General features: G+C 54.9%; 1 protein-coding gene across 1 annotated transcript; it reads right to left on the bottom strand.

Annotated features, from left to right (window-relative positions):
* Positions 1-24,726: 24,726 nt before the first annotated feature.
* CLIC6 (chloride intracellular channel 6) lies at positions 24,727-68,985 on the bottom strand. The gene is made up of 6 exons (XM_036243141.1): positions 67,614-68,985; positions 34,170-34,279; positions 33,590-33,715; positions 32,544-32,650; positions 31,944-32,125; positions 24,727-25,624 (listed from the first exon to the last, which is right to left on the bottom strand). Exons 1-6 carry the CDS (start codon positions 68,661-68,663, stop codon positions 25,463-25,465), a joined length of 1,737 nt encoding a protein of 578 aa, XP_036099034.1. The 5' UTR covers positions 68,664-68,985; the 3' UTR covers positions 24,727-25,462.
* Between the last annotated feature and the right edge of the window lie 2,084 nt (positions 68,986-71,069).

Here is a 71,069-nt window from a genome sequence, read left to right as displayed (position 1 = left end):
GGTCCGCGGGCCAACGCTCTACTTGCTGAGCCAAACCGGCCTGGGCCATGGTTCCAAATGTTGCACAGGAATTACCTGGGGGGCTCCTGTGTCCATTCCGAGGCGCATTCTCTCCCACCGGGGCCGGGGGTCTGAGAGCAAGGGGTGGCCAGGCTGGGTCCTTCGAGAGTCTGTGCAGAATCCCCCCGACTCCTCCAGCTCCGGGGTGGCACCGGCACGCCTTGGCTGTCCTGAGTTTTCAGCGGCGGCACCGGCACACCTGTCTGGCGCCACATCGCCCGCTCCCTGCACGTCCCTCTGTCCTTACACGGCTATCTTCCCCGTGACTGTGTCTCAGCTCCTCTCCTTAGAAGGCCGCCAGTCACAGTGGAGTGGAGGACCCACCTACTCCAGTATGACCTCATCTCAACTAATGACACCTGCATTGACCCTGCTCCCAAAGAAGGTCACACTCTGAGGTCCGGGGGACCACAATTCAACCCGTAACAACTGCTTACTACACAGATCCCTGGTTCTGACCCACAGAGAATCTGGGCTTCTAGTAAAGGCTCCACCAACCAACCCCAAGTGGTTCTGACGCAGGAGGCCCAAGGACCTCAGTCCAGCGAAGGTCGCCTGGCTGGTGGAGATGCACAGAGGCCAGAAGCATCGTCCCCCAATCGGGGCCGAGGACGCGCCTGTAACGCGCTGCGAACCGGCTCGGACAAGGACGCTCAGTGGAGGCCCGGCACGCACCCGGGGCCACTCCACGCACAGCCAATGTCACAGTGCCATCCTGCCCCTTCCAGCGCGGCACGTTAACCATGCTCGGGGTGCCCTCGTTCGACGTGTACACAGTTTCTGCAGATAACACTAGTTGAGATGAGGTCGTGCTGCAGCAGGGAGGGCCCCATCCGTCCCGACCGGTGTCCTTGTGAGAAGAACGCCCTGTGAAGAGACGCAGGTGCAGGGAGAAGGCGTGTGAAGACGGGGGCAGAGTGGAGTGACCCCCACACGCCCAGGACACCAGGGCTCCTCGCCGTGTGCCACCAAAAGCCCGACGAGCGGCCAGGGCCACCGTCTCCCTCACAGCCCTCGGGGATCAACCTGCAGACACTTTGATTTCAGAGTCTGGCCCCAGAGCTGAGAGAGAACCCATCTCTGTTGTTTTAAGACATCCCCTTTGTGGCCCTTTGATGCTGCACCCCTGAAAACAAAGACAGCTGGGACTGATTGGTCACAGGTGTCTCCAGCTAGAGGGACCCAGGGCCTTTCAGGCCATGCGCTCAGACCTGAGGCTCTGGGAGGAATCCGGAGGGCGGGGTGAGCCTGCTGCCTGTGCGTGCAGGGGCCATGTGTGGACGACCTCAGTGAGTCCCCCCCCCTTCCGTGAGCCTCAGGTATGAAGCGTGGCAGGGTTGGGGGACGAACCCAGGCCCGGGTGCTCTCTCTGGGGAACCAGCCAGCTCTCCCCCGAGCTCCTGCATCCGGTAGATTACGTGCGCAGTGGTCCAGAGCTGGGTGAACCACGCAGCCTGGGTTCAAATCCCGTCTGTCCCACCTCCTCGCTGTGTCACCGGGAGCGGACCCTTCAGTAACCTCCTCTGCAGGACAGGGCTCAGGTAGCACCCTTTCGGGGTGTGAGACGACAAGAGGAGAGGGGGCCTGTGGCTTGCTCTAAAGGGTGCTGGGCACGCAGAGTGTCCACAGCACGCCCACTGCGTGTGGGTTCCGAGGGCTCTTCCCGGCTGAGACCTGGGCCGTGAGCTGACTCTCGCGGGCGAGGTGTGGACCTGCAGCGGAGCCCCGGCCACCTGCTTTCCGAGTGGAACCCTGCAATGCTCCCTTCCCTCTGGAGTCTCCCTAACGAGAGCCCAGCGTCATGGTCACAAAGACAGTGAGTGTAACGCGGTTAATAAATCACTGTCACAAAAATGGCCTCACGTGGTCATCACTACCCTGTGCAGCCTCATGGCCACGCCTTCACTTCGCAGACTCGAAAGCCGAGCCGCGTGGAGGTGACTGGAGGTGTCTCAGCAGATGCCTCACGGAGGGAGAAGGGAAGCCGGGTGGGGACAGGTGGCTGTGTCTCCCGCGGGCAAGGCTCAGAGCTCTGCCGGCTCCCAACCCGCCTCCCAAGCAGGCGCCCATCCCAGACCCCGCGGTCTGCGGCGCAGGCTGGGCACCATGCCCACCGCAGGAAAGAGTCGCGACACTAGAACATCAGCGAGCGGCACAGCCTTGCACGCCGCACACCCGCTGCAGACACACAGGGCACAGCGTCTCCTCCCTAAGGGCTGGGTGCCGGGCGTGGGGAGGCACAGGGTGGGCGACCACCTCAGCAGCTGCGTGTCCTGGCTGCCGCGCTCCACAGCCGAGGAGGAGCCCCGCGTGCTCAGATGCCCCGGGAGTTGTCCTCAAAGCATGATGAGCATCAGCTGATGCTCCCTCGGGCCCGGAAGGGGAGACGGGGAAGCCCCAGGCCAGGGAAGGCACCAGCCTGGGGTCATGCAGCAGGACACTGGCAAAGCTGGGGTGGGCCAGCCCTCCCAACTCACCCTGGCTCCAGTCCCTGTCCCCATCACGCTGCCCCCAGCCAACGGCCAAGCAGAGGGAGTGTTGATGTCAAGGGAAGCCGACTGGCTGTGGCCCAGAGTTCCCACCTGGGACCTGCCCCTCTTTATCCTGATCTGGAGCAGATACAACCCTTCAGACTCGCGGAGGCTCAGGACAGATAGATGTCTCAGCTGGGGCCTGGGGTTGCTGTGTGCATGCGCCAGGGGAAGAGACAAGGAGATCGCTGGGCCACAGGGCCTTGCTTTCCCTGCGTGCTCCCTGCACAGTGGGCTGGGCGGCACCCGCAGAGCCAGGGCTCACCTCCACCTCCCTTCTCTGCTGCAGACAAGGAAGCAAAGACCGTGCGCCACCACCTCACGGCCCCCAGCCATTCCCCACCTTTCAGCCCTACACCGGGGCCTCTGCAGGCTTAAAATCAGAGGTGGCCCCCAAATCTTGAAAGGCACCGAAGTAGGATCAGGCACTAGGAGATGCACTGGAGCACACCCGGGAGGGGCGGGGACAACGGAGTGGGCGTGGCTGGGGCATCCATCCACCTCTCTGCAGGTCTGACCCTGTGAGGAGGGATGGAGGAGGGGTCCCCCTGCGGCCACGCCCCTGGGAGGCCCTGAGCCACAGCCCTGTGCAGAGGAACCTCCACGCCCACTGCCCAGAGCACCCTGCGGCCAGTGTGGCTCCAGCAAACCCCCGGTGGTTCATGGGCAGCAGGTGGCTCCCCGTCCGCCAGGAGGGACACATTTTTATGGCAGCCACAGTGCTTTCTATGGGGCCAGACACTTTCTCAAGATCTCCTAATCCTCCCCTTTGCTGTGCGAGGCTGGTGTTATTAGCCCATTTTACAGATGAAGAAACTGCATTTCAGAGACTTGAAGTTCTCTTGGGCTATAAATGACCAGACCAGGACTCGACCTGCTCACTGGCTCCTGCCCTGAGCCCTCGAGACGGGTCCTCCTGGGGAGGGTGGCAGGGGCCCGGGTCCTAGGGGAGAGGAGGCAGAGGATAGCACAGGAGACCGCCTCGGGGGCAGGGACGTGAGTGGCACACAGCAGATGCGGGGAGCTGAGGCGTCCACCCCACAGCAGCAGACGCTCCTGACTCGATTCTTCACCAAGGACCACACGGGCACCGTGACGAAGGCGGCAGGGAGAATCGGCCCCGTGGCTTCTGCGGTGGGAAGGGATCCACCCTGCTCTGCGTGGGAACCAGAGGTGCGTCCGCAGGAGCAGCCTTGGGCCCACCGGCCTGAGGGCTGAATGTGTTCCCCGCCTGTGAAATAACCGGAGGGCTGACCGGCTGATCAGACACTTAGTGGGGCTGCTGAGCAGTGTCCGCAGCTCCCGGCTCCTGGTGCTGGCCCGGGGCGGGGGGCGGTGCAGAGACAGCCCTTTGGGGGAGGAAGTGGGCAGGGTCCGAAGGAAGAGCGGCCCCTGTCCTGCAAGCAGAGAGATGTCGGCGAGGAGGCCATGACGCCCTCTCCCAGTGAAGCAGAAACACGGTTCTTCAGACTGAAGCAACTTGAAAGTCACTTTTTCCGGACACCTCTAGAATTTTCAAGGAACAAGCGAAAGGCATGAGGCCTGTGAATGCACCATCCCCTGTCATGTGGCCCCTAAGCATTAAACCTTGGGGCGTTCAGCCATCACCCCATGGCGACGGGGAAAGGCCAACACGGGGCCTTCAGTCCACACCCTGCTCTGCACCCCTCTGGGCTTTGGTGTTCATTAGAGTTCTCACTACCCTTTTTAATAGAGTCCCGGATCCCTGGAGAGCGCCTGAGGGTGGGTGCAGGGCCAGCAGTGAGGGGGTGGAGGGTGGGACCCGGTGCCTCTACTGGGCATGTGGGCAGCGAGTGCAGGGTGGACATGGAAGAACCTGTCCTGCAGACTACAGGTCACTTGGGAACGAAACTGATCTCAGACAGCCTGTGGCCCAGGGAAGCAGAGACCCAGCACTGGGGTGGGGGTAGGGGTCTTCCCAGAGAGGGAAGGGGTCTGCAGACCTGGGCGAGGCACCTCTTTGGTGGGTGTTACTGGGAATGACAAACAGGGAGGGAACAGATGTACTTTTCCCTTTAAGGAGACAAAAACAGATCCTTGTTCTTTCTTTCTTTCTTTCTTTCTTTCTTTCTTTCTTTCTTTCTTTCTTTCTTTCTTTCTCTCTCTCTCTCTCTCTCTCTCTCTCTCTCTTTCTTTCTTTCTTTCAATGTATCGGGGTGGCATTGGTTAATAGGTTCATACGAGTCTCAAGTATACATTTCTATGTCACATGATCTATAGATTGCATTGTGTGCCCACCACCCCAAGTCAAATCTTCTTCCATCAACATATATTTTTTTAACTCCTATTGCTAGCTACTGAAATGAAAATCACTCTGAGGCTGGGAAAAAGCAGACTTCTGGTGCCACACTGTGGTGGAAGCACTGGTCACATCTGAGCGGCCTGGACAGTGTGCATCATTACACACTCTGCAGAGGGCTCTGGGTGACAGTTAACACCGTCCCCAATCCATGTGCCCTCCATCCACGTGCCCTCCCACCCAGCCACGTCTTCTGAGGACTGGTGATGACACGTGCACAGGGTGATTCACCGCAGCTTCATGGGTGATGGTGAAGAATTGGAAGCAAACCCAGAAGTCTCTCGAGGAGGAGTCAGTCCGTGATGCACGGGGCACCCCATGGCGAAGTCTGAGGCAGTGTAAAAGGGGTGATGAGCCCTCTGCGTCCTCACAGGGACAAAGTGCCCATGCATTCTGTTAAGTGACTGAAAAACAAGGTGCAGAGTATCGTGTGGAGAATGTTACCTGTTATGGGATGAAGGGGGAGACCAGAATCCACATCACACTGGCTCGTATAGGGTCGTGCCTTCTAGAGGAACATAAGCATCTAGAAAGCTGTAGAGAGGGAGAGGGGGCACATGGGCTGAGGGGGGCTGGGATAGATAGACATGGGGGGAGGGGTGACTGCTTCGTGGGTCCTGGGTCTGCTTGGGGATGCCGAGAATGTTCTGGAAGGACAGCAGGGACGGTTGCACACACTGTAAATATACTAAACATTACGGTACGTTTCATGTTATTTTACGTGATGTCTATTTGTCACAGTGAACGGAAGAGAAACCTCTATCAGCAGAGCTGTGCCTCCGGTCCCTTGACCTTCGTTTGGGGACCGTTTTGTAATTCAAGAAGTATTTTCAAAGCCCCATTTGTCCCAGAGATTGGAGGGCAAACAGCTGTTCCTGCTCCCGGCGTAAAGCTTTGTCCTGAGCCCCCGAGAGGTGTAACCCCTATTGCACTCATCCATCGGGGTGGCGGGGGGCGGGCAGGGCCACAGTGGGCAGGAAGGGAGGCGGGTTCGCTAGCAGCTCCTGGGGCACCTGGTGCTGGAGGAAGGAAGGATGTGAGGCCTGTGGGCACCCAGGCCTGCACCCCAGCTGCAGGGCCTGCGGGTGAAGCAGAGGAACACGGGACTCGCCTGAGTGGAGGGTGCCTGGTGACCAGGCACACAGACCAGAGAAAGACAGCTTCGTTTGGGGGTGCCGGGATCCATCTGTCAGAGCACTGAGGGGTGCAAGTCGGGGTCAGCACTCCTGGCTCTCCAGAAGGTTCCCTGTGATTACTGACTACTTACAGGTCACCTGGCCAGACAGTTGGTTGTGATGCACTGAAGTGAGGGGCGGGGGCAGGGGGACAGAATCAGCCCGTTTGAGTTGGGACAAGGGAGTTGGATCAGAGGATCCTGAGATTGATTCCACATCATGACCTACCAGAGACGTAGGACTCCTGGATGTGGTGGGGACGGGAAGGGGGTGCAGGGAGTAGCCTGTGGAACGGAACTTTTCACCGTGGGGTCTCATTTCTTCCTTGCAACCAACCTGTGAGTGAGGTGTCTTCTATGTGTTATTGAACAGACAACAACACTCTGATGGCTCAGAAGCGGCTTGCAACCCATCACACCTCAGTGACCAGATCTTAGCTGGAAATCCTCACCCTTTCCAAAATGCAGTCTCATCTCCCACGGGGATGATGATGATGATGACGACGACGACGATGATGTGTGTGTGTGTGTGTGTGTGTGTGTGTGTGTTACCAGTTTTACAACTTGCTGACCACAGAACGCAGAAGGTGTCACTGGCCCTCTCTGTGACTCTGTTTGCTCATTTGCACAATGGAACCGACAAGAACGCTCACTTTGTAGAACAACTGTGAGTGTGAAACCAAATAAGGAATTTACAACAGCAACACCAGGCCTGAGCCTGTACTAAGTCACTGTTAGCTAGTGCTATTTTGAAAACAACAGTCACTGTAACTCTAATAGATTCTCTATTATCTAGCATGGCTGATAACAAAGTTTCCTAATGAATAAAAAATTCTGATAACCAGTCTTATTATATAGATCACAATGGATGACTATGTTTCAAAAAAGTAAACCACAATAAAATGCTCTGAGCTGGAGACATACCTAGTTTTTCTTGGCCAGCCCAGAGGCCTCGGGGGATCCCGCGGTACCTCTGTACGGATATGACTAATGCTTATGCAGGGGTGCAGCTGCCCAGGTAGACGGAGCGATCCAGGTGGTGGAATGGATCACAGATAACACAGTGTTACGATCTGAAAACACAGCTGGATGAGCAAGCCCGACTCCGCAGCTCACTCCAGGCTCCGAGGGAAGACCGGCCTTGCTGAGTCTGCCCTTCCTGACTCGTGACGCATGACGCGGTCTTCTGTGCGCCTGGCTGTTTGTCGGACTCTCTTCCAAGTTCAGAACCAGCCAGGGCGCTTCCTTTAAACACACACACACACACACACCACACACACCACACACACCACACACCACACACTCACCACACACACCACACACACACACCACACACCACACACACACCACACACCACACACACCACACACACACACACACACACACACACACCACACACACACACCACACACACACACACACACACCACACACCACACACCACACACACACACACCACACACACCAACCACACACAACACCACACACACCACACACACACACACACCACACCCACACACACACCCACACACACCACACACACACACACACACACCACACACACCACACACACACACCACACACACACCACACACCACACACACACCACACACACCACACACACACACACACCACACCCACACACACACCACACACACACCACACACACACACACACACCACACACACACACCACACACACACCACACATACCACACACCACACACACCACACACACACCACACACACCACACACACACACCACACACCCACACACACACCACACACACACCACACACACCACCACACACCACACACACACACCACACACACACCACACACACCACACACACATACACACTACACACACACCACACCACACACACACCACACCACACACACACAGCACACCACACACACCACACGTGCACACACCACCCACACACCACACACACACACCACACACACACCACACACACACACACCACACCCACACACACACACCACACACACCACACACACACCACACACACCACACACACACACCACACACACACCACACATACCACACACACACCACACACACCACACACACACACACACCACACCCACACACACACCACACACACCCACACACACACCACACACACCACACACACACACCACACACACACCACACATACCACACACACACACCACATACCACACACCATACACACCACATACACACACACACACGCCACACACACACACACCACACACACACACACACACACACCACACACATACCACACACACCACACACACCACACACACACACACACCACACACAACACACACACCCACACACACCACACACACCACACACACACCACACACACCACACACACACCACACACACCACACACACACACCACACACACACCACACATACCACACACCATACACACCACACACACACCACACACCACACATACCACACACACACCACACACACCACACACACACACACCACACCCACACACACACACCACACACACACCACACATACCACACACACCACACATACCACACACACACACCACATACCACACACCATACACACCACACACACACACACCACACACACACACCACACACACACCACACACACCACACACACCACACACACACACACACCAGCTTGGCCCAGGGAAGTTGCCTGGGGAGCAGTTATTTCCCAACCACCTGGCTCCTGCCACACTGCGTGAGGCGTGCACAGTGAGAAGTCTGAGAACATTTTGCCTTGTTCTCCTGACCAGATGGAAGGTCTCAGAGTCCATCACTGGGCAGTGGACCCGAGGCCAACCATCCAGTCCCCTCAGTTGTTGAGCTGGGCACCTCTCCAGGGTCCTCAGCTGAGGGGAAAAACTCAGCCTTATCACCCCCCAGCACGCGCTCTCCCTCTGACCTGGGGAGTCTCCGGTCACTGGTCCTGCTCGCAGAGGTCCTCAGGCCCGGGCGACATCTGACGGCGGATCCCCTCCCCCACTGCCATCGCCAGCCTCCTCTGCAGTCCACAGCGCCCCTGACGGGCATCGCCCTGTGTCTGCATCGTTCAGGGTCCGATTATACTCCGCCTGACATTTCAGCACGAAAGCACCCTCTCCCATGCCCTGACTTCCCATCAGCTCCCGAAGGAAGCACGGATGCCCACAGGTCCTTCTGATCCATGCGGCACCTAGTCTAGGAATATGGGCGCTTGAGAATGAAGAAATGAATGAATGAATGAATGAATGTGTGATCGAAACCACTGTTCAGCACTCAAATCTTCCACACGTGACGAGACATATTGAACTGACCCCCAGAACGTTTCACTTGGCATTCCACGGGGCAGTGTCCTCCGACTCTAGCCAGCATCAGAATTCCCCAGAGAACTGGCTAAAATGTAGACCGCTGAGCATCTGAGTCAGTAGGTCTGGGGCGGGCCCTAGCACGTGCATCTTTAACACACTCCCAGGGGTGCGGATGCTGAGGCTCACACTTTGAGAAGCACCACCTCAGGTCCACAGTCCCCAGTGCCACCTCAGGAGGTCTGGAGACTAGTCCCGGCACAGTCACAGGTGGACGAGGGACCTGGGGCAAATAGTTTAAGCTCTCCAGGTTCCTCAGCTAAAATTTACCTCGTGTGATCGTTAACGATACTTTCAGCTCTCAAGTTATTCGAGCACAAAAGGTGTACCATACTCCTCGTGTCGCCTGAGTGCTGTGACCTCTATAACATCTCAGGCAACCAGGCGCTGGTCAAAGCAATGGCTGCTTGCAAACCTTGGACTCACCAGGGTTCAGTCCCCGCTGAGCCTGGGTTCCACTGACAGGGGACCAGATGACAGCACAGACTTGGGACGCTGACAGGGCGAGAGCTGGCCCTGAGGGCAGCCGGCCCAGACTGCCCTGCGGATGGGGACCTGAGCTCGGGCACACTGCTTGGGCTCCAGGCCCCGAAGGAGGCTGGCTTCCCGTAGGGAGCCGGAGAGGCAGGCTCCAGAGCCCGGCGTTGGCCCAGTGGCCAAGGTCTCCCTAGAGGGGATGAGTGGATGTCAGTTTCTGGTCTTCCCTGCCTTCAGGATGGGTCAGAACGTTCCCAGGTGGGTGGCGTCTACTTTGTTCTTTGCGTCGCCAAGTAAGAATCTCCCTCCGTAAAGGGATCTCCACCCATCGCAGACCGTGTAAGGAAGTATCCGTTCTCGGGCCTCTTCGAGGGGAGAGAATTACCAGGATCACGTTCGTGTCCTCAAAGGACAAGGCAACTAGGAACCACTGGCCCGCGGGGATGTTGGCAAAAAGCGTGCCCTCCATGGCTGTCTTCAGGAGACAATGCTGCGACTGCCAGGACAATACAGTGACGTGAGTGACACTGGGTGCGTCTCATCGAGACCCACTGTTGAGCTTTGTGTTGAGTCCGAATACTCCGGGTGCAGACACCCCTGCCCTCCAGCCCTGCCAGCCTCCGGGGCGCATTCTCCGAGGGTCCTGGGACGTTGGTCACTGAGGCGTCTGCCACTCTTACTTCCTAAGAAAAGTCAGCGTCCCCCGGGGCGGCCGCTCCTCGCACACACTTCTTGAAACACACGCGTTTTCAGTGGCCAGCCCGGGAGGTGAGTGTGTAGCAAGTTGTTTTGCAGCCTTCGGTGCTTTCTCTTAGACACTGTCCTCCGTCCTCTGGAGCTTAAAGACCTCTGAGCACCTGCAACAGCACGGACGGACGCGGGGGTTTCATGCAAAGTGAAACAAGTCAGACCGAGAAAGACAAGTACCTATGAATTCATTTATAGTGCCATCGGAAAAACAAAACAAAAACCAAAACGAACAAAACAAAACAGAAACAGACTCCTAGATACAGAGAACAAGTTTGGTAGCTAGCGGAGTGGGGGCGGGGATGGGTGGAAAGGTGAGGGGAGAGAGGGGCAGGCTCGCAGTCATAGCAGGAATGGGCCACACAGAGGAAGTGCCCAGGGCAGGGGGCAGAGTCCGTCTGACCGTAAGCATTTCATAGTGACAGATGACAGACTCAGCGTGGTGCTCCCATCGTAAGGTACACACACGTCGAATTATTGTTGTACACCAGAAACTAATATAATTTTGCATGCCAACTATACTTGAATAGGAACGAACTTTTAAGATTTTTAAAGTCGTTTAGAAAGTTGGTAGCTAACCCGAAACCTGTCCACAGCAAACATTTGCGTTGCGCCTTGAAGTTTTCCAAGTGTTATCTTGTGTCATCACGCTGCTTTGGAGTGGATTCCTCCAACGACCTGTGGACACAATCAAGATGGACCGGCTCAGAGCAGGGAGGGAGAAAGGACTTTCAGTCTTGCAAAGCCCTTCCCATGCCTCCTGGACGAGAGAGTGCGCATCAGACTCGGGGTCCTCGGTGCCTGCTCCCCATGCCTCCTGGACGAGAGAGCGCGCATCAGACTCGGGGTGCTCGGTCCTGCTTCCCATGCCTCCTGGATGAGAGAGCGCGCATCAGACTCGGGGTACTCGGTCCTGCTTCTTATGTCTCTGGATGAGAGAGCGTGCATCAGACTTGGGGTGCTCAGTGCCTGCTTCCCATGCCTCCTGGACGAGAGAGCGCGCATCAGACTTGGGGTGCTCAGTGCCTGCTTCCCATGCCTCCTGGACGAGAGAGTGCGCATCAGACTCGGGGTCCTCGGTGCCTGCTCCCCATGCCTCCTGGACCAGAGAGCGCGCATCAGACTCGGGGTGCTCGGTGCCTGCTTTGGCTTCAGAAGCGACCTGGACCCAGAGGGTTCCTCCTCATGCGGCCCCAGGTTAAGGGACTTGAGGAGGTTTTTCGGGGAAAAAGAGCACCTGCCACAGAGCTGGGCGGTTCACATTCAAACTATTTTTGGGGTGCTGTCGCTTCCCTTAACACTGCTTTAGACAAAGTCAAATGGTTTCACTTCCATTTCCTAGAAAGACAGGTGTGACTCACGGGCACAGGGAGAGAGAGGCGTGTCCAGGGTCGCAACCAGGGAGTAGCCTGGCCCTGGTCTAATTCTTTGACCGTGACCTGCTCTGCCTTCCTAGCCTGACAACCGGGAAGAAACCATATTAATCTGTTTTTATTTTTTCTTTTTTTCTTTATTGATGTTAGAGAGAGAAGAAGGGAGAGGGAGAGAGAGAGAGAAACATCAATGAGAGAGAACATAGACTGGCTGCCTCCTGCACGCCCCCCACTGGGATCTGGCCCACAACCTGGGCCTGTGTCCTGACTGGGAATCGAACCAGTGACCTCTTGGTGCAGGGTCGACGCTCAACCACTGAGCCACACTGGCCGGGCAAAGCCATATTAACCTTTGCTTTTACCTAGCTGTTTATATTTCCGTGCGCTCTAGCATACTTTTCACAGCAGTTCCAAGAGCTATGTAGGAAAAGCCTCTCGCAGAGGAACCAACTGCGATTCAGCAAAGTCAAGTGACTTGCCCAAGGCCACACAGCTCTTGGCACAGTCGTGTAAAGCTCCAGTTAAAGAAGGTAGAGGGCCCAGGCAGGGAGGAGCTACAGACACAGGACGTGCCAATGGGGAACGAAAATCCCAGGTGTGAGTTTGGTCTTCGAGAAACATCCACAGCTGTTTGGTGAACCCAGCACCCACATGGGCCACATTCATGTTCCTCGCTCAGGTGAACTGAGTCTCTTCTGACATCATTAAAAGGGGGGTGCACTGCGTCCCTGAGTAACCTCCTCCGTTATTTTAAATGTCCATTGGAAACATTAAATACCGGGGCCTCCTGCTTGTGACAACGGACGGTCTGAATGAATGCAACATTTCCTCCATTGACTCCTGGAGCAACTCAAGCCACGCCCGAGGACACCGACACTGACTGTGGCACCGAGGCAGGGCTGGCGGCGCGTTTCGACAGCATGTTCCTGAGAGCGCCCTGTGGGTGGCGCTGGCTGCATCTCCGCTGGCTTCACTGTGCCTTCCGTTCTCTGCCTCACAAAGGTGCGCCGCTCTTTGCCGAGATCCCCGGATTAAAGATCCAAGTGCTGCCCTGGCCGGTTTGGCTCAGCGGTTAGAGTGTCAGCCCGCGGACCAGAGAGTCCCGGGTTCGGTTTCCGCCAAGGGCACGTGTCTCAACTGCAGTTTGTCCCTGGCCCTGGTTGGTCGTGTGGGTGGCAGCCACTCGATGTGTCCCTTTCATGTCAATGTTTCTCTCTCTCTCTCTCTCTCTTTTCCTTCCTCTCTCCCTTCTGCTCCATCTGAAGATAAATGCAAAAATGTCCTGGGGTGAGGATTAGAAATAAAATCTTAGTGCTGTCATCTTGCTGTTCCCACCCATTCCAGACCCTCCCCCAATCCTCGATCCTCACCCCCTGCCATCTCCTGCCCGTGGGCCTGGCCCTCAGATCCACGTATGTGTGGTCTGGCCTCACCAATGTGGTTCTGTGCAAATGGGGGGCTGTGTGCGGGGGAGCGGGGCCCACCTTTCTCCTGGGGTTACTTGGTCCCACAAGAATCAGCACTACGCACCGTTCAAGCTTGGGTTCCAGATCCAAATCGCTTCTATTCACTGTGACATGGTGCACGTGAGCCAGGACTGGCCCACCTCCGTGGGGCGACCTGGGAGGGTGTCTTCCAGCCCCGAGCTGCAGGTGAACCCCTGGGTTTCGGTGGCTGCCTTGCAGGTGCTGAAGGACCCGCACTGGGTCCGGGCGGTGGTCTCTGCAAGGGGGAAGTTCAGATGCCACCTGTGAGCGCCACTGCACTGCAGGACCCTCTGCTCTTCGGAAAAGGAAACGGGTCTTGGGCCCTCTCGGAAGAGCCGAGCCAACCCCTCCAGGGAAAGCCCGCCACTGAAATGCCGGCCCTCCCTTCAGTGGCCAGGGGGGCCACCCTGAGACGTGTGAGCAGGAGGTGGGTCCTTTGTGGCGCTCTCCTGGGAGGAGGTGTCACACCGTCCACGGCAGCCACTCCCGTCTCCAGTGACAGGTGGTCTCCGAGCAACGTCATTCCTCCTGCTCGTGGTGCCTGAGAGCCCGTCCCACCACGTGTCACTGCTGATGCCGAACTGTCTCAGTGGCTCGCGGTTCACCACTGAGGAGCTGGAAATGACGGCTGATCATGTCATCCCGCCCCGCCTTTGACAAGGGACACCAAGGCTCCGCGCCGCTGCCGTCTCCCCCGAAGCCTCCTGGCCGGAAGCAGTCCCGGTTTTCAGCTGTTTCTTCTGGTCTCCTCTGCTCCGGCGCCAAGTACCCACGTGCTGCCTGTGCTACGTGGGCAGCACAGCCCTGGCTGGTCTGGCTCAGCGGTTGGAGCGTCGGCCTGCGGTCCAGAGAGACCCGGGTTCAGATCCCTCTAAGGGCACGTACCTCGGCTGCAGTTTGTCCCCGGCCCTGGTTGGGTCGTGCGGGTGGCAGCCACTCGATGTGTCTCTTTCACGTCCATGTTTTTCTCTCTCTCTCTCCCTCTTACTCTATCTGAACAAAATATCGAAAAATGTCCTTGGGGGAGGATAAAAAATAAATAAATAATGAATAGGCAGCCCTCTCTAGACGGGGCGTCCGCTCCATCCAGATCCAGGCTCGGTCTGCACCTGCTGTCCCAGCTCCGCACGGGACACGGGACAGATAACGACACTGACTCGGACCGGCCGGCCTGCCTGTCACTCTGGCTGTGCCCTCAGCTCCAGAGCCTCTAGTTGCTACGAAGTGATGAAGGGACTCAGCCATCCCCACACCCAAACCACACCGGGGACGCAAGTTTCCCGTGGCTGCAGTGACAACGGACCACGGGTGGGTGGCTCAGGACAACAGAAATGTGTTCTCTTACTGTTCCGGAGGCCAGGAGTCTGCAGTCCAGATGCTGGCAGGACCACGCTCCATCTAGAGGCTCCTGGCTGCCCCTTCCAGCTCTGGTGGCTGCCAGCGCTCCCTGCACCCTGGGCTACGCCACCCCGATCTCGTCCCCCACCCCGCCTGGCCGCTCCCCTCCGTGTCTGTGTCTGTGTCTTCTCTTCCTATAAGGGCACTGGTCACATTGGACTTAGGGCCACCCTAATCTGGCATGACCTCATCCTAATTCTACTAATGACATCTGCAAACACCCTACTTCCAAAGAAGGCCGCACTCTGAGGTTCTGAGGGACCTGAACTGGGACGGAGGCACTGTCAGCCTGGAGGCTGACTGCCCGTGTCTGCCACGGCTGGCTCCACGTGGCTGAAGAGGGGAGATGCTTCCTGCCACTCTCCACGACCCTTTCCCGCGCCTGCCTCCCACCAGGACCCAGCAACCAGAGAGTCAATGCTGCAGACACCTTCAAGAGCATCTAGCCCAGCGGTTCTCAACCTGTGGGTCGCGACCCCTTTGGGGGTCGAATGACCCTTTCACAGGGGTCGCCTAAGACATAACAGTAGCAAAACTACAGTTATGAAGTAGCAACGAAAATAATTTTATGGCTGGGGGTCACCCCAGCATGAGGACCTGTATGAAAGGGCGGCCGCCTCAGGAAGGTTGAGAACCGCTGCTCTAGCCAATGGCAGTTCACCCTGGCCTGATGGGAGGACCTCCTGGGAGACAGAGCACCGCGCCCCAGCCCAGCCCAGAGATTCGGCGTCAGCGGCCTGGGCTGTGTCCTGGGCAGGTGTTTCGGGAAGGTACCAGGTGGTTCTAACACAGCCGGGGCTGAAGAGCCAGCCATGGAGCCCACCCCCTCCGTCTTCAGGTGAAAGACTGAGGCAGACTCACCTGTAGCCCCCCTCCAACCTATTGCCACCTCCAAGCGTGCAAGCTGCCCCCAATCCGGCTACCATGCCCCGCCCCCTCTGAATGCTGCAGGGCCCCGGAGTCGGCACAACAAAGTCCCTTAGCTCCACTCGGGACAGAGAAGCAAATCTGCCCCTCCGGGACCACGAGGCCAAAGGGCAGCCCCCGGGCTGCTGTCACAGGTCGTCCACAATGACCCCCGTGCAGCCGTGGCCCGCGCGACCACGCACGCTTGCGTGGGCTGTCAGCTGCCAAGCGCCATGGAAACGCGCTTTGCCACCTCCATGGCTCCTGGGGGGGGGGGGCTCCCCGCAGCAACGGTGCCGACGTCCGGCGTGCACTGGGCTCACTCACCCATCCTGTTTCCATTACGCGCATTCTTGGGCGTCTTCTGGGGGCCGGTCTCTCTTCTCGCTGGGACTGTACAGCTTTAAAAGCAAGAAGCATCTACTTTTTTTTCTTTTTAACCTTTGTGTATCATACTCAACACAACTCTCCTTTTCTGAGCTAGCAAAAATAGCCCTAGTACGCACCTAAGAGGCCTGCCCAGCACCTGGACCCCTACCCTGTGACCCTCAGATGTGTTCAATCGATACTCTCTTTGGGGACCAGTGAGTCATTTGTGAGCTGGGAAAAAAAAAAAGCTGCCCTGGCCAGTTTGGCTCAGCGGTTAGAGCGTCGGCCTGTGGTCCGGAGAGACCCGGGTTTGGTTCCCGCTAAGGGCACGTACTTCGGTTGCAGTTTGTCCCCGGCCCTGGTTGGTCGTGCGGGTGGCAGCCACTCGATGTGTCCCTTCACGTCGATGTTTCTCTCTCTCTCCCCCTTCTTCTCTCTCCCTCCTACTCTATCTGTACAAAAAATGGAAAAATATCCTCGGGTGAGGATAAAAAAAAAAAAAAAAAAGCTGTCCCGCTGCTCCGTCTCCTTGGACACCTGGGCGCCTCCTAACCCATGTGCTGCTTGGTTTCTGCTCCACTCAGGAGAACCTGAGTGGGGGGGAGAAGGGCCCCCGCCTGGCCGCAGACTCAGACTTAAGCGGCTGCCCAGCCGGTGTGGCTCAGTGGTTGAGCGTCGACCCTGCACCAAGAGGTCGCCAGTTCGATTCCAATCAGGGTACATGCCCGGGTTGTGGGCCGATCCCCAGTGGGGCGCATGCAGGAGGCGGCCAATCCATGTTTCTCTCATCAATGTTTCCATCTCTCTCGCTCTCCCTTCCTCTCTCTCTAAAATCAATCAAGAAAAAAAAACACTCAAGCAGCCAAGAGCCTTGTGAAAATAACTGTGCTTTTCCCTCATTTGTTTCTCTCGATCCCGCCCACACGGCCCGGCAGCACCTGTCCCTGGTTAAGGAGAGGACGTACATTGCAGATGCTAGGCCACCTGGGACAGCCGGGCGGGGCCCGGATGGGGGCGGGGCCTGGCTGGGGTGGGGCTCGGCTGGGGCGGGGCCTGGCTGGGGCGGGGCCCGGTGACTGGGGGCGAGGCCTGGCGGGGGTGGGGCCTGGCAGGGGGCGGGGCCTGGGGGCGGGGCCTGGCTGGGGATGCTGCAGGAGCTCGAAGGCAGCCTGTGGCCTCCCGCCTGCCTGTGTGCAAACCCAGCACTCGGTTGTTAGGAGCTGTGACAACGCACAGTTTTTGTGGCGTTTCTGTGGCTTTTCTGCAGGGCCTGACAGGCAGCAGAAAGTTCTCGTGTGCCTGCTGAGTGCCAGTCACCGCCACCCTCACTGGGGCCTCCCTGTCCCCCGTTCCCTCGCTCTCTGTCCCCGGAGTCCTCTGCCTGGAAAATCCCAGGGGCCTCCACTCCGGCGGTCTCCTGGCCCTCTGGGCAGGGAGCGAACCCTGCGGTTGGATAAAGGCTGACTGTCGGGCGTCCTTTCTTTATTCGAGAAGTCAGCCCTGCAGGGGACAGAAGAGAGCCAGAGGGGTGGCTTTGGGAACAGGCGAGGCTGAGCCCCCGCCATCAGAACAGTGACAAAGAGGTCCCAGGGCGGGGTGCTCGGCTTCCTCTCGGGCAGCAGGAGTGCGGAGCCCCGGACGGGACGGCGGCCAAGGCTGCGGGCGAGTCAGAGGCCAGATGTCCCGCTGCCGACTGCCTCTCACCAGTTCTATGCTGACGTCACATGGACGGATTTACGGATGGGGCGAGTGATTAGTTCAGTAGGTGGACGCTCGTCCCAGAGCTCACACAGTGGAACCTCACCCCATCTTCTGACCCCACAGTGTGCGGCCCCTCCACCCCCAGGGGCAGGCGAGGGGCCAGGCGGAGGTTTGGGGGATGCAGCCACGGGGTGAGGGTGGGAGAGTACCCCCTCCCACCAGCCCCCTGCACAGTGCCCTCAGCCCTCCAGGCCCCAGGCCATGGGGACATGTCGGCCCGGGAGATGTGTGGCCCAGGGGCCCAGGCCTCAGAGGAGAGGAGCCGGGTGTCTGCCGCTGGAGGGTTCTGGGGCCCAGGGACTTGCCCCTTCCATGGGCTCCAGGAGGGAGCTCTGGGCTCATGGGCTTGGGGAGGAGATGAGGAGTGACCCAAGGCTCTCATCAGCCCCTGAGTCCACCAGGCAGGCCCCCCTGCACCCCCACCTGTCTTCACAAACAGCAGATGGATGAGGCCCCCTCAGAGGCAGGTGTGCCAGGAGTTCTTGTCCCGAGGGCACCTCTGTGGCAGGACAGAAAGCCGCGGGGCAGAGGGGGCCCCGCACAGACGTTCCCCAGCGCCCCAGACGTTGCACCTGCTGTGGACGTGGCCTCCCGGGAAGCCGTGTGCTCCGGCCCTGGAGAGCCCCCCTGGACCCGCAGGCTGCCTTGGACTGACACCGAGAAGGCTGGGCTGGGTTTGGGCGAAGTCCTGAGGCTGTGTCTGCCCCAGGCCACGGGTCCACCCACAGCTCCTGCACAGGGAGGGCGAGGCCCCCGAGAGGTGAAGAGGGTGGCCAGGCCTGGGTGGGCCGTGGGCTCCGGCCTGAAGCCAGGGCCTCGTAGATGTCATACACGGGAAATCAGTGTCCGAGCCCAAGGGGAGGGTCCCACAGCGCTCGTGCACAGAGCCCGCAGAGACCAGCCGGCGGGGACCTGTGCGGGAACACTCCCGGTAGCTTGTAACCACTCCCTCTTGCACACAACCCGGTGAGAAGCGCAAACCCCGGACAAGCCCGCAGGAGCCGCCAGCCACGTGGCCGCTGCCGTGACAGCTCGGAGCACGCGGCGTCTCCCCAGTCAGCGTGGTTCCCACTTTCCAGGTGAGGAGAGCGAGGCTCAGAGGGTCGCAGGGATCCTTCGGACATGACATGTGGGCGGCAGATGAGGGCCCTGTGTCTGCTGTGGTTTGGCTTTTACTTCCTTGAACTTGGACACAACCTCCAAGTTGCTTCTAGGGAAGAGCGAGAGACACGTCTCACGTGTGAGCACTTGATGCCGGGAAAGGGAGAGCAAGCGAAGAAACCAGAAGCTTCTGGAGACCTCCCCCCAACCCCGTGATAAAGCCGAGGGCCGTACCCTGCCTCTGGCGTGATGGTTCTGGACCCTGGGGACCCGAGAGGTTGGGCGGCTTCCCAAGGTGTCAGGGACCCTGCAGAGGGGACCTCAGACAGGGGCCTGACTCAGGGTCACAGCCTTAGCCACCTGGGAAGACGGCTCTGCAGGGGACTGAGCCCTGAGGGTCAGTGAGTAACCCCAGGCCAGTCTCGATGGCCACGTCCTGTCCACTCACTCAGGACTGTATCGGGGAGGCCGTGGAGGACAGGTGAGGAGGAGACATGTGCAGGGGTGGCGTCAACACAAGTGGCCTCTCTTCAAGAGGGCTGTTAGGACAGCTCAAATGTCCAGGGGCCGAGGGAGGGAGACAAGGGCGGGACAGTGAGGACAGCAGCCCCTGACGTGAGCAACGAAAGGGGTTACGATCCCGCTGACAGCCTATCCCAGGCCGTGCTCCCTCGGCGGATGGCTTCCACCCGAGTCTGAAACTCACGGCTCTGAGCACAGTTTGCCCTGGACTGTGCGAGCCCCACGGGACGGCTCCGGGCTCTGCTGGACGGAAGGGCCCTCTTCAAGGCCAGGGCATCGGAGACTCTGCCCGGACCCCTGCAGGGGGACGATGACTGTCAGAGCACAGGCTGCAGTGCCCGGCAGCCGCCCCAACGGGCGCAGGGTCTCCCTGACCTCCGGACCTGCCAAGGCCCCCGTGAATCCCGCCGGCATTGTGGGAGCAGGGGCCACTGCACGCGTCTGGTCCTGTTGAGTGATCATGCCTTGAAATTCGGTGACATATTAAACCAAAGTCCAACATGTGCAGGGGACGGGCCACGCGGGAACTCTGAATTAACCCACTGTGCGCAAATAGCCCTTCACGAATCCATTTTGTGTATCCAGGGTTTGGTGAATTATGTTCTTGGGGCGACGTATCTCGGTTCTCTTAACTATAAAATAAAAGAAGGTGTTTTCTTGTACTTTTTTAAAGCTATTTTAAAAAATTCTTTCAAAGCCTAATGATGGGCTGGGCTGTGTGTGTGCGAGTATATGTGAATGTGTGAGCACGTCTGTGTGAATGTGTATGTGTGTATCTGTGTGTGTGTGTGCTTGGGGCTGGGCTGTGTGTGCGCGAGTGTATGTGAGTGTGTGAGCACGTCTGTGTGAATGTGCATGTGTGTATCTCTGTGTGTGTGTGTGCGCTTGGGGCTGGGCTGTGTGTGTGCGAGTGTATGTGAGTGTGTGAGCACGTCTGTGTGAATGTGCATGTGTGTATCTCTGTGTGTGTGTGTGCTTGGGGCTGGGCTGTGTGTGTGAGTGTATGTGAGTGTGTGAGCACGTCTGTGTGAATGTGTATGTGTGTATCTGTGTGTGTGTGTGTGTGTGCTTGGGGCTGGGCTGTGTGTGTGCGAGTGTATGTGAGTGTGTGAGCACGTCTGTGTGAATGTGCATGTGTGTATCTGTGTGTGTGTGCTTGGGGCTGGGCTGTGTGTGTGAGTGTATGTGAGTGTGTGAGCACGTCTGTGTGAATGTGCATGTGTGTATCTGTGTGTGTGTGTGTGTGCTTGGGGCTGGGCTGTGTGTGTGCGAGTGTATGTGAGTATGTGAGCATGTCTGTGTGAATGTGCATGTGTGTATCTGTGTGTGTGTGTGTGTGCTTGGGGCTGGGCTGTGTGTGTGCGAGTGTATGTGAGTGTGTGAGCACGTCTGTGTGAATGTGCATGTGTGTATCTGTGTGTGTGTGTGTGTGTGTGTGCTTGGGGCTGGGCTGTGTGTGTGAGTGTATGTGAGTGTGTGAGCACGTCTGTGTGAATGTGTATGTGTGTATCTGTGTGTGTGTGCTTGGGGCTGGGCTGTGTGTGCGAGTGTATGTGAGTGTGTGAGCACGTCTGTGTGAATGTGCATGTGTGTATCTGTGTGTGTGTGTGTGCTTGGGGCTGGGCTGTGTGTGCGAGTGTATGTGAGTGTGTGAGCACGTCTGTGTGAATGTGCATGTGTGTATCTCTGTGTGTGTGTGTGTGCTTGGGGCTGGGCTGTGTGTGTGCGAGTGTATGTGAGTGTGTGAGCATGTCTGTGTGAATGTGTATGTGTGTATCTGTGTGTGTGTGCTTGGGGCTGGGCTGTGTGTGTGCGAGTGTATGTGAGTGTGTGAGCATGTCTGTGTGAATGTGTATGTGTGTATCTGTGTGTGTGTGCTTGGGGCTGGGCTGTGTGTGCGAGTGTATGTGAGTGTGTGAGCATGTCTGTGTGAATGTGTATGTATCTGTGTGTGTGTGCTTGGGGCTGGGCTGTGCGTGCGCGAGTGTATGTGAGTGTGTGAGCACGTCTGTGTGAATGTGTATGTGTGTATCTGTGTGTGTGTGTGCTTGGGGCTGGGCTGTGTGTGCGCGAGTGTATGTGAGTGTGTGAGCACGTCTGTGTGAATGTGTATGTGTGTATCTGTGTGTGTGTGTGCTTGGGGCTGGGCTGTGTGTGCGCGAGTGTATGTGAGTGTGTGAGCACGTCTGTGTGAATGTGTATGTGTGTATCTGTGTGTGTGTGTGCTTGGGGCTGGGCTGTGTGTGTGCGAGTGTATGTGAGTGTGTGAGCATGTCTGTGTGAATGTGTATGTGTGTATCTGTGTGTGTGTGCTTGGGGCTGGGCTGTGTGTGCGAGTGTATGTGAGTGTGTGAGCATGTCTGTGTGAATGTGTATGTGTGTATCTGTGTGTGTGTGCTTGGGGCTGGGCTGTGTGTGTGCGAGTGTACGTGAGTGTGTGAGCATGTCTGTGTGAATGTGTATGTATCTGTGTGTGTGTGCTTGGGGCTGGGCTGTGTGTGTGCGAGTGTATGTGAGTGTGTGAGCATGTCTGTGTGAATGTGTATGTGTGTATCTGTGTGTGTGTGCTTGGGGCTGGGCTGTGTGTGCGAGTGTATGTTTGTGTGTGAGCACGTCTGTGTGTACGCGTGTCTGCCTGCCTGGGAAGGCCAGAGCACACATTCAGTCCTGGGGGGACGCCGTCGGTCAGAGCCCACCTGCTGGAGCTCTGGTCTGCGAAGCCCTTCCTGGGTGAAGTTCTGTCACCATCCCCATGTGCAGCCGCGTCCGGACGGCACAGCTGGGCGATGCTCCGGGCTCTCTCCCAGCTGGCTCGCGACCCTGTTCAGGAGTGAAGCCGGCTTCCAGCCGTCAGGCTCCTGGGCGCAGCCAGAGGGGACCCTCCCCCAGGAGCCTTCTCGCAGCCCCGGCGGGATTCGCACGCTGTGTGCCCGTGTTCGCATTCTGTGAGGGGCATTTGAAGAGCTGGTGCGTTTTGTAGCAGAAAACACACTGTGACAAAGATCTGATGTCAGCCCAACAGCCTGGACTATTCCTCACCCTCCTACAGAAGAGCAGCTTCCCCGGGCTGGTGACCAGGGTGCGGGGGTGGGGCGCTGGGCGGGGACCTGCCAGGCACTGAGCCTGTTCCTACAACGACATTTGAAAACAGACGTCCGTCATGTCCAGCTCGGGAACAGAGTCAACATCGTAAGGAGTCTGCACAGTGACAGGCGGTCCCTGGACTTCTCGTGGTGGCCACGTGGTGAGGTGTGTCAATGTGGCATCGCTGTCTGTACCCGAGACTCACGTGATATTGTGCCAACTCTCCTTTAATAAAACAGTTTAACCCAAAGAGTCGGCCGGGCCTCTACCGCCAGGTCCCACGTGTCTTTCCGGAGCTAAGGCTCTGTTCCTGTGTTCGGGTTTGCAATTCAAACACCGATTCTCTCATTCAAACACCGCTGATCTCTGGTTCGAAGCTGCTCTTCCCCTTTTAGAGAAAACACATTTCCGTTCACTTCTTTAAATCTAAGTGGAGAATGCAAAATAAAAAATAATAGTAAAGATATTGGCTCCACGTAAACATTTTTATGATGTGTTTACTTGCTCAGGCACACGGAGTGCAAATAGATCACTTCTAGCATCTGAAAATACAAAGTTAGTACTACTGACACGGGGTAGTCAATGCATTTACCAGGTTTAAACGGGACGTGATGATCTAGCCTGACAGCCTGACCCTACACGGATGTTAAGCGCGCATCATGGGACGTGTGTTGGACATGGTGACTTTCTCTTACTTGACGTTTTCACGGAGCCCCAGAACAATTCCGTTGATGAATTTCACTCTCCCAAATGAATCATCACTACAGCTGCTATATACTTATTTTTTAAATATTTTTTTCTTTATTGATTTTAGAGAGGAAGAGAGAGGGAGAGAGAGATGGAAACATGGATGAGCAAGAACATCGATTGGCTGCCTCCTGCACGCCCCCCACTGGGGATGGGGTCCACAACCTGGGCATGTGTCCTGACCAGGAATCGAACTGGTGACCTCTTGGTGTAAGGTCGATGCCCAACCACTGAGCCACACCAGCCAGACTGTGTACTTATTTTTTAATGAGCATTTTTGCATAAGCCACACGCCACAGCCAACCAGAGAAGGGTTCTGTGAGATGTGTGTGGATGTCGGGGTGCCCTGGGAGGGCCTGACCCGTGTCTAAAGCGCCTCCCACACCCGAGCGGGAGCCTGCGCCGGCCCACACACAGCCGCTGGCGACAGGCTGGCTGCAGGGACGGGCAGGGGGGCACAGGGTCACCTTCTGAGTCCCCAGTTGCACTTCCTCCCATCCTGACTTTCGCCAGAACTGCCCAGGAGCAGTCACGGTGAACTTGCTGTCTGGGTTTCCCTCCCTGCCCTCAGAGTGACGTGATGAAGGACAGAGAAGCAGCCGGCACCAGGCCAGCCGCACGCGACCTACGTCACGGCTGGACCGGCGCAGTGTGGGGTCCTGGAGAGAACAGCCTCCGGAGGGGATCTAGGTGGCCTGGTTTGCCTTTCCGTCCAGGGCAGGGAGACTCTCCACTTGCGGCCGGTTGAGGCGTCCCCCAGAAGCCCCGGCCGGTGTGGCTCTGTGGGCGGAGCAACCCTTCGGTCTGCGGGTTCAGTTCCTGGTCCTGCTCAGAGTTGTGCGGGAGGCAACCAGCCGATGTGTCTCTCCTACATTCGTGTTTCTCCCCCTGTCTCCTCCTCCCTCTCTTCTACTCTGTCAAAAATTAGTGAAAAGTGTCCTCGGATGAGGATTAATGAAAAAAAAAAAGAGTCCTGAGGGCAGGGTCCTCAGGGAAGGAGGGACCAAGAGCAAACGCAGGCGAGGAGACGGGAATGAGAGCCACAGACGGCACTCGGCCGCTGCCTTCCCTGGAGCCTGAGGCCACAGAATCACAGAGGGTGACAAGGCGAGCAGGGGGCGTCCACAGCTCCTGGTCCCCGCTGGTCCCTGCCGGTGTGTGGACTCCGGGATTCCCCCACCCCCCGGGAACCCCTCGGAAGCATCCTCTCTAGCTGCCGTGCGAGTCCGTCTGTTTGCTCTGGGCCCTCCGTGGCGACCACCTGCAGGCCCCGACGGTCCTTCAGAACAAAGCGACGCAACGCCGCCCGAATGCAGTTTGGGTGTGAGAGACGGAGACGGAGGAGCTGGGGACGTTCCCCGCCCGTGACCGGTAGTTACCTAAGGGGAATGAAACTCCAGGCGGCCTTTCTCCTCCATCTTTCCACTCTGACATTGCTTCATTGTGACTGTTTTACCCGCACGTCTGTTTGTATGCCAGTGCCATGCTGTTTTGATAACTGTGGCCTTGCCGTGCAGTTTGACCCTCACAGTTTTAAAATGTTAAGATAGGCACCTATTTATTCTGTCATTACAAAAACAGGATTTCCATTCTGGGGAAAAATTACAATCCTATTTTAAAGGAGAGAAACAGGCTACACATGATTATGAAAACGATCAGAGACAGACACATTTTTTTTTTAATTAGAGGAGGAATTGAACCCAAACCGAATTTGCTTTGAAACTTATACGGCAAAACACATGCCCTAAATATCACGGATCACGAGTCAGCGAAAGTCGGAGACACCGATTAGGACGAACGGGACAGTCGGCGTGCAGGACAGCCGCGGCTGGTATTGCTCGGTGCAGAGGAGGACCGCCAGCAAGGCCTCGTCCTGTTCGGGGCTGAGTGGACCGGCCGAGGATGTGGCCTTACTAAGGTGGGAGTGCTCTCTCGCGAAGGGTGCGGACGGTGGAGAAACACAGAGAACGCTCTTTGCCTGGCCTGGCTCACCAACGAGAACAGAACCCTCGGCCTCACTTCATTCTCTTGGCGACGTCCGAGTAGGCGTGCTCGATCTCCTGGTCAGCGGGGCACGTGTTCGTGAACTCGTCCCGAGCGTAGGCGTTGTTCAGGTATCTCCAGATGCCGGTCATTTCAGAAGGAAATTCAAAATCTCTGTATCTCTTGGCCACGATCTGGGAACGGAGAGGAAATGATCAGAGAAGGAAAGACCTACCCATGCAGGCAATTCGCCGAGACCGTCACTCTCCGAGGTGTGCGACGGACTCTCTGTGTCGGGTTCTGACGCCATCCGACAGGCCACGGGCTGCTCAGCGCTGCATCTGCCTTTGCACGGGACACCTGGGTAGGAGAAAGGTTAGAAAGGTCCCAGGCTGGAAACAGTGGCTGCACACCCCGCTGCACCCCCATTCCTCACAGACGGGCCTGCAATCGCACCCCGCCCGGCTCTGTGGTCCCGTGGGCGTCCCCCGCGGTCTCTGGCGGTTTTCTCTCGTGTGCTATGCTGCTGGGTGACTGGGAGCTACGGATTCAGGACGGCTCTTCGGTTCCGATGGTGCTCAGACCCCGGTGAAGTCCAAACCTCGCCTCCTGAAATCCCACGGTGTGTGAGGCCCGCTGCGGGCGTCTCACTGTGGCCCGCCACGTGCGGGGGGCCGATTCGTGGACGGGACGCGAGCCTCGCCTCGTGGGAGTAGTAAGCACGGGGAAACTTGCTGCAAATGTCCTGGACAGCACAGCAGGGTGGCGTCGCCTTCGGCAGAAGGGGTGCCGCCGGGGAGTTAGTTACAGAGGCGGGCATGACCTGGCGGGACTGCCATCACTCTCCCAGGGTTGCACTAACAAAGGGCCACAAGCTGGGTGGCCGAAACCACACCCTCTGCTTTCTCCCAGTCCCAGGGACGGACGTCCCAGAGCAAGGTGTCCGCGGGGCCGTGCTCTCCGAAGGCTCCGGCAGACTCTGTGTCTGGTCTCTGTCCTGGCTCTGGTAGTTCCTTGTCCTGAGACAACATAGCTCCACCCTCCACATGGGGTTTTCGCTGTGTTCGTGTCATGGCACCCAAATGTCCCTTTTATAATCCTCTTGGATCGGGGGCCCACCTTACTCCAACAGAACCTCAGTGTGATCTTAACTAATTACACAGGCATCTGCAAAGACCTCGTTTCCAAATATGGTCACCTTTGGAGGTCCTGGGCGTTAGGACTTCAACATATGAATTTGGAGGGGGGGGGGGGGGACACACAATTCACCTTGTAACAGGGACCCAGGGCTACAAAAAACAGTTCTGCCCTATTGCCTCCTATGGCACTGGTTCTGGGATGTCTGAATGAAGGGACCTGAGAGGAGCCACAGACTAGAAGGTCTTTGGGGCGCATTTCTCAGACCCAGGAGGCCAGCCGCCGCTGACGCGGGGCAACAGGGAACCGGGACCATGTGCCTGTTCAACATCGTCCGCCAGAATTCACCCCTACTTGTGCTCAGGTTGGAAAACTGCTTTCCTTTTGCTTGCGTTCGCCTGGTTTATCTTTGCCATCTCGTTTCTTTGTTGCTGGTTTGTTTTTTACTTTTCTGAGTATGTCTGTAACGTGTGTAACTCTTACCAGATGTACACTTGATTTTGCATTCTATTTTCTGAATTGAAAACTTCCTTTGTTTTTCACCTTTCTGCATAGATTTTCGTGGGTTTCTTACCCCCTTCTGATGATTTGGAAGTTTTCTGGTCTGTTTTAGCTTTTCTAGTTGTTTCCTGTATCACCTTAAAGAGCAGGAATTTTCTGTTTCTTGATTTCTGAACTTGAGATGATATCTCTTTACTGCTGCTATGACAAATGAGTAAATTAGTATAACTACACTTCTCAGAAGTGATTCCGGGTCTTCTCCCTTATCTCCCTTCCAAGTCTGTGTGTAACAAGTTCACTAATTCTAATTCTTGTCTGTAACTGTAATTCCCACTGTTATTTAGTCCGAGTTCTGGTTTAAATAGGTTTTACATTTATCACCAGTCCTTCTACATCACACATCTTCTCTGTTTTCAGATTCTTATTTTGATTGTGGTTTTATTATTTCATCATACAGTAATTTTATTTTTTAAATTGGCTCATGAGTACTTATTTAAGATCAGAAGTCTAGGCAAAAACAATGTACCTATATATAAAATTCTTACATCACATATCCTTCCCCTTAATTTCCGGTAAATATTAAACCATTTTTTTTCTGGTTTTTAATGTGTTCATAGAGACATATGAGGCCAGGATGAATTTCTTCCTTGTGTAGGTGGTTTTACTATTTATTTAAGTTATTATTACTATCATCATCATCATCATCATCATCGCTGCTGCTGTTATTATTGTCTGGATGTCAAAAGGGTTCTTTTCTTATCCCCAAAGTTCGATAATTTATCTAATATGTTATAGTGTGTTATCTTCCAGGGCTGTATTTTTCTAATCACGGCATCGTTCAAACTGAAGGTTCAAGCATCATTTGATTCAAAACGGTTTTCCCCCTGAGCCTTCCTTTCCTCCTTTTTCTTTGTCTGATCTCTGGTGCCTGGTTGTGCACACCTGGGATCTCTCTCCCCTCCTGGTTCTATTCCACTTGGTTTGGGACAGTTTTCTCAGGCCCCTCCTCCGGGTCTCCGTCTCATTTCTGCAATGTCTGCTCCAACTTCTTGTTACCGCTCGTGTAACTTTATTCCTGAAGTTATTTTATTTGTCGGTGGGTCTTGAGCTCGCCAGTCTGGTTGTCATCTCCTCTCTGATATCATATCCATGTTTTTGCTATCTGTGTCTTGTCTGTTTTCTGGAAAGATCCACGTCCTCCTTTATTTCTCTGAGGGTGTAGAGAAGGCTCTGTCTGAAATGTTCTTTAATTTCCTGGAGCCGTTCTTTATTTTTTATCCTCACCCAAGGACATTTTTTCCATTTTTTTTGTTCAGATAGAGTGGGAGGGAGAGAGAGAGAGAGAAACATCGACGTGAAAGGGACACATCGAGTGGCTGCCACCCGCACGACCCAACCAGGGCCGGGGACAAACTGCAGCCAAGGTACATGCCCTTAGCGGGAACCGAACCCGGGTCTCTCTGGACCACAGGCCGATGCTCTAACCACGAAGGCAGGGCCCTGGAGCAGTTCTTCATCACGTGTCTCCCCTCCGCCTTTCCCTCTGGTGTCCCTTCTCTTCAGCCTGTCCTCCTCCCCTGACCATCGGCACCCACAGAGAGGTACACTTGGATGCTTTCCGGTTATGAATCGTCTTTACCAAGGAAGCTCTAGTGTATCTACCATTTGTTTCAAAACAGTGTGAAGGGCCTGGCCCGTGTGGCTCAGTGGTTGAGCATAGACCCAGGCACCAAGAGGTCGCAGGTTCGATTCCCGGTCAGGGCACATGCCCAGGTGGTGGGCCTGATCCCCAGTGGGGGGCATGCAGAAGGCGGCCAATCGCTGTTCTCTCTCATCGATGTTTCTATCTCTCTCTCCCTCTCCGTTCCTCTCTCTCTAAAATCAATAAAGAAAAACAGTTAAAAGTAAATTAATTAAGTAATTAAAATAGAATAGTGTGAAGGGCCAGGGAGTGAGACGGGGCTGCTGGCTGACAATGTGGTATTCACCCTCAAGCAGTTCCGCCAGACATGCTCTGCGCCCACCCCAGGGACACACTAGGGTGAGGGTTAGTCATGTCAGGGCCAGGGTCAGGGCCGGGCATCCTACACTCCGAGGCTCACAGATGAGGCAGGAGGTCACCATGGCTACAGATACAACGTGAGCTCTGGCCAGTGTGGCTCCATCAGTTGGAGTGTCATCTCACGCACCAGAAGGTCGCAGGTTTGACTCACGGTGGGCTAGGTTGCAGGTCTGATGCCCAGTCAGCGTGCAGTCAGGGCAGGTACGAGAGACAGTGGAGAGATGTGTTGCTCTCACCTTGATGTTCCTCTCGCTCTCTCTCTCCCCCCACCCCAACGTCCTCCTTCTCTATAAAAGATTGAAGCTCGGGTTATTCACAACGTTCTCGAGTGGTCCACAGCTGTTTCTCCTCTCTGCTGAGCAGCCACACCGCGAAGTATCACTTCCCTTCTCTCCTCCACTCCGCCTCCCTCCCTGTCCCTTTGGATGAGGGGACAGTGGCAGAATGCACAGACGGTACCATGTGTGGCTCCTCCCTCAACTCCCCTCTGCAGAGGCCTCAGCTCCCACGCAATCTCTGCAGGGGTGGCCTCTGCTTCCTGTGGCCTGCCCCATGCCCCGTCCTCAAACAGACACGTCCGGGCTGGCATTTCAGGACCGTGTGATTGACTTCTAGAGCGACCTGAACCTTGCCACAGACGCAGACAGCAAGCCTGGTGCCCGAGGCCCACGCCCCGCACGGCGTTTTCCCTCTGCGCGCTGCTGCTCTGCCCTTTTCTGGTTCTATGGACGAGGCCACGAACGCTGTTTCTTCCCGTGGTTTCTGCTGGGTTTCGGGGGATGAGCGAGCACTCCCCTTCCCTCTCACCTCTGACCACACCTTCCTGCAGACGGGCTCTCATGTCCTGTCGGAGGTGCTCCATCCTGGGAGATTATTAAGCTCTTTGTTTATTTTGAGTGCTAAGTGGCTTTGACGAATTTCCTATTCGATCTCATATTGGAGCCACGGCTGCTTAATTTTACTCTGAACACTTTACTGATACTGAGATGTAAGATACTGTTTTGTTATAGGCGTCGGGCAAGCGGCAGTTGAAGTCGTATGGCTGGGGCATTTCTATGGCCCTGCACACTCCTGGGCACCACACTGGCTGTAGCAGTGTCTGCAGTACACTCACGAAAGGGGCGAACCCAGCGCAACTACGGAAGCTCCTCACTGGGAAGTGGCTCCCAACTTTCCAGTTTCAACCGTCACCAATGTAGCAGGTGTATGGGGTTCATACGCCTCCATTACATTTCCGATGTTGTTGTTGTTAATCCTCACCCGAGGATGTTTTACCATTGAGGGAGAGAGAGAAACATTGATGTGAAAGAGACAACCATCAATGTGAGAGAGACACATCAATTGATTGCCTCCCTCATGACCCCAACCGGGACGGGGGATCGAACCTGCAACCCAGATACGTGCCCTTGACTGGGAATTGAACCCAAGACCCTTCGGTCTGTGGGCCAACGCTCTAACTGTTGAGCCAAACCAACCAGGGCTTCCACTTAATTTCAGATGTCAGGATACTGGCAACGTTATTTATATTGTTATTATAATATTATAATATTACAAAGTTATTTATAATGTTCTTTTCAGAACATTCCCTTGCAGGTCAGCAATATTTTTCAGGCTAGAATTTCAAATGGCACCTTCAAGCACAGCAGGGAAGAGAGAAGAAAAAAAAAATGGGGTCCTGGCCGGTTTGGCTCAGCGGTTAGAGTGTCGGCCCACGGACTGGAGAGACCCGGGTTTGGTTCCCGCTAAGGGCACGTACCTCGGCTGCAGTTTGTCTCCGGGCCCAGGTGGGGTCATGTGGGTGGCGATGTTTCTCCCTCTTCCTCCCTCTCTCCCTCCCGCTCTATCCGAAGATGAATGCATAAATGCAAAAATGTCCTCGGGCGAGGATAAAAAAAAATGGGGTGAGGATGGCGGGAATAGGGAAGGAAGAAGAAATGCATGGAGGGAAGGGCAGGAGATGACACGGCGACATGGCGTGAACCTAATTTGTAAATGCCAGTTGGGTGTGTATTGCATTTCCCGGCATCTTCTCTCCCAGCTCCCCTATCCTTCTTCCGTACCAAGGACCTACCTCTGGACCTGGTGGGATTTGAATAAAAAAGAGACCCCAGAGACTGGGGCTTCCCCCTGGGGCATCGGAGGTTGCTGGGGCCAAGGATCTAGCACCGGTGATGACGACAATAACAAACAGGTGTGGTGACCGAGAGGCTGGGCACCACGGACAGCAGCCGGAACCAAGGCTCCATGGGACCCCCTGCCTCAGCGTCTCAGGCTCACTCCCAGAGCTCTGCTTCAGATCAGGGCTGGGCTTTATCCTCCTAAAAAGCTCCCCAAGCCAGTCTATGCTTTTCACGTTGGAGACCCACCATCCCAGGGAGTCTTCCGACCCTAATCACAGCTGGCCCGTGACACACCCCATCACCCCGAGGCCGAGCTTTGCTGACCCTGCCAGTGCCCAGCAGCGGGCTGCACGCACACGTTAAACCTCGCAGCTTGACTCAGGTGCCAGCCTTGAGCGCTGGGCCCCGGGTGTGGTCACTGTACCCGGCTTTCACCTGGCGGCTCCCTCAGCTGCGGGAGCAAGACCCGGAGAGAGGCGGTGAGGGCGGGGGGCCAGGGCCACGTTCCCAGACGCCTCCTGGGGCCACCTGAAGACCCCCGAGAACGCCCGCGTTTCCGAAACCCGAGGCCTGCCTGCCTCCCCATGAAAGCAGCGAGACTTTTCACATCTCAGCTTGTTCCGCTGGGCGGCCCGCACTTGGGTCAGAACCGAAGCCAACGGAGCCGCCTCGCGGGCAGGAGGCGCGACCGACCTTGATGATGTGGAGCTTGGGCAAGAGGTTGCAGTCGGCCAGCGTGAGCTCGTCCCCGTCCAGGAACTTCCTCCCGGAGCCGGCGACGTCCTCCGCGCTGTCCGCGTCCGTCTCCTCCGGCAGCGGGCTGTTCAGGTACTGGTCCAGCTTCTTCAGGGCCCGCAGCAGGTTCTTCTCGTACACTGAAACCCAGAGCAGACGGGCTGAGAGTGCGGGGGGCACCGTTCTCTGGGGTCGCAGGACAGCGGTCGGCGGGGCCTCCCCCTCCCTGGGAAGTCGTCTGCTGTCTACACACCGCGGCCCACTCACCTCTTCACAAATCCTCCTGGGACCCACCGTGCGCCAGGCAACGGGCCCCCGTGGCCTCTGGGAACACCTGCTTGTGCTTCTTTCACCCCGAAAAGGGCCCCCCACCCCTAGAAGGAGCACTCAGTGTCTTGAAACCCAGAGCAGAGTCAAAGTTGGAGGCACTTTTTCCTGTGTCCTAGAGACAGGTCCCCCTCGCTGAGAAATGAGGCCGACTGCCCAGGGTCGCCTAGAAGCCGCAGCAGGGGCCGCGCGGGGGCCACGTCGGGACAGAAACGGGGGGGGGGTACTCACTCTCGTTGGCGTCCTTCTTGGTGTTTTTTATAAATGCCGAGAATTTGGCAAACACGTCATTGCCTGCAGAGTTTGATTCAGGGTGCTGGGTCCCCAGCTTAGGGTACCTTGAAAAATTCAAAATCGGAACGGCACAGATAAGTAATGCTTGAGTTAGGGGAACACAGTGGGGCACGTACAAACCAAAACTCCCCCCTAGAGTTTTCCTAATCTTTTCGTTTTCGAGGTGCGAGCCACACAGTCGAGGGAGAAAGGCCAGACTGGCTGTTCTCATACCTGGGACGGGGCTCACCTCCCTCCCGGTTCCTAGGTCCCTCCCTCCTCAAACGAAGGTGATGGGCTGCAAGGGTGGGGGACGCCCAGCCCAGGGGCCTCAAAACCAATATGGCCAACATTACACCCTCACCAGATCAGCCTGACCAAATACGGCAGGCTCATTTTTTTTTCTTTTAATTTTTGTTTCTTTATTGATTTTAAAGAGAGAAGAAGGGAGAGGGAGAGGGAGATAGAAACATCGATGAGGGAACAGCGATTGGCCGCCTCCTGCATGCCCCCCACTGGGGATCTGGCCCACACCCTGGGCATGTGTCCTGACCGGGAATCGAACCGGCGACCTCTTGGTGCAGGGTCGATGCTCAACCACTGAGCCACAGCGGCCGGACTGGCAGGCTCATTTTTCAGTGATAATTGTGTATGGCCCGAGACTGATGTTATAAATATCCAGAAGGCCCTTGGCAGAAAGAAAGGTCCCCCACCCTCGGACGAGAAGGCTCCACTCCAGGTCCTCCATGTGGCCTGTCCCCTCCCTTCCAGCCGAGGACCTAAGACTGGACCAACAACCTCCCGCACGGCGGGCTCAGAGCAGAGATCGGGGCGCCTTCACCCAGGGTTCCTAAGCTTGCCCTGTGTTTGCCGGGGTGCACGGGGGTGGTCAGGAAGCGGCGGCCCCCCCTGCAGAAACCAAACGTGTGGAGCCAGGAGCTGGAGAGTCGTTGGCGAAGCGAGGAGAGCGGCACCCATGTGCCAGGCCGGTCCCACACGCCTACCTCGGGGGCGCCAGTGTCTCCTCCAGGAACTCCTCGATTTTGTTCACGTCCGTCTTGACCTCACCGTCGAACGTCATGAAAGGAGGGTTGGTGCCCGGAGCCAGGTTCTGCAGGTCCGCGGGTTTCCTGGGGGGGGACAGCGGCTTTGGTCGGCAGCTACCAGGGTCTGGATTCATGTCCGAGGCCTCGCCGCGTGCTCCCGATTTCAGAGAAACAACCCTTGAGCGGTTCGGAGGAGACTGTACAGACTCCTACTGGCAGGGACGGGGCCCCTTCTCCGGAGACGGAGGTGAGGACGGTAGCTCTCCCGGGTCTGTCGGCCGGGGCGGCTCGGACAGGCTGTGGGGAGCTCCCGGCTGACCGGTAACCCCAGTAGCCGAGAGGGCAGGTTCCTGCAGGCGCCCCGATTCCTACACTGCCTGACACGACCCATCTGACCCTGCGGTCACTGCTCACCCAGTCTGCCAGCTCAGGGTCCCACCGAGGGTGGACTCGCCCACGATCACGCCACGCGCCTGTGTGTGCGCACCTGTGTGCGCGGTCAAGCAGCTATTTCAATAGTGCAGACAGCTTGCCTCACCTTTTCAGGTCCACTGTGGTCACATTGAATATGACGCCCTTTAGCCAGAGAATCATGAAGAGCCGCTGAGAGAAGGGGCAGTTTCCGATGCTCTCGCCGTCACAGCCAGCCTGTGGGGAGGACACATCAGAGCCCGCCTCCCCGTGATCCGCGCCAGCCCTCAGCGCGGGCGGGCGTGGGGCTGTGCATACAGCCACTCGGCCTCCGGGCCTAGGTGGGGGCGGGGAAGTGGGGCCGCCCCGCACTTCCTGCCACACTGGGCCTCTGAGTGGCAGGTCACAGAGGGAAAGAGAGGCGACAGGGGCTCCCTTTGTTACCACAGGCAAACAGGAGAGACAGGCTCCCTCCCTCTGGCTCCTGGTCCTCCCCAAAGGCAACACCTCTTTCCAGGGTGGCCGTGCTCAAAACCAGCCCGGCAGACGGTCCCGCCGAGACACCGTCCTTCACAGTCTGGGCTATGAAGTCACAGGAGCTCTAGGCTTCTGGATCTGTCACAGTCCCACGCCTGGCTCCTGGGGTGGCAGAGCTGTGGGGACGATCGTGCCGTTGGCATCGAGGGGGAAGGTGAGGAGACGATTCCTCTCTGAGGACCCAAAGCAGTCACGCCATCCCCCAGCGACGAGCCCAGATGGACTGGACATGCGCCCCCGGCACAGGAGAAGGCGGGTGCCGGAGGAGAGGGACACGAGGTGCTGGAATCGAGGCCACAAAGGCGGTTCTGAAACCCGTCTTCCTCCCGCCACACATCTGGACAAGCCGTGGTGCCGATCAGGTGCGGCCGGAAAGGCCAGGAGGTGGCTCAGATGTGGTCCTCACAGCTCCGGGCTTCGGTGGCGCAAACACACCCGTGTTCGTCTTGAACCCGTGACGCCCGTGTAGGCCCCGTGTCATTAGGAGAAAGTTGAAGGGACCGCTGTGCGCAGAACCTGAACGGGACACGAGGCCCGTTTGTGGAATTGCAAAGAGACGCCTCGAGAAAGCCAGACAACTTGCGGAGGACTTCAGAGGGGGATCCCTGCCTGCAGCGTTCTGGGGTCCAGGAGAGGTGTCAGGAACAAGGTGCCCCTACAAGTTAGAAGACTCAAACACCCACAACCCAATTTTATTTTTACATTTTTTTTCTTTATTGATTTGAGAGAGAGAGAGAGAGAGAGAGAGAGATAGGAACATGGATCGGCTGCCTCCTGCATGCCCCCTACTGAGAATCGGGCCCACACCCTGGGCATGTGCCCCGACCGGGAATCGAACTGGCGACCTCTTGGTGCAGGGTCGACACTCAACCACTGAGCCCCACCGGCCGGGCCCCACAGCCCAGTGCTATAGACTTGATCAGCCTCTTCACAAAAGGTGAGGTGCCAGGGGCCAGTGCGCACGCGGAGAGGCTCTGGCCGTCACTGGCCAGCCGGGAATGCACACTAAAGCCACAGAGACCCCACTACACGCCGACCAGCGTGGCTACAATGAAACGGTCTGACAGTGCCCAGCGCGGACAAGAACACAGAGCGACGGAATCCTCACGCGGTACCGGTGAGCGAAATGGGCTCAACTCCCGGAAAACCGTCCGCAGTTATGTGCCAAAAGCCGAACGAGCCTCTTACCAAGGACACAGCAACTCCGCTGCCAACAGCAGTGAGCGCGTCTGGGTCGAGAGACAGTGACAGCCACAGCGACATCTCGGCAGCTTCGGGCAGTAGCCAGGGCCTGGGAACAACCCAGGCTCTGCCCGCCCAGAGCAGACGGACGTGCTGCAGGATGGTCACGTGGCAGATGGGCTGGTCCCCGAGCCCCCGAGCGATGCTCTCACAGACAGCGCTGGGAGGTCGAAGCCAGACCCAAGGACCCTGCACCGCTCAGTGGCGGGACACTCACCCCCAGGCCAACCTCTCCAGCGAGTCAGAACAGCAGGTGCCCTGGGGCAGCCTGTGTCTGGGGAGGGCGGCAGGGAGCCCTTCCTGGTGGCAGCCTGTCTTGATCTGGGTGGTGGCTACACCAGTATGTTCACAAAGCCTTGAGGTTCGAGTACTTGGATGCATGTTTGACTTCGATACAGAGAGAGAGAGAGTAAAAATATTCCTTCAAATCAGTACAGACATTTGGATGCAGGGGGTCTGCCGTGGGGCCCAGGAATCTGAATGAGCAGGCTGCCCCAAGGGATACTGCCAGGGTCTCATGGACATAATGGGTGGACTTTACACACATCGACGGGCACCGATCCACCCGGATAACCGAATCCAGAGCCTCCCAAACTCTGGGTGCTGGCCTCACCCCCTTTCCCAGGTCCTGTCTCCATTCCTCCCTCCAGCCTTTATTGGCCGGACGACCGGGCAGAGGGGCTGACAGTTCCCTGGCTGGAGTCTGCGAAGCTGCTGGGAGCCTGGGGGCGGGGAGGTGGACAGTGAGGACCCAAGCATTCAACACTCATTACAACTCCCTGCAGGTGGCCCTGAGGCCATGCCCCAGGGCCCGTCCTCGAAATGGCCGCGCTGCAGGCTGCCTCTCCTGCTCTGTCTGGAGCAGCAGGCAGCAGCACCGAGCTGAGCCTGGGGAAGGCCCAGGGAGGCTTGGGGCTGGGGATCCTGCTTAAACAGGCCGCTCCCTTACCCACGGCAGGTTGGGGCAGAGTGGAGCCAAGATGGGGGGGGAGGTGAAGGAGCGGGGACATGCCACATGCCTGGCCAGCCCCGACTTGTTCCACAGCTTGCAGACCTCCTGTTTCTCCAGGGGTTACGCTGAGCCCAGGGAAGCCCGAGATAAGCCTGCAGGGCGGGGCTGGTTTTCCTTCCCTTCCCCCGTCTCCAGGCACAAGGCACCCTAACTGGGGCAGACCACTGCACCCCCACCCCCGAGAGCCCCGCCTGGTGTCTGGTGTAGCTGGTGGACAAAGGGCGCTGGGCCCGGGACAGGACGGGCCTCTCTGCAGCCGCTCGGCCTGGCATCGGGAGGCATCGGGAGGGCAACGCAGGGCAACGCAGGGCACAGACCTCTGTTTCTTTAAGAGGCTCAGACCCAAGCCTGTGTTTTCCCGAACCCCGGCAGCTATGTCTTTAGGACAAAGAGGGTAGGAACCATACGTTCTTTAAAAAAATAAAGCTGCCCCAGTCACCTGACCCTCTAAAAACTTGGACGTATCAGGCTCCTTCCTAGAACCGCGTGGCGGACCAAACCCCCGGCCGGAGGGCAGGACGACGGTCCGCGTCCAGGACAGTGATGACCGCTGCGTGTGCACGGTCCGCCGTGGCCTCACCACGGGCTGCTGCTACCCGCTTGGCCGGCGGGCAAGGCTGTCACGCGTCCTAGACGGATCGGCCGGCTGCCGCGGCCACCACCACCGCATCTGCGTCGCCACGCTGCTCAGCTGCAACTGCTGAGACGTTGTTCTGTCCGGGGTCGTGAATGCGGGGTCACGGGGACACAGTGGGGTGATGGGGACGCCTGGCTGCCTGGTGTTACGGCCTTAATGTGCTCAGTGCTGGGGCAGTGCCAGCAGCCGGGGACGGGCTCTCCAGAGCCCATCGCTGGCCGCCGGGACAGCGTGGCCGTCGAGCCCCGTCAGAAACCGGCCAGACGACAGGACAGACAGAGGTGCGAGGAGCAAGTACCTGACCCCGTCGCTAACGGGCGCGTTGATGGAGGAAGACCCCTGCCCCGTCGCTCACAAGGCTCTCAGGCTGATTCCGCCCTCAGCGGACGAGCCTGGGGACACCTGTGCGCGGCTGGTCCCGTCAGGACAAGCCGGCTGCAGGTCAGAGCCGCCTCGGTTTCCAGCGAAGACCCAGGCCCTTGGTCGGCCCAGAATCACACGGCTGCCTGTCAGAGCGACGTTTCTGAGCGCCTGCGACAGTAATTCTCAAAGGAACAAGGTCGATCCTCTGTCATGTTCTGAGAAATTCCATCAGAGACTGAGGCCTGCGGCTGGGTCCTGGCCTGCCCCTCCCCCCTCACAGAGCCAAAGCCTGGTGGGAGGGTCGACGGTCAGCAGCCTCTCCGCCCGCTCTGCACACCCACCTCCTTCGGATTTGTCCTTCCTTTTCCTCAGTGGCTTTGTTTCATGCAGACAGATGACCGCTCCAAAGTCACATGTCAGGGGGACCTCTCACGCCCCACCTGCCACAGCCGCTGGGCCAGGGCTCACACAGACCCTGGCGTCCCAGTCCAAACCCGACAACCGGGGGATCGCCCCTCGAGATACTTTTGGTGTCTGCCAGGCACCCAGCCTCTCCTTCCCGCAGAGCAGACCACAGACGGTCTCACCACTTTGCGTCGTCACCTTCCTAGCTGTACCTTCTTTCTAGAAGGGTCGTGGGTTCGAGTCCAGTCAAGGACACGTGCCTCAGTTGCCCTTCGGTCCCCGGCTCTGGTTGGGGTCGTGCGGGAGGCAACCAGTTGATGTGTCCCTCTCACATCCTTGTCTCTCTCTCTCCTTCTGTCTCTCCCCCTCCCTCCCACTCCATCTGAAAATAAATGGACAAATGTTCTAGGTGAGGGTTAAAAACAGAAGAGGCAAGGAGTCGGCGATACTCGGAGCCCCTTCTCTACCATCGGCCAAGGAGGGAAGTGTGCTGTGTGCAGGGAGGCCCCGCAGAAAACGGGGGGCTCTGGGAGCAGCTGGTTTGCTCGGCTCCGTCGCAGGGACACGGGGAAGATCTGTGAGGATGCATGGCCCCCCTCCAACGTTCCAGGACACTGAGGCCGAACAAAACCAGTAGCTGACCAGCGGAGGCCAAGGTCAGAGATGGGGGCCTGGGCAGCTACCTGATTGTTCTGCTGGAGAAAACAGAGGGGTCAGTCCAAGGCAACCTGTGGGGGGCCTCCCGCCCTCCAGTCCCACCTACGGATCCCCCTGAATTCTCCCCTGTCCTTTGCTGAAGGCACAGTGGCCTCACACGCTTTGGGAGGTGGCCGCCAGATGTACACCTCCCGCCCCGTGCAGGGACCTCAGCCTTCCCATGGAACAGTCACCCTCCCCGGCTCCGCAGTGGTCCCTGGACTTGTCCACGGAGGCGGGGTTCCCTGCCCACAGCAGACCACTGCACCGACGCCTCACTAGAGTTTGACGAACTCCCTTCTGGGTGCTCGAGGACCCGGGTCGCCAGCCATGGCGTGCGGACAGCTGTGCTGGGCACCCAGCCTGCTCAGAGGGTCTGGGCGCCGGGCCTGCCGGGTGGAGCAGGTCACCAGGAACCCGGCCACCCCGGCCAGCAGGCCTGGCGCGGTGGGTGGGACACACTCACTGGGACTTTCTCCACGTGGGAGAGCTGGGATCTCTCGAATCCTGGCGATGGCGGTGTCTGGAGCCCATGCTCACCTGGTGGCTCCCGCAGGCCCTGGCAGAGGTCCTGGTGCACAGGACGCAGAAAGTGCCGGGGAGGGGGGTCCACCCCAGTGGCTCCCTGTGCCTGCAGCCTGGTCACTCCAGAGAGCAGCACAGGCCTCCCTCCCTGCTCCCCTTTCTGGGCCAGTGTGCTCGAACCTTCCCTGTCAGAGGCTCTGGGCCAAGAGATCTCTCGGGAGATCTACGTGGAGGGAAGAGAATAGATGGTGGAGAGAGGGAGACGGAGGGAGGGAGGGGAGGGAGGGAGGCGGGAGGGAGGGTGGGAGAGGGGAGAGAGAGGGGGGAAGAGGAAGGGGGTGGAGGGGCAGAGGGAGGGGGATGGAGGGGCAGAGGGAGGGGGACGAAGGGCTGGGGGAGGAGGGGGAGGGAGGATGGGAGAGGGGAGAGAGAGGGGGGAAGAGAAAGGGGGTGGAGGGGCAGAGGGAGGGGGATGGAGAGAGGGGGAGGGGAGAGGGAGCCATATGGAGAGAGCCCAAAGGGCTTGAGTCATGGGCAGCAAAGTCTTGCCCAAGCCTCTTGGTCTCCTGGTTCGACTTAAGGTGTAGTCTTTAAATAGATCCGAGACGTCCGGCTTTTGAATAATTCTGTAAGTTAAAAAAACACACCGTGTAATTCTTTCCATTTGCCTGCTGAGTCGAGGTTTGCATTTGGGAGCAGCAGGGCTGTCTCTGAGGCCACAGGGTCAAGGCGAAGGTGCCTGGGCCAGGCAGGGCAGCGGGCGGCACCCCCAGTTCTTACTCATGGCGCCTCCAACAACTCCCGGGCTCTCCCTGCGCCCCGTTTCTGCGTCCGGGAAACAGGGATCAGGACGCCGACGCCTTGCAGGTCTCCGTGTGCTGCGCCGAGCCTCCCGGCACCCGATAAAGGCAGTGATTGCTGTCATTATCATCATCAACATCATCATCATTACTCCTCCAAACCTGCGCGCACCAGACCAGGCAATTATGGAATTTAGGGTCCTTTTGAACAAGCTCAATTCGTCTGATTTTCATGCCAAACTCTACAGTCCTTAAAGAACCACCGATTTTCTTTCCCCCCAAAAATAGTAACGCCTCCGATACCTATTCCAAGTGAAAATTAACAACTGGAGTCATTTTCTTAATTGTAAAGGCAAACAGACCTTCAGCCAGGAGGCGAAAAAGCAGAGCCCTGGCCTGGCCTGGCGTCTGGGAGTCACAGCAGCCTCGGGGGCAAAGGTCCCCCCTCAGAGGACAGGGCGTCCAGAGAGCTGGGGGCACCCGACCTTTCTCCGCAGGACATGGCACCAAAGGCCTCTGCTTGTACAAGTCAGCAGGCTCGTCTCCTTTCTGAGGTTCACAGTTGGCGCCGAGGGAACCGAGCGGTCACCGCTGTCTGCTGTCCACCGTCACGGGGGGACAGAAGTGCACACGATGGGGTGAAGGCAGTACTCCCCGTCGGGATCTGACGGCACCGTGCTGGAAAAGTTATGACCACACAGTGGGGAGCAGCGACCTCGCTCACCCCTTCCTCGGCCAACGACAACGTTTTTGAAGAAAATGTCCTCCAGAATCAGCGATTTCCAAGGTGATTTTCAAAACCAGTAACAGTTCACATTGTGGCTGTGATTCCAAGGATCACAGTGTGGACACAATGGGGTTCAGCCCTCTCAGACTCCTGTCGGACAGTCTACTCCTAGTCCTATTCCACAGATGAGAGGACTGAGGTCAGAGAGACTCGTCACCTGCCCAGGACACAGCAGGTTAGGTGAGCAGAGGCCTCTCCGGTTCTCCCAGGCTGGACCCAGGGACGAATGGTCCCAGCTCCTGTCCAGGTCCTCGGGGGGAAACCAGGCCTTTCCCTGAACAGCAGTCTGTCCCACACAGGTGTCCCCTTTGCGGCCTGTCCGCCCTGTCTCCGGCCTCCCACCCGGACTCCTGCCGGGCCTGCGTCTGGCCTTTCTGGGCTCTTAGCTTCCGGAACCGGAACCGTGCCAGGCGAACCCGACACGATGCCATTTCCCCAGCTCGGTCTGCTGGGGGCTACCCAGGTTCAAGTGTGAATTACCTGGCTCTCAGCGGGTGACCAGGGCAGTCCCCCCCCTGCCTTCCAGCGCAGGCCGTTCCTCGTTCACAGTGTGAGGGTCACGGTGGCCCCTCGGGGTGGGTGACAAGGAGACGTCACGTGGAAAACGCACAGGATGATGTCCGCCTGGCAGAAACTCCACCACCCCTACCCCGCCCCCGCCCCTCCTCAGCCGTCAGTCCTCAGTCCGTCTGTCCTTCTTGCCTCCCTCCCCTCTGCCTTTCCGTCCACTCCCCAGTATATGCCGGTCACTCTCTCCAAATGCTGTTCCCTCTCGGGTCACCTGCTGTGTCCTTCACTGTCCATGACCCCTTCTTGGACCCCCCTCGGCCATGAAGCTCCTGCGCCAGGCGTGCAGGCGAGTGCTCCCCGAGCCCCTTCTCCGGCTCTGGTAGGCGCTGGCTGTCTGTCCTGCCGTCTGTGTGCAACACGGTCAGCTCTGCCTGGCTTAGCGCCAAATGGTTTACTAATTGTTTCCTGTTGGTCACATCCCTTCAGGGTGGACTTCTGTCCAGACGAGGGACTAACTGTTCCCTTGAGTGACGGCAACATGCTCGTTCTGTCCCCCCCCCCCCCGACAGCCCCCGTGCACAGGCCCACGAAGTCCCTCCGCGAACTCATCAGGGAGCAGATGGCGCTCCTTCAGCAACGCAACCGGGACCCTCCCTGAGGAGAACAGCAGTGTCGCTGGCCAGGACTGTCCCCGAATCCCCCGGCCTGCCCGTCTCGGGCTCCTTTCTCATCCACCCAAAACGACACACTCTGGGTGACCAACCCTCCCCGGTGTGCTGGGACTGTCCTGATTTTCCAACTTGAAATCCTCATCCCACCTCCCCACCCCCACCCCGACTGAGTCCCAAGCGAGCTGGGACCATTGGTCATTCTGTCGCAGTGGTTCTCAACCTTCCTAATGCCGAGACCCTTTAATACAGTTGCTCACATTGTGGTGACCCGCAGCCATAAAATTATTTTCATTGCTACTAAATACCTGTAATTTTGCTACTGTTATGAATTGCCTTCGGAAATATGTTTCCCGATGGTCTTAGGCGACCCCTGCGAAAGGGTTGTTTGACCCCCAAAGGGGTCGCGACCACAGGTTAAGAACCACTGATCTGCCCTGGCCAGTTTGGCTCAGCGGTTAGAGCGTCGGCCTGTCCGTGGCACCTGCCACCTTGACGGGGTGTAACTGCTCTTCTGTCCGGAGAGACCCGGGTTTGGTTTCCGCTAAGGGCACATACTTCGGTTGCAGTTTGTCCCCAGCCCTGGTTGGTCGTGCGGATGGCAGCCACTCGATGTGTCCCTTCACGTCGATGTTTCTCTCTCTCTCTCTCCCTTCCTCTCTCTCTCTCTCCGCTCTATCTATACAAAAAATGGAAAAATATCCTCGGATGAGGATAAAAAAAAAGAACCACTGATCTATCGTCCACCCAGATAAAAGCTTTGTTGTTGTAGGGGGGACACATTATTAAGGCCCTCACAGGTCACCTGGAAACAGGGCTTTGCTCCTCCCTGACCAGGACATCGCACAGGGGAACCCAGGACCAATCAGACGAGGTCCTGACACCTGCACACTGAGGACATGGACTGTCGTCCCTGGGAGAAGGAACCGTAGGCAGGGCCACACCTGGGGGGTGGGGTTCAAGGAGGGAACGTGAGACAAGGCTGGTGAGCTCCCCAAGTCACTAAACACTGGATCCCCCTCCCCTCCTGCTGGCAGGCCACCCTCAGGAGAGAAGAGCAGTCACACCCCGTCAAGGTGGCAGGTGCCACGGACTGGCCCACCGCGGGGTGACAGCCACTCCCGGCCAAAGGGCACCACCCAGCAGAGGCCAGCAGCCAGGGCCTCCTCACGTACAAGTCCCCGTCGCTCTCACCCAAAGCCACGATTTCTTTTTGATCCTCCAGATTTCTCTTTGGCGTGAAAAGCAGCAAGAACCTCTGTCCCAGTTCGAACAGAGAAACCTGCCAGGTGTCCCCTAAGTGAGCAGCAGCTGGGGAACAGCCGGGCACACCTGAGTGTCCGCCTCCTGAGAGTCTTGGGTCCAAGTCTCAGTACTGATTCGTGTTACCTTGAAATTCGGCTCCCAGCACTCATTCTAACAAGAAGACACATAGTTGGATGCATCTTCTCAAAATAATTCACTGGAGGCCTTAGGATCACAGCCAGCCTACTGGAGTGGCTCAGTAGTTGAGCGTGGATCCTGAATCAAGATGTCACTGGTTCGGTTCCCGGTCAGGGCACATGCCCAGGTTATGGGCCTGATCCCCAGTGGGGGGCGTGCAGGAGGCGGCCAATCGATGTTTTCTCTCATTGATGTTTCTCTCTCTCTCTCCCTCTTCCTTCCTCTCGCTCTAAAATCAATAAAGGGGAAAAAAAAAAAAAGATCACAGATTCCAGTTCTGTCTTTTACAAGTGTCCTTATGAAAACGGCTGTGATGAAATGATGATGATGGTGGTGGTGGCAACTATCATTTACATAACATTTATTCTCACCTCCTCACTGTTCTAAACTCTTCACTTACGTTAACTCAGTGAATCCTGACAGCACCCCATTCGATGCAGGAACTGTTACCATCTCCACTGATAGGTGAGAAACAAAGAAACAGGCAGAATCAATTGTTCCAAGTCACCCGGCAGGATTTGAACCCAGGAGTCCGTTAAAGTCCTTCCCCTTCGGCCTGCCATGGGCACCGGCCTGTGTCCAGACGGAGGCCCCCAGCTCCAGGAGGCCCCTCCCCGGAGGAAGGTCAGTCTGGGGCTGTGCTGCCCCCACCTTTCCAGCGAGGACCGGAGGTGGCGTGCAGGAATCCGCAGTAACAAGAGAAAACATATTAGAAGCAGATGGAAAGTGCAGAGGACAAACAGTGGTTGGAACAGAAAAGAAGCTGGATTAAGACTCTAAACGCATGCCCCAAGTGCTGGGCGAGGGCAAGAGCAGAGGGCAGAAGACATGTGACAGTCCCGGCGACAACTGTGTGACCAAGGGGACTGGGGTCCTCTGGCCACGTGCTACATTTTTGTTCCCTCTGGAGAAAACTTCTGCTAGACCGTAAGGTGACACTGAGGGCGGCCTTGTGTCCCCCACCCCCACACTGCTGTGCAGATGGTCTTCCTGCCCATAAACACATGCAGAACCGCCACGCCCATGCCAGCCTGGCATCTGCCTGCAGAAACCGGGGTCCTGCCAAGCCGTGCCCCTTAGCAGGCAGGCCCACCTCTTCCTCCAACAGAGTGGACACGGCCAAGGAGCTACTCAGAGGAGCCGGTCAGGTCTGCGTGTAGTGTGTTCCATGGTACACGGCCAACACTTTGGGTCTGAATTTTTTTTAAGGCAGGTAAAAGCAGATGCCTGACCTTGGCCATGGATTGCTTTCCATTAAAGCACCCAGAGAGAACTGACCACTAAGCAAGGACATTTCCTGCTGTATTAAAAGGACTTTTCAGACTTGCATTTCTCACTTCAGACTCGGAGAGGTCAGTGGTTAAGGGCCGGCGGGACAATCTTCGAAGCAGCTGAGAAAAATACCACCAGTTGACTGTCCAAGTAGGTCTACCCTTGACCACAGCTCATTGGGGCCATGACCTGGGGTGACAGGGACAGAATGTGCAAGAACGAGCTCGGAGACTATTTCCTGGTGTGGTGGGCAGACTAATGACCCCCAAAGATGCCCACGTCCTACTACTCAGAACCTGTGACTACGTGACCTTACGTGGCAATGTGTCAAGACTACGGATTTAGGGTGGGGAGACGATCCTGGATCTTCTGGTGGGCCCGTCTGACCACACGCAGCCTTAACATCGAGAACCTCTCCCAGCTGTGGTCAGGGAAGACTTGATGAGGGGAAAAGGGTCAAAGAGATGAACTCTGAGGGTGGAGGGAGGGGAGCCACGGGCCAAGGAATGTGGGAGGTCTCTAGAAGCCGGGAAGACGAAGGCGTAGATTCTCCTCGAGGGCCTCCGGACAGAGATGGAAGCCTGCCGAAGCTTTCATTTTGGCCCAGCGAGACCCATGTCAAGCTTCTGACCAACAGAACTGTAAGATAATAAATGTGAGCTGTTTGAAGCCACCACATCTGTGATCATTCTAACTCTTTTGCTGTTGGCGACCCCTAGTGGCCTGGAGATGCACATTCAGACCTACCACCACTTTTACCAGGTCCATCCCCAATTAGGTTCTGTTGGAAAATGTCACCAGTTAGATTTTAGCCCCTGTCAGAGGCTAAACCCTCCCAATTCGCCCAGGACTTGGGTTTCCTGAAACCCGGGATTTTCAGTTTTAAAACCAGCAAAGTCCTGGAAAGACTAGGGCATCTTGGTCTCCATACCTGACCCCCTGCTTGGAGTCAGACTAGTTGGAGAGGACGATGTCTTTCTGTCCTGGGCACTGCAATAACAGGGTCCCAAGCACAATGAGACCTGGACAGTCTGCCTTCATTAATTTATTTTTATCACCATTTATCCCCTGTGTGCCCTCTTCCACCTCCCCCTGCTCCCCCTCGCCCCAGTCACTGCACTTGTCCACGCTGGACAGGCGGCCTTTAGCGATGCACCTTGGCTTGAGGTCAGCAGCGGAAGCGTGGGCACCCTGCGCACGGTGGGAGACTGAGGACGTGTGCATTATTTCCTGACTCTCAGAGCAATGGAGAGAGAAGGGAGGGAGCGAGGTGCGTGGGACAGAGAGACCACGGGAAGGAAATTCTAGTTCTCTCTAAACACGTTCACGTTTAGCTTTCTCACTGTGTTCAGAATTCTCTAGCTCTTCTGCAAAATTCTTTAGAAACATGTAGCGTCCTGAAAAAAGGAGTCTTCTTCCTCTCTGTTTTTCTTTGACGTGTTTATAAGTTTTAAGGGGGCCCAAGGCCTGGAACTGTCTATTGAACAAGGAAGAAAGTCTAGTGCCTTGAAGACAATGAGGTTGATTTCAGTGACCAACTTATGGAAGTTCTATGGGTCGGGGAGGGGGCGCTGGTGTTTCTATAATACTTTTTGTTCAGACTGAAACTAGTTGGTTCATCAGAAATTATCATAAAGGTTGCTGAGGGAATTCTTATGAGGTAGGGTTTAGGACCAAGGTGGATTTTAGAATGCTTTCCTTTTACTAATAAAAGACAGCAGAAATCAGAGGCTTTGTGGTACCTTTCCAGGCAGAAGGCAGGAGTTACCAGCACGGTATGGTATGTACGATCTGGAAGAATCCACCTGCCTCTCGGAGGACTGCCTAGCAAAAGCCCGTCTGCTAAGGTACGTGGTTGTGGTCACTCTTGTCTACCCAGGCCAACCGGGGAGAAAGCCTGAGTCCCAGTGGCCTCTTCCCTTCTCACGCGTGGCCATCTCCTCACACACATCATGAAAGGGTCCATTTTGGTGACTCTTTCTCTCTTTCTACAGCTTCTTACAGGTGTTTGACGAAGTTGCAAAGCTAGATGAACGCTCATGTCTTATTTTATTAAAGTTCATTTTGTAAATGTATGCTGGTCAGATCTCCTCCCAAACAGTTCAGGCATTTTTGAGAAGCTCTATTAATTACTACAGCTGGTCACTATAGCTATGAAACATATTCAAACATCTCAAATTAATTCCAGAAGATCCTAAATAGCCAAAGCAATCTTAAGAAAAACAAATCTGAAGGATTCCTTGATTTTAAACTATATCACAAAGTTATAGTAATCAAAACAGTATGGCCCTGCTATAAAGAGGAGCATAGACCAATTGAACAGAATAGGGAACACAGAAATAAATGCTCACATATATAGGCAATTAATTTACAACAGGAGAGCCAAGGCTAGACAATAAGGAAAGGACAGTTTCTTCAATAAATAATGTTGGGAAAACTGGACAGCCACATACAAAAGAATGAAACTGGACCACTACCTACACTATACACAAAAATTAACTCAAAAATTATTAAAGACTTAAATGTAAAATCTCAAACCATAAAACTCCTAGTAGAAAACAGAGGTAGTAAGTTCCCTGTCATCAGTCATGGTGATGACTTTTCTGGATTTGACACCATAAGCTAAAGCAACCAAAACAAAAATAAACCTTTGGGACTATATCAAACTAAAAAGCTTCTGCATGGCAAAGGAAACCATAACACAATGAAAAAGTAACCTATTGAATGGGAGAAGATATTTGCAAATTAAATATCAAATAAAGGGTTAATATCCAAAATACATAAAGAACTCATACAATGTAGTAGCAAAAAACAATCCAATTAAAAATGGGCAAAGGATCTGAATAGACATTGTCCAAAGATGTACAGATGGCCAACATGTACAGGAAAAGAGGCTCAACATCACTAACCATCAGGGAAATGCAAATAAAAACCACAATGAGATGTCACCTCACACCTGTTAGAATGGTTATTATAAAATATACAAAAAATAACAAGTGTTGGTGAAGATGTGGAGAAAAGGCAACACTTGTGCACTGTTGATGGGAATGTAAACTGGTGCAGCCACTATGGAAAACAGTATAAAGTTTCCTTTAAAATTGTAAAAATACAGCCTGGCCAGTGTGGATCAGTGGAATGAGCATCGTTCCATGGACTCAGAGGTCCTGGTTCGATTCCTGGTCCCAGGTCACATGCCCAGGTTGGGGGCTTGATCCCCAGTAGGGGGCATGCAGGGGGTAGCCGATCGATGCCAATGTTTCTATCTCTCTCTCCCTTCCTCTCTCTCTAAAAAAAAAATCAATAAAAACATATTTAAAAAATAAAAAATACAACTACCATAAGATCCAGCAATTCCACTTCTGGATACGTATCTAAAAAAAAAACCCAAAAGCACAAACTCAAAAAGATCTGCACCCCATGTTTGTTGCAGCATTATTCACAACAGCAAAATCACAGGGACAACCTCAGTGACCTCTGTCAGATGCATGCATAAAGAATTGTGATATATTTATGTAATGGAATATTACTCGGCCATAAAAAAGAAGGAAATCTTACTATTTGCGACAACTTGGATAGACCTTGAAGGCGTTATGTGAAGTGAAATAAGTCAGAAAGAGAAAGGAAATATAATATTTCACTTATATGTGGAATCTAAAAACAACAACAACAACAACAAGCTTATAGACATAAAGAACAGGTTGGTGGTTGCCAGAGGCAGGGATTGGGGGTTGGTGACATGAATGATGGGGTCAAAAGCTACAAACTTCCAGTTATTAAATAAATAAGTCACAGTGACATAATGTTCAGCATGGTCACTATAGTTAAGAATACTGCATTCTATATTTAAAACTTGCTAAGAGTAAATCTTGAAAGTTCTCATCACAAAGTTTAAAAATTCTGTAACTACATACAGTGATGAATGTTAATGAAACTTTTTGTGGTGATCAGTTTGCAATACATGCAAACATCAAATTGTAATGTCATACAACTGAAATTGCTCTAATGTTGTATGTCAGTTATACCTCAATAAAAAATAGGTAATAGCCCTGGCCAGTTTTACTCAGCGGTTAGAGTGTTGGCCCTTGGACCAAAGGGTCGAAGGTTTGATTCCCAGTCAAGGGCATGTACCTGGTTTGCAGGTTCAATCCCTGGCCCTGGTTGAGGCTGTGCCGGAGGCAACCAATGGATGTGTCTCTTTCATATAGATGTTTCTCTCTCTCTCCCTCCTTCCCTTCCACTCTATCTAAAAATCAATGGAAAAATATCCTTGGGTGAGAATTAACATGTATATGTCTATGTATATATATATATATATATATATATATATATATATATATGTTATAATGCATATGTTAATATATATGATATATATATATATAATAAGTTAACAAATAGACAAAAAAATTAAATCACCTGGTATACTGAAAAATAACAACCTAGGGTACTAAGTCGATTTGATTTTCTAAATTAAAGTTTGTAAGAGATCTCACGGATAACATGCTCATTGAAAATGTTTGCTTCATGTTCGAGGACAAACAGAACTGAGCTATTTCTAGTCGATTAGGTCATCAGTTTCCCCTGCAGTTGTTGCTTAATGGAATTATCTCTGAATGGCTTTTGTAACTTCAACAAGAATAGCAAACAAGTGAACAGGTCAGGACGAACAGAACTCCTCGTGAAGGAGCGAGGCGGTTACCTGACTCACTGGGACCACAGGCCGGATCACTGGTGTGGGGGTTGGCTTTTTTTTTATTGTTACTTAAACACAAATTTAGTAAAGCTGGCCCTAGATCTTCACGTTGGAGAAACCTAAACGCCACGCATTTGCTCACTGACCCTGATGCTCCCTCCCTCCTGGCCAGGAGGCAGCAGCTATGCCTGCGTTTGTAAACCCAACCTCAGGTTACACGAGCTAGGCTCAGACCAGCCTGCCCTTTCGCATTGGTGAACGGAGACAATAGAACCCACTGGGATCACGTCACATTATGTATAAAATAGGAGAACTTGGCTTTAAGCTTCAAAAGCAAGAAAATCAGAGTCAGCATCCAAAAAAAAAAAAAGTGTAGTTTAGAAAAATCATAAAATTTTAATAGAATAGAAGAGGGTGACTACTCCAGTTTTAACAACTGGGTTTCATTTTGCCTTTCCTTGTGGTTTGTAAATGCTTCCCACATCAGGGGTTTCTGGGCCATGGATCCTTAGTCCATTAGGGAGCAGAGACAGGTGGTTCCAGCCTACAGATGTCAGCAATTGAAACAAGAATTGAGAAGACCTCAGGCGTTAGAACCATCTGGAAGCAGCACCTTTTCCCATCGCCCGCTGTTGGCTATAGGACTGTGTTTTATGGGCTGTCAGCTGCTCTCCAAGTCGGAAAGACACCAAATCGCTGGCCACGGCCAAGGCCAGTGCCCTGGCCGTATTGTAAGGAAGTGCCGTGTGCGTCTGTGGGCAAATATTCTAACTCCCTCCCACCCTCACCCCTGAGAAAAGAAAAGGTGTGTGTTTGGGGGTGGGGGGTCAGATCCTGTTTCAAGACTTCTTAACCCTGACCCATTCGTTCGAAAAAGACAGGGAGCCTGAGATCAGCCTCATGAGGTTGTCCACAAACCAGCCGAGAAGCAACCACACCAAGACCCCTGTTTTCGGGAGGGGCAGTGATGCTGAGTGGCCAGGACACCAGTGTCCCTGATCTGTTGTCAATCATACTGTGGCCACAGGGCTCTCGGGGCCTAAGTCACTCCATCTGCCTCGTGGAGATGAACACACCCGCTTACCACTCTAAATCCTGTCTAGGCAAGTCCAGCTCCTTCAGAGATAAGGAGCAAAGCCTCGCTTTTTGGATGGAGGACGTGACGGTATTGGACATTGTACGTGCCTGTAGGTGATGAGCGCAGTTCGGGAGGGAAAAGATGAGGTTCTGTGAGCACGCTGGTTTACCTGGCATGAAGGCACACAGACGTGACAATAGGAGAGTTCAGGAGATTTTAAAGGCAGGGGGTGGGGGGTACTTGCTGTGTCTCAGGTTTTGGTTTTGTTTTTTATCCTCACCCGAGGACATTTTTGCATTTATCTTCAGATAGAGTGGGAGGGAAAGAGGAAGGAAGAGAGAGAGAGAGAAACATCGATGTAAGAGAGACACATCGAGTGGCTGCCACCCACACGACCCCAACCAGGGCCGGGGACAAACTGCAACTGAGGTACGTGCCCTTAGCGGGAACTGAACCCGGGACTCTCTGGTCTGTAGGCTGACGCTCTAACGGCTGAGCCCAACCGGCCAGGGCGGAGAACGGATGTCTCGACAAGTGGCCTGTTGCCCGGGGGAGATGGTGTGAGCGGCCGCCCACCCCGGCCTGGCTGCACTGACCCATGGAAACAGTGACACCACAGAGGCTTTGCCCAGAGCTAAGGGACAGCGCTCAGAGATGCCCAGTCAACCACACAGTTGGGGAGTGGTCCCCCATGAAACCTACAGTGTGCTGAAGGACATGGCAACCACTTGACAGCAGAGAAGATGGGAGGGAAGACCAGGACAAAGATGGCACTTAACGCCCTGTCGGCCAGTGTCACGGCTTCTGTGCGGGACAAGGAATGCGGGAAAGCCGCTGTCCTCGGGACATTCAGACACAGCTGCCGTCAGAATTTGATACATCTACTCGAATCCTGCTTGTGAGTGCCCCTCAGGGACAAAGGGAAACCTGTCACCTTGGTCATGAGAGGTGCCACCTGCTGGCTCTGACCACCTTTCTCCTCCATCTCTGCAGGCTCCTCTCAGCTCAGATGGCCGCCCCTCTGCTCCCCCAGTGCCAGCGAAGTGGGGACCCTCAGAGGTCCTGCCCACGCCCCTTGGTGAGGTGCAGGCGGGGGCCACGTGGGGTGTGGGGGACAGGCCACCCTGCGCTTGGGAGGGAGGAGGGCCCATGGGGACGGGAGCTGGAAGGAGAGGACTCTGCAGGGGTGACCGCCAAGGTCAAGAGGGAAGGCTGGCGGGGCCGCTGGAGGGGAAAGGCCAGGGTTCCAGCTGCTCCCTCCCACCCCGGCTGAGAGTGGGACCCTCTGTAAGGCCCCCCCGTGCCTGTGACTTTTCTGCAAGGCAGAGGGAAGCCCCCTGGATGGAACCCAGCGGCCCTGGCCCTGTCTCCTGCCTTTCCTCTTCCGCCCAGGCCCGGACGGCTTCACAGGGGAAGGCTACCGAACATTCAAAGAAGAACTAACACCCATTCTCCTCAAACTATTTCAAAAAATTCAAGAAGAAGGAAGACTTCCAAACTCGTTTTATGAGGCCAGCATAATTCTAATTCCAAAACCAGAAAAAGACACTACAAAGAAAGAAAACTACAGGCCAATATCCCTGATGAACATAGATGCCAAGATCCTGAACAAAATACTAGCAAATCGAATCCAGCAATACATCAAAAAAATTATCCACCATGACCAAGTGGGATTCATCCCAGCGATGCAAGGCTGGTACAATATTCACAAATCAATAAATGTGATACACCACATAAACAAAATGAAAGATAAAAATTATATGATCATATCAATAGACACTGAAAAAGCATTTGACAAAATCCAGCACCCATTTCTGATAAAAATGCTCAGCAATGTGGGAATAGAGGGATCATATCTAGACATAATAAAGGCCATATATGAAAGACCTACAGCCAACATCATATTCAATGGGCAAAAATTAAAAGCATTTCCCTTAAGAACAGGAACAAGACAGGGATGCCCACTTTCGCCACTCTTATTTAACATAGTACTGGAAGTCTTAGCCACAGCAATCAGACAGGAAGAAAAAATAAAAGGGATCCAAATTGGAAAGGAGGAAGTGAAACTGTCATTTTTCGCAGATGACATGATACTATACGTAGAAAACCCCAGAGACTCCATCAAAAATTTACTAGACTTAATAAATGAATTTGGCAAAGTAGCAGGATACAAAATTAATGTCAGGAAATCGACCGCATTCTTATAAACCAATGATGAACTCACAGAAAGAGAAACTAAGAAAACAATCCCATTTACCATGGCGGCAAAAAAATTAAGATACCTAGGAATAAACTTAACCAAAGAAATAAAGGACCTATTCACAGAAAACTTCAGGTCATTGAAAAAACAAATAGAGGAAGATATAAAAAAGTGGAAGCACATACCTTGTTCATGGATTGGGAGAATTAACATCATTAAAATGTCCATATTACCCAAAGCAATCTATAGATTCAATGCAATCCCCATCAAAATACCAATGACATATTTCACAGAACTAGAACAAATACTTCAAAAGTTCATATGGAACCAAAAAAGACCTTGAATAGCCACAGCAATCTTGAAAAAGAAGAACAAAGTAGGAGGGATCACAATACCAGATTTCAGGTTATATTACAAAGCCACTGTAATCAAACAGCCTGGTACTGGCACAAGTACAGGCACATAGACCAGTGGAACAGAACAGAGAACTCAGAAATGGACCCAAGGCAATACGCTCAATTAATATTTGACAAAGGTGGCAAGAGCATACAGTGGAGTAAAGACAGCCTCTTTAATAAATGGTGTTGGGAAAACTGGACAGCTACATGCAAAAAAATGAAACTAGACCATCAACTTACACCATACACAAGAATAAACTCAAAATGGATAAAAGACTTAAATGTGACTCTTGAATCCATAAAAATCCTAGAAGAAACAGTAGGCAACAAAATTTCAGACATCATACGCAGCAGAATTTTCACTGATACATCACCTAAGGCAATAGAAACAAAGGAGAAAATGAACACGTGGGACTACATCAAACTCAAAAGCTTCTGCACAGCAAAAGATACAATCATCAAAATGGAAAGGAAACCCACTGTATGGGAGAACATCATTGCCAATGATACATCAGATGAGGGGTTAATTTCCTATATAGAGAGAGTGCTCATACAACTCAACAAAAGGAAGACAAAGAACCCAATTAAAAAATGGGCAGAGGAACAAAACAAACACCTCTCCAAACAGGACATACAAATGGCTAAGAGACATATAAAGAAATGCTCAACATCACTAATCATCAGAGAGATGCACATTAAAACAACAATGAGGTATCACCTCACACCTGTCAGAATGGCCACCATCAACAAATCATCAAACAACAAGTGTTGGTGAGGGTGTGGAGAAAAGGGGACTCTAGTACACTGCTGGTCGGAATGCAGACTGGTGCAGCAACTGTGGAAAACACTATGGGGTTACCTCAAAAAATTTAAAATAGCCCTGGCCAGTTTGGTTCAGCGGTTAGAGTGTCGGCCTGCGGTCCTGAGAGACCCGGGTTCGGTTCCCGCTAAGGGCGCGTACCTCGGTTGCAGTTTGTCCCCGGCCCTGGTTGGTTGTGCGGGTGGCAGCCACTCGATGTGTCCCTTTCACATCAATGTTTCTCTCTCTCTCTCTCTCTCTCTCTCTCTCTCTCTCTCTCTCTCTCTCTCTGTTCCTCTCCCTCCCACTCTACCTGAACAAAAAATGGAAAAATGTCCTCGGGTGAGGATTAAAAAAAAAAAAAAAAAATTTAAAATGGAACTGCCATTTGACCCAGTGATCCCAATTCTAGTAATATATCTTAAGAAGCCTGAAACACCCATTAAAAAGAATATATGTACCCTCATGTTCGTAGCAGCACTCTTTACAATAGCTAAGATCTGGAAACAGCCCAAATGTACATCACTAGATGAGTGGATAAAAAAGCTGTGGTACATATACACAATGGAATACTATGCAGCTGTAAGAAAGAAAGATCTCTTATCCTTTGAGACGACATAGAGGGACCGGAAAGTGTTATCCTAAGGGAAACAAGCCAAACAGAGAAAGACAAGTATCATATGATCTCACTTATTTGTGGAATATAATAAACATAACAGTCTGAGGAATGGGGTAGTCCCAGAGATGTGGAAGTGGGGTACAGACTGACAATCCCCAGAATAGTGGGTGGTGGGGGAGAGATAAACCACAGAACTTATATGCATGTACGCATAACCAATGGACATGGACAACAAAGCTGGGGACAGGGCGGGGAGGGTGGGGGACAGGGGTATCAGTGGGGGGGAAAGGAGAAACATGTGTAACAAAAATAAATTAATTAATTTAAAAAAAATAAAAAGTGCAAAAAAAAAAACTAATCATTTCATCCAACATTAGACCTCAGTCCTAAGAAACATACTTTAGATCTTAAAACTGAGAAACATAGCTCTGAGCTTTTCAAAAAGCCTATTAACCCTAAATACATCACCCACGATGTATAGGGCCCGTGCTTGGTGACCATCATAACAATCAGCGTATTATCAGGTGGACTGGGTGGTCGGTCACCCTTGACCCACATAGCTTAATCCCTGAACCAAGTGGCTCTTAGCTTCGAGTTCTGGCCCCAGGCTCAGTTCTGTCAGAGTTCATTATCACAGTGGGTGGACCAGTCACAAGCAGCCCACGGATGACCCAGATGGAACTGGCTATTTATCCTCACGTACGAATTGTGCTTTAAAAACTCCAGGGCTATTTTTAATCCCTATTTAATAATATGGCCTGATCCCAACAGGAGCTTTTACATGGGGATGAAAAGCGTATTTCCCGGTAAAATTCTCACGAGGAACTGTTACAACAAAGGACCGTCTTGTTCTGGAAAGCCAGCTTAACCACACACCTGCTTTATAGGTCCCGGGGGTCCACCCTCTTGAGGGGTGGAGAGTGTTTCAACAGCGACTCACAGGGCCGCAGGTCTGGCCACAGGGGTCCCCCTTCCCTCTGCCCGGCGCCTCCTTTGAACGTCAGCAAACAACTCCACGCCTCTCGCCCTGGCCCTGTCTTTACACTCACCCAGATTTCACCAGCTTCCAGGAGACATAAGCCCCCAGTTCCACCCACCGAGCATCTCAAAACAAACCACCCCGAATGCACCAGCCGACAGCGTTTATTACGGCTCCTGAGTTTCTGAGTCAGGGATTTGGACAAGGCTGGACTGGCTGGTCCTTCTGTCCCATGTGCCAGCCCTGCGGCCCCGCCTGTTCGGGAGACTGGGCTGTGCCCATGGACGGAGAAGTGACTGAGGGCAGTGGACCAGCTGGGCCCCTGGAGCGGGTCAGAGACTTGGGTGCTCAGGGTTCACCCTACAGATTTCGCAGAACGTAAATCTTACAACCCCGTGAGCTGGCTCCCTCTGAGCCAGGGTGTCACCAGTCCGATGGCATTACAGACACTGGCTTCCGTCCGAGCACAGTCATCGTGCAGCGACTCCAGTGCCCTGCCTGTGGAACGTCCTTCTGGCCGTTCCGTCTCTGTGGCTGGGGACTAGCGTCAGGAATGCAGGGGAAGACCAAGTGGGGGAGAGTGACAGGGCCACTCAGTGGCGGCCAGCTGGTGGACGGGCTGGTCTGAGGGGCCCAAGGCAGCGGCACACGCTTCCTAGTGTCGTGGCCTAGGTGGCGGGAAGGCAGGGCTCAGCTGGGACTGTCCGACGGAGCACCGTCAGGCAGCGAAACGGAAGGGGGTTGGGGCAGTGGGTGCAAAAGGTGAAGGGATTAAGTACAGCTGGTCAGTCGGAACAACAGTCACGGGATGTGAGGTGCAGCACGGGAAATAGGGTCAATAACATGGTAGGAGCTGAGCAAGGTGTCGGATGGGCCCTAGATTCACAGGGTGGTCACCTCGAATAACATATAAATGTCCAATCACTGGGTTGTACTCCTCAAACTAATACAATATTAAATGTCAATGGTAATTGTTCACATTTTTGAAAAGGTGGCCCGTGAACACGGCAGGGACGACACAGCCCTGGTGAGGAAGGAGCCCAGCTCACGCACACCGGGTTCTGCTGCTCGCCAAGCCGGCAGGAGGGCAGGCGGGTTCGGGAGACCCAGACCCCGCTCCAGACCATGGAGAGCACGGCAGGACAGCCGAGGGCGGGCAGCCGTCTCCCACCTCACGCTGCTCCGCTTCGGGCTGTGCCCCAATGCTCTGGTCGTTTGTTTGTGGATCCAATTCTTTCCTAACCAGAGACAACTTTAGCAGTGTCTGAAAACAATGGAGTTTGGAGTTAATCCTCACCTGAGGATATTTTTTCCATTGATTTTTTTGTTTGTTTGTTTGTTTGTTTTTTAGATAGAATGTAGAGGGAGAGAGAGAGAGAAACATCTGTGTGAGAGACACATCAATTGGTTGCCTCCCACACGACCCTACTGGGACCGGGGATCAAACGCACAACCAAGGCACCTGCCCCTGACCAGGAATCAAACCCCAGACTCTTCAGTCCGCGGGCCGATGCTCCAACCACCGAGCCGAACCGGCCAGGGCGAGTTTTTGTTTTTTGAACCCTCAGTGATGGGCAGGGCAAGTCTCTGCAGTATTGACTGCCGCAAATCCCCACACCTGGTCCGACAGCCCAGCACGCCTGGGTGTGGCTGTTTACGACGGCAAGAACCACAGCGTGTCGGCTGCAGTGGCACTTGACACAAACTGTCCCCTCCGCCCGATATGCTAATCCCTCTTGAGCACCGAAGTCTGGTGCGTTAAGTGACACGCTGCGTGCAGCCGGCGACTCCTCCCGCCCGGCCATTCCTGGGACCAGAGCTGAAGGCACCGCTGGAGTTCAAGCCAAGGGACCCACATGGGGAGAGACCAAGTCTTTCCGAGGTTGTCTGAACTGCCACCTCAGGTCCTGGCAGGAAAGGCACCAAAAAGTATCCATTTTCCCCATTTAGGGAGAAAGCCTGGTGTACCTGCGACTCCAGACCAACAACACGTGTATCCTGTGTGGCCTTCAGCAGGAGGCGGCTGTGACGTGCCGACTGTTTATCCACGTGGGATGGCAGGTGTCCCGAGGGCCCCTTCAGAACCCCCTGTGCTCCCACTGAGACAGCAATGACCGCCCTGCCCTGCCCCTGTCCCCACCGCCGCTGAAGGGCCGGGAGCTTGGGGACCTTCAAGGTCTTTGAGGTCCTTCCCACTGGGCCGCAGCCCCCTCAGCCCAGGAAGGTTCGAAACCACAGACGTGACCGTCGGCTCTCTCCCGCAGCTGCCCCGGGCCCGTGGCTTCCCAGGGACAGTTCTGCGCGGTCACGCCCCCACCCCCGGAGACAAGAGGGCACACGCTGCTTCTCTGCTGAGAAGCAACCCTGCTCCCCAGAGGACAAAGAAATGACCGTGCCCGGGGCCCCTGCGATGTGCCCAAGTCACGTCCTGTGTGTGACTTCATGCCACGGGGACTTGCTGCAGTTAATGCAGAGACACTGCCCATCACTGAACACAAAAATAAACTCCATTGCTTTCAGACACTGTCAAACTTTTCTTAAACCAGATAAAGTAAATAAGGACTTGGGTCCACGAACAAACGACCAGAGCATTGGGGCACACCCCGAAACGGAGCAGCGTGAGGTGGGAGACGGCTGCCCGCCCTCGGCCGTCCTGCCCTGTTCTCCATAGTCTGGAGGGGGGTCTCGTTCTCCCGAACCCGCCTGACCTCCTGCCGGCGGGAACCCGGTGTGCGTGAGCTGGGCTCCTTCCTCACCAAGGCCGTGCCGTCTCTGCCGTGTTCACGGCCACCTTGAGGCCACCACGCTGCAGGGCTGCCTGCCTGACGGTGCTCCGTCGCACAGTCCCAGCTGAGCCCTGCCTTCCCGCCACCTAGGCCACGACACTAGGAAGCGTGTGCCGCTGCCTTGGGCCCCTCAGACCAGCCCGTCCACCAGCTGGCCGCCACTGAGTGGCCCTGTCACTCTCCCCCACTTGGTCTTCCCCTGCATTCCTGACTCTAGTCCCCTGCCACGGAGACGGAACGGCCAGAAGGACGTTTCACAGGCAGGGCACTGGAGTCGCTGCACGATGACTGTGCTCGGACGGAAGCCAGTGTCTGTAATGCCATCGGACTGGTGACACCCTGGCTCAGAGGGAGCGAGCTCACGGGTTGTAGATTTACGTTCTATGAAATCTGTAGGGTGAACCCTGAGCACCCAAGTCTCTGCACCCGCTCCAGGGGCCCAGCTGGTCCACTGCCCTCAGTCACTTCTCCGTCCATGGGCACAGCCCAGTCTCCCGAACAGACAGGGCCGCTGCAGGTGGCAGAGCCCGTGCTCAGAGATCGGGGGCCACATCTCAGTGGTCACATCTGGTTGCCACTGCCCACCGGCCAGCCTGCCCTTCCCACCCGTCCCTGCACCCCGTGCCCCTTCCTCACATGGTATTTTAAGGGTTTCCTCCGGGATCCTTCACGAGGCTGAAGACAGGAGAGCGACGCCCATCGCCCTGGTCATTGTCCCCGCCCCAGGCCACACACACTGTCTGATAATGGCGGGTAATCCATGAATATTTGCTTTAAGTAGCCACTTGGGTCCAGACCACTCCGTGACAAGGGAGACAGCAGCTGTTACTCCTCCCACCTCACAAGACGCAAGCTTCTCGCGGACAAGCGAGTGCAGAGGGAAGAGAAACAGTGCGTCAGGGGCAGAGTCCGTAAACCGAGCCGACATCCGGAATTAGAGGATTTTTGCCGTGCGGTGACTCCTTGCAGGCAAGCACAGGATTAGACTCACCCTTACGGACAGGACACGTTTATGTGAACGGTCTGTGCTTCTCCATGGAGCTGCTCTCTCAGAAGCTTCCACGTGCTCTTCCCAATCTCTGGTGTTTGCGGTTCCAGTGCCCGCCCTACCCTCTGCCCCCCGCACACAAGCTGGAGGGGCTCCCGCATCTCACGGGACCCCCACAACGATTTGTCGTCATCCTCTTTAAGTTTGGGTCCATTCCCTCAACCACAGTGAGCACACAGAGATCTGTGTAGGAGACACCAACCTCACGAACAACATTTTGATGTCACTCATCACCGGCGATTCCCGTCCACGGTGGTTTTTGTTTGTGGGGATCAAGCTCGCTCGATAGCCGGCAAGCCAGGATCCAAGACAGGGCCGCACGGGCACCAAGTGCCCTGCTTTGTCTCGGAGAGGAATTCCTACAGTGTACGTAAGAGTCTGAGCCCGAAAGGCCACGTGTCTGATTCGAAGGTAACCTGCTCATTACCAAGAACGGGGCAGAGGCACGACTTGAAGGACGTGCTCTCGCAGGACCTAAGTCAGAAAAGATAGAGTAAAACAAAGCAGTTCAAGATTCCGGGAAACGAAGGTGCTCTCACCACTTACGCTGTCTCCCCAGCAATCAATGACCAGAAACCACTGTGACTAAGAGGAGGAATTACTCCAGTACAAATCATCAACGCAAGCTCATAACAAATATCTGAAATTCACATCGCAGACCAAGGTTCAATTTTCTGGATGTAAAACTCAGGAAGAATAAGGCTGAAAGGCCATTTAAAAAATGGGTAAAGCAGCCAGTTCACAGAAAAAAGAGTTACCAACAGTCTTTAAATATATAAAACCTCACTAAAGAAAAAAAAGACGTGAATTAAACGACGGTGGGCATCCTTTCTCCTCTCTCAGGTTCGGAAAGTTGAGGGAACAAACAGGGCGCCACGTAGTGTGGGGGGAACACTCTTTGGGGTAACAGCTTTGAAGAGGAGATTTCATAAAGGTCATCAAAATCTGAACACGCGTATCCTTGCCCCTAGCAATCCCATTTCTAAGAATTCGGGTTCACATGCGATTTAACTGCAGGGTGCTCACTGCAGCAGGGGTTCCCGTGTGTATCAACAAGAGCAAACCACCTGAACACCCACCCGAGAGGAGCCGCTGATGCAGACACCATGGCCAGAGAGCTGTGACATGGTATCAGGGGTATGAAAGAGGCACAGACATCAGTAGGGAATGATTTCTAAGATGTACACTTAGGAAAGCAAGATGTAACCCGATGTATTGCCAGTGTACTGCTTTTTAGGGGGAGGGGGTGGAAGGATGGGTATAGTATTTTTAAAAACATGTCCACACTTGGGGTCAAGTATATGATGAAAGATGATTTGACTTTGGTTTTCTCTTTAAAAGGCAGAGTTAAGCCCTGGCTGGTTTGGCTCAGCGGTTAGAGCGTCGGCCTGCGGTCCAGAGAGACCCGGGTTCGGTTCCCGCTAAGGGCACGTACCTCGGTTGCAGTTTGTCCCTGGCCTTGGTTGGTCGTGCGGGTGGCAGCCACTCGATGGGTCCCTTTCACGTCGATGTTTCTCTCTCTCTCTCTCAACAAAAAATGTAAAATAATAAATAAATAAATAAATAAATAAATAAATAAATAAATAAATAAGTAAGTAAGTAAGTAAATAAAAGGCGGAGTTAATTCCGCCCTCCTTGAGGGCTGGACTTAGTGACTAGAATAAGTCAAGCCCGAGGGAGAAAGTCCAGGGAATGAGCCTCCTGCCAACAGACAGGAGTCCATCACCTTGGAAGTGGGCCTCCAGCCCCAGTCAGTCCTTCAGATGAGACCACAGCCCTGCCAACGTCTCCAGTGCAATCTCGTAGCCAGAACTACCAGCTGAGCGGCTCCCCAACTCCTGACACAGGAAAACTGTGAGCAATAAACGCTCGTTGTTCAAATGCTAGTCCTGGAGGGCGTCGTTACAGGGCGGTAGGTCAGTAACACAGTGAGCACATTTACGCACGTGCGTGGATGGTCCGGGAGGACTTACGGTGCTCGCTGGGGAAAACCGACAGGCTGGGCCTCAGTGGAAGAAGGCTTGCTGCTCGTTAGACTGTAGGTCTTATGTTAATAAATGTTTTATTATCCTAATATAGTATCTTTTTTTAAAATCAGTGATTACATTTTACAAAAGAATCCCATGAGCTACATGAGTGACCAACCTGTGTATAAATATGTTTAATCTCTACTTTATTTCAACCTTACTTAAGCCAAGATTATGGACGTCGCAGGCAAAAGTAAAATCCTGACCTGGCCGGTGTGGCTCAGCGGTTAGAGCGTCGGCCCACGGACTGATGAGTCGCGGGTTCAATTCCGGTCAAGGGCACGTACCTCGGTTGCAGTTTGGTCCCCAGCCCTGGTTGGGTTCGTGTGAGAGGCAGCCAGTCGATGTGTTTCTCACGTCGATGTTTCTCCCTCCCCCCTCCCAGCTCTATCTGAAGATAAATGAAAGACTATCCTAGGTGAGGAGTAAAAAACATCCTAACAATATATATGAGATGATTAGAGTCTCGAATATTTCTTGCTGTGATAGATTCTTTACTCAACAGCTTCTTTATTCGACATTCCTCTTTCACTTTGCTGAATAAGCGCCGACCTGGTGCCAGAGGTAACGACAGCGATCTAGCTCCAGGTAATGAATCAAAGCAGGTTTATCTAGGAGTCAGCGAGCCTGTTCTAAGGGGCCTGATGGGGAAAATGTTTCAGACTTTGTTGACACCGGCTAAAGACGGAATTGGACTATTCTATCTCCTTAGCTCCTTACGCTGTGGAGAAAACAGCTCCCCCAACCCAGCCCAGACACAGAGCCCCCTTTATGAATCACCACTCCGCCCGAAAAGGAGCAGAGAAAATCATGAGAGGTAAGGTTTAGGAGATTTAAACATCTGCCTCCCCAACTCGCAGAGAAAACGTTGCCGACTGTCACAGGAGCTCAGAGAATAGCTAGAGCAAAGTCAGCCTATTTCAGAGAATCTTGAAGAACTCGTACTAGGGATGATCCTTAAAGGGCCCCACTCTCTGTGTCTCCCCAACACAACGAAATCAGCAACTACTCAGTGACTGCTGCTGTCCCTGCAGGCCCGCCCATCCGTGCTCTTCCAGTCTGCCCTTCCTATCAGCGTGGCCCGGGCGCCTGTTCTGTGCCCACCATGCTGGGGCTGGGAGAACAATGGGGAGCCAACTCTACGGTCCCTGCTTCCGCAAGCTTCCAGCCCGGTGGCCACGTGCCAGCTCTGTCCTCCAGGCTGGGTGGCCAGCTCTGTGAGGCAGGGCCCGTCAGTCTTGTTGACACTGTGTCCCCGACTAGAGCTCAGTGCCTGACACACAGCGGGCGGTAAGCCCACGCACGCTGAGCGAGCACAGTGATCCACAGCACTGTGACCGACTTGAACCGGAAGCACGGATCAGAGCTTGGGGGTTTGCTCACCCCTTCAAGCTCTAGGTTTTCTGTCTCCAAGTGTCTGAAACCAAAGGGTAGACTGGCACTGTTAAAGGACCCAGTGTGGTGTTTCTGCAAACCCTCAAGGAGGTGGGATATCTCAGTGGACCGCATGGAGAACAGCGGGCCATGGGGAGCCACGGATATAAAGGGATCCACTGTGAGAAGGAGGAAGAGGAGGAGGAGCTCATGCAGATGGTAAGCACAATGGCTCACTTACCCCATTCAGTCCAGAGCATATGACCCCTCAGCCCTAACATGGCACCAGGAGTCACAAGCTCCCCAGAGCCCTATGGGTTCCAACATCTGTAGCCTGACGACCAGATGTCTTCATGGAGCAGCGTGGCTCTGGCCTTCCACAAGGGACACTGGACCAGGACCACAGGGACAGGTCTTGTGTCCAGCTTCACACTAGCTGAGTCACCTTGACCCAATCATGCCCAGGAAGCGCAGACTGAGAATCTACCATGAGCCCACGGCCACGCCGGCGGTGAGGACACCGTGTGGATCTCAACTAGTGTGCACACGCTGTGTGCATGTGTGTGTGCACGTGTGTAAGAGCAGAGAAGACGGGAAGTTCTGCCTCCGTCTCCACCCCAACTAACCCTCTACAAAGTGCGTGCATGTGATTTATAAGCGAGTTGTACAAGACACTCAGAAAACGAATGACAAAAATATCATTAGAGTCACGGAAGTGCATTTTTGCTCATGTCCCTTCAGAATACAGCGTCCACACATTGTTATGAAAATACATCCCCTTTTCAGGCTCCTGGGAGACCCGGCCCCACAGAGCAGGTCTCAACATGCTCTCTCCCAGTGAAATGTGCACGGACAGCCGCAGCCTACTGGTCTACCAGAGGTCCCAACAAATTCCCGACTCAGTACTGTCCTGCCAGAGGTTGGGGGGTGTGGCAAAGCTTGGATGACTTGAGTGATTTATGGATTGGCTGGGGGAGGCATTTCTGGGTGACAAATATTCAAGGACTGTGTCTTTCTTGAGTTTTACTTGAGGCATTCCCAACCTCTCCAGAGAACCCAAATGTGGGGACAAGCTCCAGGCTGAGCAGTAGATCTATAGGACGAGTTCCGTGTATGGCGTCCAAAACACAGCTTAAGAAACCATTGGGCTCTGGCCCAGGGTTATTCACTGGTCACACTGAGGTTTTTTTAAGTCATTAGAATCTGCCAGGAAATCCAGATCTCAAACTCTCCCACCCCTAGACTCTGCCTCACAGTATACGCGCTGGATTAGGAGAACCAAACCTGTAAGTGAGACTTCCCTAGCGACAGATCCCACGCCCTGGGAGGCCCGCCTTCGTTCCTCGTTGCTAGCATTCTGTCCTCGGCTGCCGCTACGTTGGTATGTTATTACATTGCTGCTCCTTGTCGTTATGGGTACAGAAGAAAATAATCTTTCTTACTAAATATTTTGCAAAGTCACCCACTCATTTGATGACAAATGAACACTTTTTCGAGAAAAAAAAAAAAACCTGAAAATTAGCACTCTGGGCAATTAATTTACCATACGATTAGTCAAGGGTGCTTTCTTCAGTCTATTCTGCACATTCCTGGATCTTTTACATCCAAGAATACTTTCTCACACACTTACAGGATGAAACAGGAAACTAGTCAGATGATGTGCTCACTAAGGTGGGAACTATCGACCACCAGGTAGCTAAAACTAGAAGCCGATTTTATCATTATGTATTACTGGGTTACATGGCATTACTTCCTGGTATACTTGGAATCAGTACGTTTACTTTTAAGAATAGGAAGAAATGGAACAGTTAAAAGTTCAAAGATAGGACATGGGCTAAGTAATCTCAAACGGTGTTGACGAGGCTACCCTATGAAGGCGAGGGCACAGCTTGGGAGGACACTGTGGCACTGTCCCTGAAAAACAGCACTGTAAGTTCCACACGCCAGTGATGGCTTAGGACTCACCATGACACAGCTTCCAGGACCTGTCAGGAGGTCAGGTGTCCACTCTGGGATCGAGAGTCCAAATAAAACGGAGCCCAAAGAAGGAACCTAAAGAGGTTAACTCTGGCAATGAAATCCTGTTCTGAACTAATCTAAGGGTTCTAAACCAAGTATCACAAACTCAGAAGGGATAACAGTCTAGTGGGGCTTTGCTTGTTTTTTTGCTCTGGGGCCTTAGGTTTTGTTTTTAAAGAACATGATTGCAGGATAAGAAGAAAGTGAGAGGCCCGAGCCATTCTATGAGTCACATCTTAAGTGTCGCTCAGAAGTTGGATCGTGCAGTAGTTGCCTGAAAATCAATCTCTCTGTTTGGAGATTTGTTTGTTTCCTTAAAGGAAAAAAAAGGATAACAGATCAACTGTTCGTGGGCCAATCACGAGAGTAAAGCCTGGATATGCCATCTGTGGTATGCTCCTGCATCTGCCAGTATACCACTCCTGAGCAGGATCTGAGAAAACAACCTCTTTGTACTTTTCATCACATCCTTGTCCCCAGAGAATCAAGGTAATTAGCTACCTAGAGGGATTTGCCCTAAAGACATTAAAAAATAAAGTGGAAGGTCAGGGATGAAGTGGGAAGGGGGGTGTTTGTGAGCAAAAGCAATGAAAGTTATGAGAACCAGCAGATGTAGCAGTAAGAACCCCCACCTAGACTGAGTTATTTCAAGCCAGGTGCTGTTCTAAGTGCTTTATTTAATCCTTGAATCCCCACAACAACCTCACTGGGTAGGTACTATTATTGTTCCCATTTTATCCATAAGCAACAAAAGCACAGAAAGGTTACGTTGCTTGCCCAAGGTCACACAGCAAGAAAGGAGCTGAGCCAGGATGTGATCCTGAACACCCACGAGCTCTCTGGTCCCTGCTACTGACACCACAGCCCACTCCCTCAGGCAGGCCGCCACCCATTCAGCCTTCATCGCGTCCCAGACCCGTGCTCCGTGCCAGAGTTGTAAGATGAATTTCACACGGTCCAGGGAGGAGACAGCACACAGAGGGTAGCGCTGTGTGTGAGGGGAACTTCAACAGAGGGACAGCCGACCCAGAGTGGCTTCGGAAGAGACTTCCCAGAGGAGGCAATACCTGCTCTGAATCTCGGACACACAGATAAGCAGGCAGAGGGCATGAAGGAGGGGTATAGTTGGCATAGCAGTACCATGGTGACAAAGGGTGGGAATATCCAGTCAATGCCAATGAGGCAGGAATAACATTACGAAGGGCCTTGTACCTGGCTTCAGGAGCGTGGATTTATCTGAACGTCTACAATAAACCACTGAAGAACTTGACACCAGGAAACAAAATGATCAGGTCTTTTTCCCTAAGTCACTGGTTATCATCAAGGGACTAGACTGGAGGGGGCCAAGGACGGAAGCAGGAACACTAGGTGGAAAGCGGTTACTATATTTCAAAACTGTATCAAGAGGCTGCAGTGATGTAACCACACGTGAGAGCACTAGCAATTTCTTGCCCCGAGGAGCAGGTGTGGGCACCCAGCAGCACCCTGAGCCGGCGTTCCCCCTCCCCGAACCTCCCTGCAGACTTCCGGTCCCCAGTGGCCTCCCGAGGGGTTGTGCCTTCAGGTTAGGTCCCGATACAGAAACTTCACTTGTCCCAGGGTCTTAAAAAATGAAACAAACGCTCGCCCTTTCTTCCCTAACCCCCTCTCCACTCAAACAACCGTGGAAATCCTGGTGTTAATCACTCTGGGAATGTTTCTTTTTTTTTGCTTATTAGAATGTGCTTACATTTCAGTCAAGGAGGTTTCGGTCACAACGGGCTTCCATAAGCCTCGAGTATTTTGGAAGGATTATGATTCAACACACAGCGCGCATTCCTGACCTTATTATCTGCCTCATTATCTCAGGCTGGCCGAAGGTCTTTTCGCAAAGGGCCTTTTTGAACAAAAATCCCCGTGTGAGCTGCAGCTAGACCTTGCCCCTTAAGTTAGAGATGTAAAAATGCCCATTTAAACTCAAAACGTCCTCAGCTGTGTCGGTGACGACCGCTCATCAAAATCATTGCTCTTCTCCCATCTGAACTGAGGATGAAACCACGGCATAAAGGCAGACGCTGTGGAAGTCACCAGCATCCCGTATTCCTCCAAAACAAATGTTTAAAAGTTCCATCGATATTATAATTTAAGTAAAATGCTGTTTTCCTCCCAGACTTTATCGGTCTACCAGAATGGGATGCCTTGTTGGAGCTGATAACCTGGCCGGAGGCTTGGCCTCCGAGAGGTGATGCCCGGCGCTTCTCACATTACAACCCACTGTTCACACATGTTTCCACTTCAAGTATCAGAGCTTCTTTTGGCGGAAATTGCTTTGAATATCCACAGGGCTTGTCGTGGTTTTAAAAAGAAAGGAAAATATTTCTTTAACAACCTCCTGACTAGAAGGGTCAGTTAGGATTTTCAGGACAAAGGACAGTGGGGATGATGGCCCTGCACCCTGACTTCCCACCACGTCCACCCCAACCTCTCTGCTTCCAAACCAGCGCGGACTTCCCAACTCCGCTCGGTGAGGCCCAGGCTGCCCGCCTCCCTCCCCGGGTAGAAGCGCATGGAGACAGTCCGGACGCCAGAGCAGGATCCTCCACATCCCTCTGGGACTTGAGAAGACCAAGGCTAAGAAAGGCAGGGCCGCTGTAAGCGTTGGGGAACGCGAGCTTTACCTTCACGAAGAGGGTGATGTCGTGCTCCCGGCCCGCAGCCCCGTCCTCGGGCGCCTCGCCGTCCTCGCCGCCGCCGTTCAGGCGCGTCACCTCCGCGCCCTCGGCGCTGCCCTCCTCTGCCAGGTGGTTGCTGAGCTCCGCGGCCCGGGTCTCGCCATCCGCGCTGCCTCCGGGGGCCCCCTCGTCGCCCCCGGCGGCGGCGTCCTCGCCTGCCCCGTCTGGGCCAAGCACTTGCTTCTCCTCCTCTGCTACCTCCACCTCCTTCTCGAGTCCCTCCTGGTCCCCGTCCTCACCGACGTCTGCCCGCTCTGCCTCCTCTGTCCCCTGGGCCCCAGCCTCCTCCGCAGCTCCCACCTCTGCACCCCGAAACTCCCCTACAAGCCCCCCGAGGCTGCAGCCCCCACTGTCCGTCACTGTGGCCTCAAGAGACTCCCCCTGGGGCTGCGGGCTGCGGTCCCCTCCGGCCCCGGGCTCTCCCTCGGCCCCGGGCGCCACTGCCGCCAGCCCCTCGGACTCCATGCCGGCCCCTGGCGCGCCGGGCGCGCCGCTTCCCGGTTCCCCGGGGCCGCGGGCCGCCCCCTTCTCTGGCCTGGGGGTCGGGGGCTCCTCGGGCTCCCCCTGCGCCTCCTCCGGGAACTCGCCTTGCGCGCCGCTCCCGGGGCTCGTGTCCTCCACCTGCTCCGGGCCGCTCAACTCCTCCCCTGCCCGGGGACCCTCCACTCCCTCCGGGGCGCCCTCCGGGGCCTCCGCCCCGCCCTGCGCCCCGCCCGCTCCCCGCGTCTCGGCCCCCGGGTCGCCGCCCGCGCCCGGCGCCAGCTCTCCCGCGCGCCCTCCGTCTGGCCCCGCGTCTTCTCCCCGCTTCACCGCGGCCGTCGCGGCTGCGCCCGCCCCCTCGTCCCTCGGCGTCTCGCCGGCGCCCTCGCTCGCCTCCTCCCCCTTCGCCTCCGAGCCCGCGGCTCCGGGCTCGTCCGGTCTCTCCGCCACAAGCGCCTGGCCCTCCAGCGACCCCTGGGGACCCGGGCCCCCCTCTGGCTCTGTGGCCTCGGCCATGGCCGCAGACCCCTGTCCTTGGCTGGAGCCCCTTCCTCGCGGCGGCTGAGCGGGCAGGTGGCGCCGGGCGAAGGGCGCAGGGTCAAGGGCCACTGCGTCCCCTCTGAGAGGAAGCTTCGCGGCGGGCTTGGCGGGTCCCAGGCGGTGCCCTGGACGCGCGGGAAGAAATCCGCTCCGCCCAAGACACTGTGCCCCCTCTGCGGGGTGGCAGCTCCTCTGGGCTGGCGCTTCTCCCGTTCCGCGTCTGCGTCCCGCCCGGACTCTGATCCCAGCTGCGGTGCCCGGGACTCGGGCCGCCTGGCTGCTGCACCTTTGAGCGCCTGGCCCGCCGCCCCGGCGTTGACCAGAAGTCCTTGGTGCCAGCTCCATCCTCGCGGGCTTGGGCGGGGTTTGCCCCCCTTCCTCTCCCCCTGTCTGGGCGACCTGGGCGCCTGGCCAATGACAGCCTTTCTCATGGGCCCTGCGGGTTTCAGAGTAAAAGTCCCGGTTCTACTGGACACTCAGGTGTGTTCTGGGACAGCTTTAAATTCCAGAGACATTTACATCACCCCCCCCAAACACACCCCCTACACCCGAATCCCTAATCCCTCGTTGACCCCAGAGCCAAGTGTTAAGCCTCTGGGCTGGTACCAGCGGCACAATCCATGTTCTGTCTGGGTGTCCAAGAGCCAGGGTGGTAAACCCCGGAAGGAGAAGGGAGAGGCCACAGGCCACCTTCCAGTCCGCAGACCCCCTGGGAAGTCCCAGAGGCCTTGGATAGAAGCAAGAAGACCCAGCTGAGCTGCTCTGACCAGAGATGGGCTTGCTGTGCAGGGGGCCCCCTCTCCCCACAGGCCGAGCACACTGGGGGTCCTGCTTGGGAGAAGGTTCTGACCCCTCCCGAACGCTAAGAATCTGTATATCTTTCAGGTCAACACTTCTGCCTCTAAATTGTGTGTTAAGGGTTTGGGGAGGTGAAAATACCAGAGCTGAAGGTGGGGAGAAGCAGAGAATTACCAGGTTAGAAATCTCCCAGGATCATACACTAGAAACCTTTTCCCTAACAGTGGAAGTTACGGTGAAAATCATGGAGAAAGTTGGTCGTGAGCCAGGCTGGATCGTGTGGGCTTTTTGTGAGGAACTGGCTGCCTGGGTTGGCGCAGTCTGGATGTGGCAGAGGAGGGGTCCCCACTGAAGACTGGGGTGAGTTGTCAGACTCTCAATGGCCCCGTTCGCGGAGGGCTCTGTGATCCCAAAGACAAAGAGTGCCTTTGATATGGCGCAGAGTCACACATTTGGCCAATCACCGGGATGTCTCCGAATTCCCACTGTCCGTCACTGATGGGTGACAAGACAGGAGCCCGCTGTACCCAGATCCATTCCATCTCTCTCCAAGGTTGTGCCCTGTCTGGGAAGGAACCTGCCAGAAACTTCATCACCATGAAGCAAAGCACAGCACAGCACTGGCCCCTGTGAGCTAGAAAACACGGCAGACAGGGACCTGCTCTGCCGAAGCCCCAGCCGCCCGGAGACGGGCCCTGCCCTATTCTCAAGGCAAGGAAACAGCCTTCAGCTTGATTTCTTTTTTTTTTATCCTCACCCGAGGACATTTTTCCATTTTTTTTGTTTAGATAGAGTGGGAGGGAGAGAGGGGAAGAGAGAGAGAGAGAGGGAAACATCGATGTGAAAGGGACCCATCGAGTGGCTGCCACCCGCACGACCAGCCAGGACCGGGGATAAACTGCAACCGAGGTACATGCCCTTAGCGGGAACTGAACCCGGGTCTCTCTGGACCGCAGGCCGACGCTCATACCGCTGAGCCAAATCGGCCAGGGCGGGCCTTATTTCTTAAGGAAGAAAGAAGCCAGAGCCTTCAGCCCCAAACGGCAAACACAGGGCAGAATTACAGACCCTTATGCAAATCCCGGAGGTCATCAGTGTTTCAGAAGAAAAGAATTCTTAGAAAGACGACGAGCGCTCAGAGTGCGTGTTGCGGAACACTGACACCACCCTGTGATCAGTGACCAGCTCCCCAGTGGGTGGGACATGTAAAAATCATACATAGCTTCAGGGGCCCCAGGTCAAGTTCACCAGACAAGTTCTGCTCAGTCTGGTTTTGCTTCCAGGTGAGTCCCCCAGAAGCTTGCGTTTTCAGAGCTTCGCAGATTTCTGAGTGTGTATAAGGACTGTGGCCTGTGACCCACTGAAGGGCTCTAGGTTTATCTGCCCTGCTTGAAAATATCCAAGATTGTTACATCTGTCAGTTTGTTCTCTTTTTTTGTTTGTTTTATTGACTTTAGAGAGAAAGGAAGGGAGAGGGAGAGAGAGATGGAAACATGGATGAGAGAGAACATCGACTGGCCGCCTCCTGCATGCCCCCACTGGGGATCGGACCCACAACCTGGGCGTGCGTCCTGGTTAGGAATC

Source organism: Molossus molossus, unplaced genomic scaffold (assembly GCF_014108415.1).
Source record: "Molossus molossus isolate mMolMol1 unplaced genomic scaffold, mMolMol1.p scaffold_m16_p_5, whole genome shotgun sequence".
In the NCBI taxonomy this organism is placed as follows: Eukaryota; Metazoa; Chordata; class Mammalia; order Chiroptera; family Molossidae; genus Molossus; species Molossus molossus.
The sequence above is the reverse complement of the archived record's forward strand: the minus strand, read 5'-3'. Positions and strand labels throughout refer to the sequence as shown.

Coding starts and splice junctions, on each gene's coding strand:
- CLIC6 (XM_036243141.1), bottom strand. CDS start 68,663: ATGGCCGAGGCCACAGAGCCAGAGGGGGGCCCGGGTCCCCAGGGGTCG. Junction 34,280..67,613: donor ACATCACCCTCTTCGTGAAG/GTAAAGCTCGCG, acceptor TCCTCCCCACAG/GCTGGCTGTGACGGCGAGAG. Junction 25,625..31,943: donor CCAAGCTCCACATCATCAAG/GTCGGTCGCGCC, acceptor CTCCGTTCCCAG/ATCGTGGCCAAGAGATACAG.